This window comes from Coffea eugenioides, chromosome 1 (genome assembly GCF_003713205.1).
Source record: "Coffea eugenioides isolate CCC68of chromosome 1, Ceug_1.0, whole genome shotgun sequence".
Taxonomy (NCBI): domain Eukaryota; kingdom Viridiplantae; phylum Streptophyta; class Magnoliopsida; order Gentianales; family Rubiaceae; genus Coffea; species Coffea eugenioides.
In genome coordinates, this window is record NC_040035.1 from 39752531 (window position 1) to 39824619 (window position 72089).

The 72089-nt window shown below is 34.8% G+C and overlaps 6 protein-coding genes and 1 long non-coding RNA gene across 7 annotated transcripts; 1 reads left to right on the forward strand and 6 right to left on the reverse strand.

Annotated features, from left to right (window-relative positions):
• Positions 1–18315: 18315 nt before the first annotated feature.
• LOC113772458 (receptor-like protein 7) lies at positions 18316–20723 on the reverse strand. Its single transcript, XM_027317054.1, has 2 exons — positions 18640–20723; positions 18316–18416 (listed from the first exon to the last, which is right to left on the reverse strand). Exon 1 carries the CDS (start codon positions 20721–20723, stop codon positions 18669–18671), a length of 2055 nt encoding a protein of 684 aa, XP_027172855.1. The 3' UTR covers positions 18316–18416; positions 18640–18668.
• Positions 20724–32260: 11537 nt separating this feature from the next.
• On the reverse strand, positions 32261–33377 carry LOC113772466 (receptor-like protein 9DC3). Its single transcript, XM_027317068.1, has 3 exons — positions 33374–33377; positions 32561–33213; positions 32261–32465 (listed from the first exon to the last, which is right to left on the reverse strand). Exons 1-2 carry the CDS (start codon positions 33375–33377, stop codon positions 32564–32566), a joined length of 654 nt encoding a protein of 217 aa, XP_027172869.1. The 3' UTR covers positions 32261–32465; positions 32561–32563.
• Positions 33378–33468: 91 nt separating this feature from the next.
• On the reverse strand, positions 33469–35067 carry LOC113772475 (receptor-like protein 32). Its single transcript, XM_027317078.1, has one exon. The coding sequence runs from the start codon at positions 35065–35067 to the stop codon at positions 33469–33471; it is 1599 nt and encodes a 532-aa protein (XP_027172879.1).
• Positions 35068–35560: 493 nt separating this feature from the next.
• On the forward strand, positions 35561–42997 carry LOC113750330. Its single transcript, XR_003464652.1, has 3 exons — positions 35561–35581; positions 41247–41251; positions 42884–42997. It is a non-coding gene; the product is annotated as an uncharacterized LOC113750330 (long non-coding RNA).
• A 2185-nt stretch (positions 42998–45182) lies between these two features.
• LOC113772483 (receptor-like protein Cf-9 homolog) lies at positions 45183–47155 on the reverse strand. The gene is made up of 2 exons (XM_027317089.1): positions 45251–47155; positions 45183–45209 (listed from the first exon to the last, which is right to left on the reverse strand). The coding sequence occupies exons 1-2, from the start codon at positions 47153–47155 to the stop codon at positions 45183–45185; spliced, it is 1932 nt and encodes a 643-aa protein (XP_027172890.1).
• A 20098-nt stretch (positions 47156–67253) lies between these two features.
• Positions 67254–68357, reverse strand: LOC113749932 (receptor-like protein 9DC3). The gene is made up of 2 exons (XM_027293815.1): positions 67697–68357; positions 67254–67465 (listed from the first exon to the last, which is right to left on the reverse strand). Exon 1 carries the CDS (start codon positions 68311–68313, stop codon positions 67726–67728), a length of 588 nt encoding a protein of 195 aa, XP_027149616.1. The 5' UTR covers positions 68314–68357; the 3' UTR covers positions 67254–67465; positions 67697–67725.
• LOC113772493 (receptor-like protein 7) lies at positions 68342–69780 on the reverse strand. The gene is made up of 2 exons (XM_027317101.1): positions 68429–69780; positions 68342–68354 (listed from the first exon to the last, which is right to left on the reverse strand). The coding sequence occupies exons 1-2, from the start codon at positions 69778–69780 to the stop codon at positions 68342–68344; spliced, it is 1365 nt and encodes a 454-aa protein (XP_027172902.1).
• Positions 69781–72089: the final 2309 nt, after the last annotated feature.

The following is a 72089-nucleotide window of genomic DNA, read 5'->3' on the forward strand; positions in this document are numbered from 1 at the left end:
CAGTAATCTCTAATCCAAGCGAATGCAATTCATTAATAGTTAAATTTAGTTAGGGATATAGAATACAATCTGGGTTCAGAAGATCTTGAATATAACATATTCTCTTTGGACCGGCAAGACTTTAAGTTTTAAGTTTTTGATTTTTCTTTCAACTTTTACAATAAGTTAGTCTAGAAAAGGATAGATCCTACTACATTTTTGTCTATATGCAATTTCGTAGAAGACCTGTCGGTCCAACTTCTAATCGACATTAAATTGTTAAATTTTCTACAAGACTTGGCACAGCAGTGTGTCTTAATTGGAATGCTTAGTCTAGAAAACATTGTGACAATATGTAATATTCTTTTGTAGTAAAGTGATGTGTTGAGGAATTATTGGGAAATGTGTTGAATTGATGCCCTCTAGAAATTAGCCCCACAAGATGATCTGCGATAGAATTCTAAGCAAGAAAGTGATGTAATTACAATATTACATTCAAATTGATATTGGCCCGGCCGGCCTGATTGCAGCTTTTAAGCTATTGAGAAGTAATGTAGGGAATTCATTGCTGAAGAGATCTATAAATCTTCTCAACATAAGTTGATTCTTGAAAGTGCTAATGGATCCAAAAACAACCATTAGCTTTCAGGACTTTAGGGTCTTGGAATTTGGAAGACTTTTGAGTTAGCCATGTTGGAAATACGTCACCTTTATATGCGTGTTCAGGACGTCGAGAACTTCCAATTTTCTTCAGAATTGGTTAATTATCGTGTTAATGAGTGAACCTTTCAAGAAATTGCAATTCAACCAAGACTTCTTTTTTTTTTTTTTTCTGCAACGTTAGATATTTGTATTGATTGGCAAAAAACTTATATGAGCAAAGGCTCAAGGAATTCTATACAAGAGTGTTAGACACACTGAGGATTAATCCATTCCTCATCTTGAAATATGCCTAAAGCATAATCACTAATCGCTTCACATCTAGAGTCTAAGCTCCTATCTAAACAAAAGGAGCATTTCTGAAATAAGGACCTGAGATCATTAATATCATCTATCAAAGTAGCCATTTTGATGTCCTTTGCCTTCCTTTCCTTTATCATCTTCAGTAGCTGGGGGCTGGTGATGTGGACAACAATTTCCTTCCATTGCTGGTGTCTAGCCTTTATGATGGCCATTTTCACAGCTTCTGCAGTAGACTGCAACTGATTCACTGTTTTTCTGTCAAAAAGTGCCCATGCAGCCACCCAATGATTGTTGAAGGTAGATGCAAAAATCCCCATGCCAACTCGGTTGGATTGGTCTTGCTCCTTAGTTGATATTCTGATCTGAATTTCATTCCTTCCTGCCTCCTCCTGATCAACTTCCTCATCTGCTCTTACCGCATCTTCAGTGACTATTTCCTGCTTGCTCTGGACATCTTTTTGTTCTTGCCATTCCTGTAGAGCCTTTTGGATTATTTTCCAAGGGTGCCTGTGTTTGGCATTGAATTGCCATTCATTTCTCCTTTTCCAGAGTTGCCAGAGGATGTTCACAGTGAGCTCTATATGCTCCTTTCCTTCTGTCCTGCATGTAGCTTCCAGAAGAGCAGTCCACCAAGCTTGAAAATTCCCTGTCTGTTCCCTTAACCCATCCCATTGTAATGGAGCCATTTTCCACGCCTCTTGTGCTTTGCTGCATTGGAAAAACATGTGTTCAATTGACTCTTCTTGTTCACCACAGCCACCACAGATTGGATCACCTTTGTGTGTTCTTTTAAAAACCAGGCTGTTGACTGGTAATAAACCATGTAGGCACTTCCAAAGGAAATGTTTGATCTTGCTCTTCACGTTCAGCCTCCACATCCACTTCCACTGCTTTTCATAAGAACTTGCTATACTAGTTTCCGCCTCATTCTCTCTTCTTTCTTTGTATTGAACAGTTCCTCTGCACAATGCCTTGTAACCTGAGTTGACAGTGTAGATGCCATTGCCGCTATGTATCCAGTAATTGCTATCATCCTTTCCTGATATACTAATAGGAATCTCCAGAATTTCCTCTGCCTCCTTCCTGTTAAAGGTCCTAAATACAAGTGGTATCCTCCATCGAAAGCCACAGATCAACTCCTCTACTCTTTTGATTTTGCAATTCAGAGGCATCACAGAGGTGACTTTGCCATCCCTATTTCCCGGAATCCAGTTGTCCCTCCAAATGTTGGTTGCCTTGCCATTGCCTATCTTTTTCCTAGTTCCATTCTGCACCAAATCTCTAGCATTCATCAGGCTTTGCCAAATCCACGATGCACATTTAGGAACTTTGCACCTAAAAATTGAGTCCGTATGGTAGTACTTTGCTCTCAAAACCTTGCTAACCAATAGGTTTGGTTTAGAAATCAGTCTCCATACCTGTTTAGCTAGCAAGGCTTTGTTAAAGTTCTGCAGGTCCTTGAATCCCAATCCTCCCACTTTTTTCTCCTTAGACAATCTCCCCCATGAGCACCAATGCATCTTATTTTTCCCTTCAGTTTCACCCCACCAGTAGTTAGCAAACATGGAAGACACCTCTTTGCAGAGTTTGTTTGGCAGCTTAAAGCAGGACATTGTATAGACTGGCATTGCCATAGACACTGCCTTCAGTAATACCTCCTTCCCACCTTGGCTGAGCAGCTTGTTCTTCCAGCTTGCCATTCTCCTGCTAATACTGTCCTTGATGTAGCCAAACACTTGCTGTTTAGATCTTGTTATCACCATAGGTAGTCCCAGATATCTCCCTTGTGTAGCAACCTGAATTGTGCCTAAACTTTGCCTCACTTCCCTTCTCCTCTGATAATCCACATTACTACTGAAGAACACGGAGGATTTTTCCAGATTGATGGATTGACCAGACCCCTTCTCATACCTCCTCAGGATTTGAATAAGTTCACTGGCTTCCTCTCTTTCAGCTTTACAGAAGATTAAAGAATCGTCTGCAAAGAATAAATGAGTCATACTTGGACCATACCTGCTTATCTTCATCCCAGAGATTCTTTTATTTCCTTCAGCCTGCTTCAATAAATTGGAAAAGCCTTCTGAACATAAAAGGAAAAGATAAGGTGATAGCGGATCGCCTTGTCTAATTCCTCTTTCTGGAATTACAAACTCTTTAGGCTCTCCATTAATATTAAAGGAGTAAGTGACTGAGGTAAGGCAGCTCCAGATCCATTGCCTCCAGACCGTACCGAAGCCCATCTTAGCCATCATGGAATCAAGGAATTTCCACTCCACTCTGTCGTAGGCTTTGGACATGTCAAGTTTCACAGCCATAAAACCATTCTGACCTTGTTTTTTGTTTTTCATGTAATGCAAATATTCATGAGACAAAATGACATTGTCAAGGATTTGCCTACCTGGGATAAAAGCTGCTTGATTTTTGCTAATGCAATAGCTTAACACATCCTTGAGTCTATTGGCCAATATTTTTGAAATCACTTTATAAAGTACATTACAGAGGCTAATTGGCCTATAGCTCTTCAGATTAGTAGGATTCTGTGTTTTGGGAATGAGAGAAATGACCGTATGATTCCAGGATTTGGGCATATGGCTTGAATGGAAAAAAGACCTAATGGCAGCAATTAAATCTGATTTAACTACATGCCAAAATTTTTGAAAGAACAAAGGAGTCATACCATCTTGACCTGGAGCCTTATTTGGGTTCATAGAGAAAAGAGCTGTTTTGATTTCCAGTTCATCAACCTCTTTAGTTAGCTTATCATTCATCTCAGTAGTAATAGTAGAAGGTAGACCACTTAGAATCTCATCTAGACCCTCACAGCCAGAACTAGTGAACAGAATTCTATAGTAATTTGCTACTTCTTTCCCCAGCTCCTCCTCACTATTGGTCCACGTTCCATTTTCTCTTTGAATGTTAAGCATTCTGTTTTTCCTTCTTCTTCCCTTCACGCAGGCATGGAAGAACTTTGTGTTCTTATCCCCTTCTCTCAACCAATCAATCCTTGCTTTCTGGGCCCAATACTGCTCTTCTTCAGAGTAAGCCTCTTTCAACTGACGTTTTAGCTCAGCCATCTTATCCTTGTATCCTGAATCCCTCGAGTCTTTGATTTCCTTGATCTGTTGCTTCACTTGGTTGATTCTTAGCAAAGTGTTTCCTGTGAAGCTGTTTTTCCATTTGAGTAAAGCCACTCTGCAATTAGCAATCTGTCTAGTAATCCTATACATCCTATTTCCTTCAACTGTTTGTTGCCAAGCTTGCACCACCACTTGATTTATATCTTCCCTCTTAAGCCAACGCTTATCAAAGAAGAATCTGGACCTTCTTTTCTCTATTCTAGGCCAATTATCTATAAGCAACATGCTATGATCTGATCCGAGGGTCTCCACATGTTCACATTTAGCCTTGTCGAAATTTTGCCACCAATTTATGGTGCTCAATCCTCTGTCCAGCCTTTGCCTTATCTCCCCCTCATCCTCCCAGTTGTTGCTCCAAGTCCAGGGGTTACCATTGAATCCTAGATCTACCAGGCTGTTATTCTCAATAAAACTGTTAAAGTCCTTGAAACTCCTGTCTTCTCTTGCTCGTCCCCCCCATTTCTCTTCATTAGAGAGTATGTCATTGAAGTCTCCTGCTAATAGCCATTTATCACCCCACAACTGCTTTCTCCTGGTCAGCACATTCCACTGTTGTCTCCTAATAATAGGGTCACAGCTCATGTAAACTCCAATGAACCACCATTCAATCTGCTTGTCAGGGTCAAGCACCAGAGCCTCTATAGTAAGGGCTGTTGTAACAACTTGCTTAACCTCTACATCCTTATTCCAAAACAAGGCCATGCCTTCTTTCCTGTCCATAGCTTCCACAATCACACTTTCCTCAAACCTCAAAATTTTTTGTACCTTTTTCATGTAATGGAACCTGTTTTTGGTTTCACTTAGGAATATCATATTCGGGGAGAGGAGGTTATTAGCCTCCCTCAACTGGGGAACTGTCAAGGGGCTCCCTGCTCCTTGACAGTTCCACACCAAAACCTTCATTGTAACTTGAGGGGCCAGTTAAGGTTGGCCCCTTCCCCCTCTAGTTCCTCGCTCAGATGCCTTCCCCCAACTGCCATTTTGTTTCTCTTGGGGACCAACTCATTTACATGTACTTCCACCATATCCTCATCCACCAGGTTAATTTTTCTTTTCCCTTGCTGGCGAGTCCTCATCTTGTTCCCACTAAGTTCTCTCAAAGGCTGCCTAGAAATTTTGGGAGACCTCAGCTGTTTTTTCATTTTGCTGTTGTATTTCTGAACAGCCTTTGTACCCAAATCAGAGCTACCTGGATCAATATGCATTACATCTATTACAGGGCTACCAGGGCCTTCCTCCACCACTGATACTTGCATCAGCTCACTAGCTATTTGCTCAAGTCCTTTACTGTCCAAATCACCTTTAATTATCGAGTTTATATCTTGCTCCTCAGAGATACTTATCCTTCCTCCTTGTAACTCACAGTTATCCTTCTCCCCATTGGGAGTCCCAGAAGCTTCTGTGGTGCTTTTTTCCTTCTGACTTTTACTGCAAGCTGGAGTTGATCTTTGCCTGTTCAATTCATTGCTACTCACCCCACAACTTCGTTTCTGAGCCTCATGACCTCCTCTCTCTCTAGACCCCTCCTTTGCTGTCTGACTTTCTGCATTAACCTGTCTAAGAGTTTCATGTCTCCCAGTCATAGAGTCCTTATGTCTGTGTTCCATGTTCTCCTTAGCCTTTGTGTTTAACAGAACCATATCCCCATCTTTAAAGCCCCAATAGCTCTTCTCAGAATTGTACTTGTTCTGATGTTCCTTCTGCGGAGAGCCTCTCCCTATATTGGCTCTCATCCATGGACCATACTGATGTTCCTGCTTTCCTCTGCTTATCTGTATTATTGCCTTGCAGGACTTCTCTCCATGGCCAACCATTCCACACTTGTAACAGAAGTCTGGACACCTTTCATATCTGAAATTCAACCATTTCAAGGCTCCATTGACTTTCACTGTCGTCCCCCTAAGCAGAGGTAGAGAGGTATCCAGTACCACTAGAAGCTTTAAATGTCTTCCTTCTTTTCCTCCTACTTGAGGCACCAGTACGTCCTTTACCTCCTGAAAGATCGCACCTATTTTCCTCCCCACTTCCTTAGATATCCAGTGCACAGGTAAATTCCATACTTGAACCCAGAAAGGTGCCAGGTCAAAAGCAGAAATATCATCTTCTATTCCTTCCACCCAATGTTTCATCACCAAAATTTGGTTGTCCATGACCCATGGTCCTCCTCCTACTATTCTGTCTCTGTCCTCCCTATTAGGAACATAGAACTGAAACAAATTTGGCCCCAATTCTATGATCCTTAGATTCCTCGGATAGCCCCAAGCTGTGGTCACAAAATTCTTGACCCCAACAAAGTTGGCCACTTTCTCACCCTTGATTCTCCCCACTAAACTCAACTGACATTCTTGGATACCTATATCTATCTCAACAACACCCAGGTCAGTTCCTTCGAGCTCTTTATCTGAAAGATCAAACTTTCTTATCGCATCCGCTAGTTCCTCCGCCATGGGGTCTAAAGAAAAACTAACACTGTCTCCTACTCACACTACTGAGACTCAGAAAAGCAGAACCAAGAACCGAAAAAACAGAGGAGAGAGCTGCCCAGGCAGACTAGATTGAACAAAGATCAGAGAACAGCCCTACCCCTGACGTCAAGACTTAGTCTCTAACCCCCCTTTTTTAAAACCTTAAGATTTTGTTTCTACTAATAAAAGAAAATAAAACTGAAAAGACAAGCCCCAAGCCTTAGAGCAGAAAAGAAAAACACAAGTTAAGACAGAGGGTTTAATGGCTATGAAGGTACCTGCCAATGCACTTACTTCTACTATGAAGTCTGTTTCCTTAGTCCAGATGAGCCAAGATCACTTCTGCATGCAGACGAAATCCGACAAAGTTGCTAAGTATAGCCATGAGATATCCCCACTGACTGAAGAAGCTCGGTTCTCTCAAAGTTCTCATCTTTTGGTAGATTCACTCATCCCAGTACGATTTTCTGTAGTACTAACAAGCATTAAGAATTCAGGGTGGCATCTAAATCTTGGGCATGTGTGTGAGGTTTTGCGGAAAATTTTGAAATAGTTTGAAACTCTCAAGGTTGAGAGACTAGCGCTCTTATCAAGAGAGAGAAACTCTCACTTTGGAGGGAAACGGGCAATTCAACCAAGACTTCTCAATAAACATTTTGTTAGTTTATTGTAAGACCATTATTTTTCTAGTTCAGTGCCCAAAATCGAGAACTTAAGTTTCCCAAGCATGGTGGAATTGCAATTTGCATGGTGGATTTGTTTTTAGACAAGTCAAGGACTGTCAGTCCTGCTCAATTGCGCATAGACAGTGGCAATGGACGCTAGAACTGTGATTAAATTTGAACTTTATAACAACTAGATTTTTTTCTAATTAGTGAACCGAAAGAAGAAAATTAAGAGATTATCAAAAGATTTTTGCATCCGCATCTACAGTTGATAGTACGGATTACTAGTTATGTGTTTTGCAGTTTAACAACAAGACTTGTCATAGTGATGTTTTCACTCTTCAAAAAAAAAAAAAAATCAACCTATCCTTACTTTTTAAATTACGAAAAATCCCAATGTTCTTTGGGCCATCGTTCTTTCTAGACTTCCTTGACATAATTGACAAAGACTTTCTGGGTACATCCTTGTTCCTATTGTCCATTTTAGAGCATTTGAGAAACAAAATTTAAAAACTGACAAGATTTACTACATATTTACACGGTTGCAAATTGTTCTTTCATTTGTCTCCTAATTTCTGGGAAATTTTTAAAAAAATAGGACAAATTAGATTTTACCCCCTGTGGTTTAGCTTTTTTTTACATAACCCCCTTTGGTTTCAAAAACTATACATAACCCCCTCATGGTTTGAGTTAAACTGCCAAAATGACGGAAATGATCATTGGTAACGGAACTTCTAAAAATATCAAAATTACCCTTATAAATACATGACACACTAACCCTGTATGATTTTTATATTTTACCATATAACTTCCTTATTGTTTAATACTTTACCATATAACCCCCTTATGGTTTTCAAAATATACACATAACCCCCTTTGGTTAATAAATAATTTTCAACTTTACATAAGGGTATTTTTGACATTTTAGGTAACTCCGTTATGAATGATCATATCCATCACTTTGACACTTTAATCCAAATCATGAGGGAGTTATGTATAGCTTTTAAAATCATAGGGGAGTTATGTAAAAAAATGCTAAACCACAAGAGGGTAAAGTGGAATTTGCCCAAAAAATTATGTAGATAAATGCTTCTAAATTATGTGAAAATAGTGTAATGCTTGAATTGATTGTCACAAAAACTTTCATGGAACTGTGAAATATTTTCTTGTACACACACACGCAAAAAGGTTAGTCTGGAAAGGGTAGCTCCCAGATCCAATATCATTTTCGTCCCAAAGCAATAACCAAAGGCGTTCCATGGAAGACCCATGAGTTCAACCTCTATTCGGCATTGTTAAAATTCCTACAAAACTTAAACATAAGACCCAACTGACAAAAGTGTGATTTTCTGAATTACATTATATCAGGCAGCACTTATGAAAGGCCCACCTGACATTGAATTTAAATTCCCCCAATGTTGATAAACATTGGTTCTGATTGATGTTTGTCTAGCCTAATCATAGTTTTGAAGCTGTTGGAAAGTATTGTAGGGACAACACCCCTGAATTCATTGTTGTAGAAATCATCAATGTACAACCTTTTAAATCTAATTTGATTCTTGAATGTGCCAAAGGATCCAGATATCCATTAGCTTCAGGCTCAAAGACTTGGAACGTGGAAGATTTTCTGGCCATGTTGGAAAAATGTCACTTATATTATTGTCCCCGACAAGAAGGATTTCCAATTTTTTCACATTGGCCAGTGATCGTGATAGTGAGTACAAACCCTTCCAAAAAATTTTCATTCAAATCGAGGTTTGGAATCACACCATTGAATTTGTGGATAGACAAGCCGAGGATGGCAAGTCCTTATAAATTGCAGACCGAAAGTGGCAATGGACCCTGGACTAGAGATGATTGAACCCAAAATCTACAACAGCTAGAGTTTTCCAGTTCTTGGAAGTTAACTAGCCGGCAACAGGGATTAAGGAATATCATTACGTGAGAGTTATACAGAATCTAAATGGTTCGAGTGTCTAACAAAATCTGGCAATTCCTTCATCCCAGAAGAGGTTGGGGAAGAGTACCATTGTGACCTACGCTTGGGAAGTTTAAGGAATACAAGTTTTGTCAAATTGGAACACATATTATTTAATAAATTTCCTATGGATTCCTCTATTTGAAATCCTAGGATATGATTATGTTCTAGAACTAAGTGCAGTAAGTTCATATGATGCACAGAAATCAGAATCACTGGGACAGAAGTGTGCCATTGTGTAAGTTCTTTGATAAAGGAAAAAGGTTTTCACTGATATCTAATAGGTACAACTGGACCATTTATGTTCTAGCATTGCTGCTCATTGTAAAATTTTATAGAAATCAAGATTTTACCAAGAATAGGAGAACCTTGGAAAAAGCATAAAAGCTACAAACTGAAAATGAACCAAATTGAAGCCAATTTTATTGCTAATCTTTCCTTATTGCCGCTTCATTCGAGGGGCCTGGAGTTAGAGGTCCAATTTCTATTGATTAGCCATACATAAAAATGTAATCCTGTGAACAAGTATCATTCACTAATCAATTTTATTATGGGCAAGAAGCAAAGAACAAGATGGTTATATGAAAATGGTCATCATGCAAGCATAGAGGTAGAAAAAAAGAAGAAAGGAAAAAAAAGGGCAAATTGCATATAATCTTCTCGCGGTTGTATCTATTGCCACATGACCTCCATAACATTTTCAAATATCCACTTCACTCTCCTATGGTATTATGTAAAATGCAAACTTGATGAAAAATAGCATATATAACATTCTTAATTGAAATACTAATAGTGCCCTTACTTAAATGTTAAATCAATCGACGGTTTAACTACCTTGTATAAAAGTATAAGAGATTACGTGGATTACTACAAAAATCATACGGGATAAAGTGGATATTTATACAAATCATAAGGAAGTTACATGAAAATTAAAATTTTATCGCACGTACTTTTAGAGAATGTTTGACATAAACAAGATAACTAATTGTATATTTCGACTATTTTTCACTTTCCATAAAACCATATTTTGAAACCTTAAGGGGGTTATCTGACATTATATAAAACTACAAGGGATTGTAAGTAATTTACCCAGAAAAAAAAGGCATATTATTGCTTGCCAATTTTGTAAGTTGCCACTTCTCAAGTTCCTACGTGGATCCGTTTTCGTCATCTTTTCCAAAGCTTATATGACTCTTCAACAATCTTTATGAACAATCTTGGTTTTCTATTTGAGAATTGAGACTTCCTATTGCTTATCCGAGCACTAATCCGAAGCAATATCTCATAAGAACAGCTTTCCAAGTAATCCATCAAAGAACTCAGAATTATATTGTTGATGAAAAATCCCAATGGTGATGGTGGTGGTTTTGCCCATGGTGGTGATTGCAAGAGTGGTCTAGAGATTCAAGCATATTCAGATTCCCTAACCTGAGGAATCCGACCATTGAGGTTGTTATGAGAGAGATCGAGCCGTCAAAAAAAGGTCCAGCACTCCATGTTAAATGGTACTTCCATAATCCAATTATTCCAAAAAAACAAAATTGGTCTTAATTTGATTTTTTAACAACTGAGCCATATTACAGGTTTAAATTTACAGGTCCCATGTCAATTGGATTCATGTTCAATTTTGACATCGTCATCCTCTTTTCACTCCCTCCTGAGTCTCATATTTGTAAAGCTCTCCTTAATAACATTTACCTGTATTTTTATAAGTAAATAGTAGTATGATTTTTATAGTTAAATCTATGGTATCTCCATCCTTGACAGATGTCTTGAACCAATAATAGCGCTTGCTTATCCAATGGCTATCTTATTATGATAATGTTACGAACAGCTTTTTTTGAAATTATCAATATACTGGAATGATACGTATGATTGGATTTTTTTTCTTCCTTTTCTAGGTTTAAATAATTCTGTCATTTGAGACAATTTCTACTAGTTAATTGAAAAACTTGCGTCCATCTAGAAGAAAGAAAAAACCCAAGATGGACAAAACTTCTAGGGTTAGTTCCGCTTTGTACTCTTCTAGGGTTAACCAAAGTGATTTTTTTTTTTTCCTCGATTTGGTCGGAGGTCTTTAGGCTCATTGCATGGAAACAAGTCGAGGCATGGTAACGCCCATCACATCATAAGCTAACAATCCTTGTAGCTGCTCTGGTGGGCTGATGAGATATTGAGCTCCAAGCTGCATTTCCTTGCTTTGCTTAGCTACGCATTCTGCACTTCTGAGGTGAAATTTTGGATATATTTGAAAAGCGCAAAGTGAATTTAATGCAAACTTCTAAGACCAAGTGACTGTCTATCAAGACATCGCATTGAACAATCTAATTAAACGACCATTTAAAATAAGACAGAGTCCATTATTCGTTCGGCTAAAATAACTAATAAAAACTAGCTTGTTCTAATTTTTTAACAAACTTTAATTTACAGAGCTTAGCAGAAGTTTCTACAATGATAACAAAAATGAAAACATGAAATTAAAAAAAAAAACTGAAGCTGGAAATCCATTGCAGTGATTTTTTTTTTCTTTCTGAGGACAGAATTGAGTTACCTTCCTATTAAGATGTGTTACTTAAGTATCAGCAAAAGAAAATTATGTTAATTATTTTGATCATTTGATGTATAGTCTTGTTAGATTAATATCGATATTGATTTTTGAAGTAATCTATACAGCAAGAAACATGTTACATGCAATACAAATCCTTTTAAACTAGTATGCATATAAAATGCACTAGATGGCAAGTATTCCAATTCGTTGTGTAATTTTTTTAAAAAAAAATAAGAGAAATCTTTTACTGTCTTCTTTAAAATTATCCTACTAAGTACTAATGGTCAAGTTGCTAAGAGCCAATCAATCTATCATCTAATCTATTGATTGATTTATTTCTATCGTAAAATGAAGCTAACTAGATATTAAAATTTAGTATTGCGTATAACTCATGTAGTAGTAAAATATCTAGTACAAAATCAATTAGATAACAAACATATAGTACATTAAGCATAATTTTCATTGATGGCAAAGGATCCTACTTTTTTTCCCAACAATCTCTAATCCAATTGAATGTAATTCATTAATAGTTAAATTCAGCTAGGGATACAGAGTTAAATTTTGGTTCAAAAGACCTTAAAGACGACATATGCTCTTTGGGCCGAAAAGACTTAAGTTGTGACCTCTAGCTTTTCTTTCACCTTTTATAATAAGTTAGTGTAGAAAATGATAGATCCTATTACATTTTTGTCTACATGCAAGACCTGTCAGTCCAACTTCTAATTGACATTGTCAAATTTTCTGCAAGATTTGGCACATTGGCGAGTCTAAATTGGAATGCTTTGCATACAAAAACTTTGTGATATTCTCTGCGATAAAGTAGTGTGTTGAAGATAGTGATGTCAATCGGACCTAATGAGCCGGATTTTCATAAACTCAAGTTCAGCTCATTTAATTTATAATATTTTCGGGATTCAGGCTATGAGTTTCAAGTTAAAAATGCGAAACTCATGCTCAACTCACATAATATTCGGATTGTGAGCCGTATTTGGGTTTAGCCCAAACTCACTTATTACTCTTAATTTTCTATCTTAATATAATTATTATAACTATTGAGTTGTAAAACTAATTTAAAATTTTTAAGAATACAATATTAAAACTAAAAATGAACAAATAATAATTCTTAAAAAGCATATAAACCAAAAAAATTTCAACAATGTTTATATTTAATTCCTTCAAAATACATGAAAATAGTAATAAAACATGTGGCCATAAGCCAATACATATTTAAAAGTTGGAACTTTTTTATAGCCTTGTAATTTGAATCCAAACATGCTTGATGATTTGTGTTTCTAGACCAAAACGAAATCAACTAATATTATGCCAATACAACAATTTACTCAACCAATAAGAAAAGTTGGAGATTCAATTATGAATTACTAATATTGGCTCTTAAGAAAGCTCATAGAAGAGTCTTTAGATGTATTTTTGTGTTTTATAATTTATATATTTTTAGTATTTAGTAATAATATATTTGGGTATATAATTATACATAATATCAAAATATAAATATTATATATATAGGTAATTAAAAGGTCAGGCTTATATCGGATTTGAGCCTAATGATGCCCAATCTCGGCTCATATTTAAGTTGGGTTTAATTTTTAGGATTAAATTCAAACCGACTCACTAAAAGATCGCACTCATTGGGCTTTTTATTGGGCCGAACGAGCCGAGGTCGGGTTGATCCAGCCTCATTGACAGTTCTAATTGAAGAATTATTGGGAAATATGACCTCTAAATATTAGGCCCGCAAGATGATCTATGACAGAATTCTAAGCATCAAAGTGATGTAATTACAATATTACATTCAAATTGATATTGGCTTGGCCTGATTACGGCTTTTAAGCCGTTGAGAAGTAATGTAGGGACGATATCAATGAACTCATTGCTAGGGACATCTATAAATCTTCCAAACATAAGTTGATTCTTGAAAGTGCCAATAGGTCCGAAAAACCCTTACCTTTCAGGACTTTGGAGACTTGGAACCTGAAAGATTTTCGAGTTAGCCATGTTGGAATCATATATCCATGGTAAGCATGTTCAGGACGTCAGGAATTTTCAATTTTCTTCAGAGTTGGCCAATCATTACCTTTCAAGAAATTGCAATTCAAATCAAGACTTCACAATAGATATTTTATTTGTTTGTTGTAAGACCATTATTTTTCAAGTTCAGCGCCCAAAGTTGAGAACTTAAGTTTCCAAAGCATTGTGGAATTGCAATTTCCATGGTCGATTTATTTTTAGACAAGTCAAGCATTGTCGGTCCTTCTCAATTGCACACAGAAATAGGCAATGGATGCTGGAGCTGTGATTAAATCCAAATTTTGTAACAACTAGTAGATTTTTTCTAATTAGTGAACTGAAAGAAGAAAATTAAGAAATTGTCAAAAGATTTTTTTATCTGCATCTTCAGTTGAAAATTTTTATTTAAATTTGCATCAACATGGTATGGATTACTAGTTACGTGTTTGCAGGTAAACAACAGGACTTGTCATGGTGATGTCTTCACTCTTAAAAAAAAAAAAATTGAGTTAAGTCATAGAAAAAAAAAGTGGTCCAAATCAATTTATCCTTACTTTTCTGAATTGTGAAAAAATCACAATGACTTGAATCCTTCCACAAAGTCTTTGGGCCATCGTTCTTCCTAGACTTCCTTGATATAATTGACGAAGTCTTTCGAGGAACATTCTTGCTCCTCTTGTCCATTTCAGAGCAATTGGGAAACACACTATTTAACGGCTGAAAAGATTTACTACATAGTCATATAGTAGCCAAGCCGTTCTTTCATTTGTCTCCTAATTTCTGGGAAACTCTTCAAAGAATTATATAGATAAATGCTTCTAAATTATATATAAATAGTTTCATGCTTGAATTGAGTGTCATAAACACATTCAAGGAACAGTGAAAATATTTTCTTGCAATTAACACAAAGTAGCAATTGTTCGAAATGTTCCTTGAGTGGCCCTTTATTATGACTTGTCAATGTATTAGAAAAAACTATTAAAAGTTTTGTAAATAAAGTGTTATTGGCATAATTGAGCAATGAAAGGGTTCACAAGAGAAAAAGGATAAGTAATATCAACATCCAAATTAATTATTGTAAGTTGACCTTGTGCCTAACTCATGACATAGTAAGATATCTAATACAGGAAACAACCATATGTATATATTAGATTATGAATAAATTTCTTTGATAGCAAATCAAAGGCTCTGTTGTTAAAATTGAAAATGAAGCATCTTACTTCTCCTTCCTAACAATCTCCAATTGAAGGGAATGTATACTACAATTTCCACCCGAATTACTTTAAAGTGATCATTCCCTTTGAAGAACAACTTTGTGTTAAGTTTTTTTTTTTTTTTCATCTTTTCCAATTAGTTAGTCTAGAGGAAAAAGGTTAGTCTAGAAAGGATAGCTCCCAAATCTAGCATCATTTTCCTCTAAATGAAATAAGCAAATTGATTCCATGGAAATCAGATTGCTCTTAACTGGGTCGTTTAGCCGCTGACTCCTTAAGTGTTTCTAATCTAATTGGGTGCGTGTGTTTCTATCTCTTGACAGAAACAAATTGATTCCATGGAAGACCTATGAGTCCAACTTCAGCTCCACATTGTTAAAATTCTTGCAAGGCTTAAGATAAGGCCCAACTAACAATTGTGTGTTTGAACTCGAATCTGGTAGATAGCATTTATGAAAGGCCCAAGTCCTAAGGACCGCCCAACTGGCATCAGAAAAAAAAAACCATTTTCCTTAGAAAATGGTTTCTACATCCGTATAATATTGGTTAGGTAGAGAATGGCAATGTATTTTCTTTAGACTTTAATGGCAATGAAGTTAAAATTTTGCGGTTACTATATGAATAATGACCAATAAAAAATAACAATTAGATTTCTTTAGAACTATATCTAGTCGATTTGAGTCTTTGGAGATAATGTTGCTTGCTTCGGAAAGTTATCATTCAGATCAAATATATTAAGCGTAAAAGATGAAGGACACTAAATTAGATACGGATAATGAGCTTCTCACAATTTTTTGTTTTTAACAAATGTCTTCAAATACTTAGATTCATGTAAACACACTTAAATTGTCTTGAAGACTATATTATGATGTATTATGATGTATTTACCCTTTATCATGTACTCTTTGAAATTTTTTAATAAATAGCTCAGAGTTTAGGTCTAACCCTCTATCACTTTTCAGTTATGTTTAAATTAAAGAAAAAAAAACAGACAAGATACATAATCATTTGCATAGATTATGGAAAGCAAAAGATTAAAAAAAATGTAGAATGAGGGAGAAAACACAAACCATAGAAGATTATGGAATAATGGAAAATAAATAAATCATGAAATGAGCAGAATTTACATGCCTAAAATCATTCAGAAGATAAACCAGTCCATAACCTACAAGCGAATAAAACCCGGGAAAGCTTAACTCTCGAAATGGTGTAAACTTTGAAAGATATTAATATATCAGTCCTTTGATTATCTCACGTTTGGATTGCTATTTTTTTTTTTTTTTGAGTTTTTTGTAGAAAAAATTACTATAGTAATTTGATGTATGTGAAGTAAAAAATATGATTGAAAAATGTTATCACAGAAAACGTACCAATTTTTTGGGGAAAAGCAGCAACCCAAACTTGGTGGATTGATAAAGAAAACATGTGTGTGTGTGACGCTAGGGGAGAAAAACTGATTATTCAACGTATAGAGAGAGATTGAATAGATGTAGACTGAAAATTTAAATATATATATATATATATATATATACATATACACACACACAATCAGATAGACATTTGTGACTTCCTAAGATCAAATGCTTCTTTGTAAAACTGTGAACTCTTATCTAATTAGGCATTTTGTACAACATTCTTCCTTTCTTTACTTTTCTTTTTTGTGATTAAAAAGGCTGTAAGGATTTTTTTTTTCCCCCTTTTTGGGTCAGAGGGAGGCTAAAGGCAGCAAGAGTTTGTGCAAAATGGAATAGTCATCAAAGGTCTGGCCGCATGGGCTACAGATAGTGAACAATTTCTTGAATTTCATCAATTTCTTGAAAATAAATCATTGCAAGAATCTCGTTACAAAATACAAAGTAGTTGAGATCAACATTCTACTTACTTACAAGGTGAACTTAATTTTAATGGTTAAATGGGGAAAGCGAACAATAAATTGTCCCAATAAATTTTACAATTTTTTTTTCTTACTTTTCATACCACATATGCACAACTTTTCCGGGTGGGGCAAAAGAAAGGGAACTTTCATCAGAAACTTTTGCCGCTGCACATTGCTTACGGTATCTGAAAAGCCAAACACTACGCCATTAATGAAGAATTTCTTTTTTTTTTAAGAGATGAACTTTATGTGGTCTAATAATGGTATTCAATTGTCATTAGTACTTCATATTTGTTAAGGAACTTGGTTTTGGCTTACTTTGTCATTCTCATCTGTATGAGAGCTTGAAATATGTATTGCTTTACAAATATTATACTCTAGAAATAGAACAAATCCATTCAAAATCATACAACGTATGGGTTAAGGCGGATAATGAAAAAAAAAAAAAAGGATGACTAATTAAACTTAATAATGTATCTTCGCGAAAAAAAGCATTTGCTTCATGTCTCTCAAATTTACTTGAGATGTTGGTGTGTCAGTCATAAGTAATTGTGATCACACGTTGAAGTCCAGTATTTTCTTTGTCATTTTTCTTGAATTCAAAATTCCCGACTTATAATTCCTTTCACCTTACTACTCAACCCAACCCTCCATTGTCACACAATAAATACCTCCTTCCCAGTCCAAACTAGTGTTTGTTTTCGGATCAGTGTAAATACATATATCAACTTAGATAAGTTTGAATGCATGATCAACTTTAATTTACATGCAGAAAGGAAGTGGCACATTCATGGCAATTAAAAATTTTAAATATCGAATAACTTAACCGACTTTAAGCTTGTAATAAAATTGTTGATGTAAAAATTGAGTAAACCAAGTTTATCAAGTCTCGTGCCATAGATGCACAACTTTCAGGGCAAAAATTCTCACGTCATAGTTAAAATCACGTAAGTATTAGTACTTAACGACAAGTATTAGTATATTTGATGATGTAATTTTTGTCATTGGTGCATATTTTAATGAAATTATGATATTTTATCTAAAAAAAATATATATGTGTATATATATATACACACACGCGCACACACATAAAATATGCTTTATGGTAAGCAAAACACTCGCTACCTAACTTCGGAGAACCGTATTTAAACGCTCCGTTTGGCAAGAAATTGATTGCATGTTCAAAAGAAAGTGATCGAATATGTGTAGGTTACCGCTTTTAGTAATAATTAATTCGCTATGCTTCTTGGACAAACTTTTTGCCAAAGCATTTTTCAGATGTGTATTGAAAGTTGTCCGGTGCAAATTATGAGAATGGTCCATACTGAACCACTTACCCAATTACTAGTGTAATTATCCATTGAAATGTCTTCTTGCTTACAATTATAAACCTACAGATTCAGCCGCAAGGCTCTGAGACTTGAAAACCACGAGAAATGAAATACACAGCCTAACACTTGAAAACAAGGCTCTGAGACTTGTATTTTAGGAACCAGCCTAAAATACACAGCACTTACGACTGGAAATGAACCAAATCTTTTCCTTATTTCCACTCCATTGATAGACCTGGGCATTACAACTCAAGCTTTAATCCAACGAAAAACTTATCATCCAACGAAGTTCAGTAATCAGTTAATTTAATAGAATCACAATAGCTTAAAAGCTTTTTTTTTTCTGTCCAAACGATAAGATTTAAAAGCTATTATGATTGAGGAAAAAATAAATTATGCAAAGGAATAACATTAATTATTTCATAATAATAGGGGTAGAAAAAGAATGCTTTGCTTACCAGTTATGTAAATTATTGCATTGCCCTTCTTAAGTGCGTATGTGGATCCATTTCCTCGGTCGCCTTCGCGGTTTGAACGACTCTTCGACAATCAGTACAAACCATCTTGGTTTTCCTGTCAAGAACACGAGACCTCCCATAACTAATCCGAGCACTAATCCACAGCCGTATCCCAGGAGAACAGCTTTCCAAGTGAACCCATCAAAGAATTCAGAATCATCATATTGTTGTTCAGCTTCCCATGGCGTGGCTGGCGGTGGTGTCTCTGTATCTCCACAATCTTTAGTCAGCGGAAATCCACACAAGTCCAAGTTCCCTTGGTATGAATCATCTCCAAATGTATCAAAATGCCTTCCTCGTGGAATGGGTCCAACTAGACGATTTTCCGAAAGGTTTAAGAATTCAAGAAAATCCAGATTCAGTAGCTCCCTAGGAATGGTTCCTTCAAGTCGGTTCCAAGAGAGGTCCAGAGATTCAAGCATGCTCAAATTCCCTAATGCCTTCGGAATTGGGCCGCTGAAGTTGTTATGAGAGAGAGTGAGTGTTTGAAGAGAATGAAGGGATCCGATAATCTCTGGAATTTGTCCTTCGAATCTGTTGCTTGAGAAGTCAATTGCTGTTCGAGTTATTAGGACTCTTTCAAGACTATACTCCACCCCTTTGATAACCAAACCCACAGAATGGACGTAATAAGGTCCTCCTCTGCCAACAGATATGTACCCTGTCATATACTCAACTCCCTTTTGGTAATGCTTTGAACTTTTCATGGCTGTGAAGTTGCTGAGGATTTCCTCAGATAGAGCACCAGCGAGCTCGTTGTGGGATGCATCAATAATTCTCAACACAGGAAATGGACTTTTCGTCTGGCAATTGCCAATTGCTCCGTGAAATCGATTAGATCTCAATATTAGGACCTCCAGATTAGAAAGAATTTCCAACCAAACTGGAAATTTATCATCTATCTTGTTGTTCCCTAAATCAAGGAGTTCCAGACCTTCACAATTGGCTAAAGATCGTGGCAATGGCCCTTGCAATTGATTGTCATTCAGCATAAGAAACCGCAGAGAGTTGCCTTTTGAAAATGTTGTGGGAATGGTGCCAAAAAGCCTATTATTTCCCAAATCCATAGCTTCTAGATACTGCTGGCTGGAGTTTCCCAAGCATTGAGGAATTGGGCCAGACAAATTGTTATTTGACAGATCAAGAATCCTAAGAAGACTTGGGTCACAGATAGAAGATGGTATTGGGCCCTGAAGTGAGTTGGAACTCACATCTAGAGACGCCAGATCTGGAGTAACAGGTAGTTGGTCTATGGTACCAGCCAAAAAGTTATGCGAAAGGTTCAAGTTGTGCAACTTATCGAAAGTCTTAGACATGAACCAGCTTGGGATTTCACCATGAATCACGTTATTTGAGAGGTCCAGAACACCTAATCTCTCTGAATTTCTAAAAAACTCTGGAAATTCCTTTATCTGGCAAGAAGACAATCGCAAGTACGTGAAATCTGGATAGGAAATGCTCACATTGTTTGTAGTGTTCCATGGTGCTTCACTGTTAAAAGCGTTTTTTTGAAGCTTATTGGAGTCCACATACAAGTCTTGTCCAACCCCAACAAAATGGTTTGAAGAAAGGTCAAGGACAGATAGGGGCGGAATGATAAAAATTGATGGAGGAATTGAACCGCTTAGTTGATTACTGGAGAGATCTAAACGTTCAAGATGCGTAAGGTTAAGAAGTGAGTTTGAAATGTTTCCGGACAATAAATTGTAACAAAGTAACAGCATACTTATCTTTTGTGAATTGAAAAATTTATCTGGAATTTTACCTCTAAGAGAGTTACTATCTAGAGACAATTCAGTAAGCTGTGTAAGGTTGCCAACTGATTCAGGAATGACACCTGAAATTTGACAAAATCCTAGATCCAAAGAATTTAAGGACCCTATGCACCCAATTGAATCTGGCAGTGCAGCGGAGAAACTTGTAAGCGACAGGTCCAACTGCCTTAGAGAATAAGAAATGCTGCAGTTCAATTTCGGTAAACTAACAGTAAGATTCTCATTGCCACCCAACGAGAGAACTCGCATATTCGGCAGATGAAAAACATTACTTGGTAGATTATTCCAGTATCGCTGAGGTCTAGATACGTCAAAGATGAAGAAAAATTCACCCTCAAATCGAATGAAATGCTCACACCGATAAGCGACAGCTCTCTTAAATGGGTTAAGTTTTGAAGCATCGCTTCAAAATTGCTAGGTTCATATCTTAGAAGCTCGCTGTCAGAGAGATCGAGTGAAATTAGGTTGGACAGGTATGATATCTCTGAAGCAACTTCACCTTGAAAATTTGAATAGGAGAAATTGAGGTGGGTCAAACTTTTTAGCGAGCCAAACCGGTGTGAAATCTGTGAAGCAGTGCAACAGCGTCATCATGACGGCACAAATGATCTCCCAAGAAAGTGTAACTGATCGCTTCTTGAGGATGCAATAGAAAGAAGAAAAGTAAAGCACTAAAAAATGTTATTTGTCTCTTCATTCTTGCTTGATAAATTTATGATCAGCATAACGGTTTATATAAAGGCGCAGGGTGTAATGGTGGAAGTATGTGAAAAAAAAATTGACTTTTAGTGTTAATTCTAATAGTTATTACGTACGTATGAGAGCAGAAAGTTGAAAGGCGCATGTGGAATTAATCATTAGCCAACACTGTAATTTTAATGGACTGTTCTTGAGAAAATAATTTTAATGGTCAGAACTCATAAAACTATTGTCATTCAAAATTTAAAAAAAAATATATATATATTTTTAGATTTTTTTAAAATTAAAAATTTTAAAATTTTTTTAGAAACTATCAAGATAACTGTTTCTGAAATTAAACAGAACTAGTGTGATGCTTGAATTGATTTAATTTTCTTAGCAACTTTCGCGAAATTATAAAAAAAATTTCCATTATTTGGAAACAAACATTTTCGAAGGATACTACACTGAAGTTGTTTCAAATATTTCCATCACGCTCCTTTATTAAGTGAAATGTAACTATAATACTTTAAAGTAAAAGATTAAATTGTTATAAACGCTTGTAAATAAAAAAAAAAAAAACTTAGCTGCATGATTGAGTAAAAAATGCGGTTCATAAGAGAAAAGGTTAAGTGACACAGAACAAAAAATTGTTTAAATGATTTATTGTAAAACATTAGATTGTGTAACTGGCGATTTTTAGCAATTCATTTGAAGAAACAGATTGATAAGAGATGTTAACAGTTCATAAAAAGAAGTCTTTCTATAGAAACTTTCATACAGTTTAGAGAGAGAGAGGGAGAGTTGTAAGTGTTAGAGATAATGCTCATAAGTATCTTATTTTTGCAATTTAGGAGAGATTCTAAACCTTACTAGCTGCTTTAAGGGGAAAAAAAAAGCTCTTTGTAAAATTGTTTTAGAAAACTATAAGAAATTTTTTAGAAAGATGCATTTTCTTATACGGTATAAACTTTCATCCTGTTTCATTATGTGGTAGTTTTGATCAAAGGCCATTCTCTCGAAATAATTCTCCCTACCCTTTTTCTCAAAATTGTCGTACCATTTGGGGTGGAATTAATATCTGAAGCCAATTGAGCTGGTCCTCTCATTTTTAGGTCTACGCGGGAGTAAATTCTATCCAAGTTGCTTACATGAGTTTCACTTTCAAGTTTCAACATCCTTAGATTAAGAAGATACCTCTTAGTTAGTTATCTAACACTTATTCCACCGACCTCAGAAAAGTCTTGGCATGCTTAAGAAAAATTCTGCATTCCAACGTGCAAATTGGTATGAAATGTTCAATCCCCAAACCCCACCCCACCCAAAAAAAAAAAAAATAGAAAGGAAAAAAGAGGTTTAAACTTTAATGTATTGTTTATATGTTTGTCGTTCTGCATATTACCACATAATCCTCTAATGTTTGAAAATATCTATATAAGCCCCTTACAGTATTATGTAAAATAAAAAAACTAGATGTGCTTCAAAAAGATATATAAAAAAGACAAAAAATAAAAAAGGGATTGATGTTCTTTTTCTATTTTCATGGTCAGTACCTCACACTTATATTTTCTTTTGCCAAGTTAAATTAAGGATTAATCTTTCCTACACTGACAGTATATACACTATCAGCGTTGAATGAATGATAACTATGCAAAATTTGAATTTGAAATTCAATATTTGCACATATGTCATGAATCCAACACTGATAGTGTATACACCGTCAGTATAGGAAAGATTTACTCTTAAATTAATGTTAACTATTCTAGTGTTCATTTTCATAGGGTAGCATAGTGTGTATTCTTTCCAAATAGCAAATAATTTTGTTATGCTATTTATTAGAAGTTGTAAGTTGAAAGATGAAAACTCATTCTTTTGAATATAGCCTGCCGTATTAGTTAATAGCACAATTCTGCTATCTGTTAGTAGATATAGTCATTTCCTCTTACTAAGAAAAAATTAGTATGAATTATGTTAATTTTTTTAATGCAACTAGTTAGTAAAGAAAGTTTAATTTCAAAAAATTTACTATTTTGGGTTAACAACTATAAGCTTTCCTCATTTGGCTCATAATTTTTAGTTGAATATTATTCCAATTTCAATTTAAATGCAGTTGATTGATAAAAAAAAATTTAGCAGTAGCAAAAGATTGACTAAATTTCATGTATTTGTAACAGAAACTAAAAATTGAGCATCAAGAAGTCAATATTTTACTTTTTGTAACGCACAATGGCACATGTGCAACATGTTGTAAAAGAGCTAAAGTCAATTGTTGAAAATTACTTTATAAATGTGTTTATTATCCAAAGATATATTTAGGAAAATTTGAGAGAATGGATAATGGTGAGGAGGCTACTCCTTTAGAATTAAAATGCTATCCAAATGCTGTGCCAAATGGGTGTAAAAAGGATGTTACTTTCGAGTTTCAATAATGCAGGTTAGGGACTTATAACCCATTAAACACGCCAAAAACCCATTAAACACGCCAACGCCAATGATAATACTGTTGACTTACAACCCATTAAACATGCCGAGGACAATATCATCTTTTCTCCTTCTTTTTTTCCGGGAAATTATGTGTTAGTGAAGAAATTTCTATGTTTTTGGGGCTTAGTCGTTGATTCACGTCTTAACTCACCTTTTTAACTCAAATGTTGGCCACAAAATGTGAAGTCATACTATGATATGGGATTTTATAAGTAGTCGTATTGAAAATTTTAGTTTCTAAAATGCAGGGTCAATTCACAATATTAAGACAACTTATAATTGTTTGATACTGTCCCATTTGCAACGATCTGTACTGATTTTCCAAGATTTCATCTTTGCAAATTAATACAGACCCGGAGATCACAAAATTAGGAAGGACCAATTGCTGCTTTTGTCCTAAAAATGTCTTTAAATTGAAGCAAAAATGATCTTCCAGGAAAGAAAAACTGAGGAGTTCATGAGCCTCCAGTAGAAGGAAGAAAAGTTGGATATTATCAAAAGATTTTGTATCTGCATCTTTAGTTGATAAATTTTGTTCAAAGTTGTATCAACACAGTACCGAATACTAGTTGCACGTTTATACGTGAATTACTGGACTTCTCATAGTACTGTCTTGAGTCTTGACTCAGTCTTTGAGAAGAAATGTGGTCGAATTCAACTTATCCTTACTTTTATGGATAGTGGAAAAATAACAATGACTTGAATAATGTTGCAGAGCCTTCCGGCCATGCTCCTTCAAGACTTCCATGACATAGTTGACGAAGACTTTCTACGAATATTCTTGTTCCTCTTGTCTATATCAGGACCATATTAAAGTAGCAATTGAGAAACACAATTTAAAAGCTTAAAAGATTTATATGTTATGCATAGTGCAAACCATTCTTTCATTTGTCTCCAAATTTCTGGAGAATTTTCAAAGAATTATGGAGATAAAAGCTTCTGAAATTATACAAGAGCAGTGTGATGCTTAATTTGATTTTCATAGAAACTTTCGTGGATCTATGAAATTTCTTAATCCGGAAATATACACGTAATTAATACAAGATAGCAATTGTTTGAAATATTTCTTGAATGGTACTCTAATTTTACATGCAAAGTGTTAGAAATTTAGTTGCTAAAAAAGTTTTACAACTAAGGATTTATTGGCATGGTTGAGCAATAAAAGGGTTCATAAGAGAAAAAAAAAGTGCAGCAAAATAGATATTAAAATTTAGTATTTTGCATAACTCATGAAGTAGTAAGATATCCAGTACAAAATCAGTTAGATAACAAATATATAGTAGATTATGCGTAATTTTCTTCGATGGCAAAGGATCCTACTTTTGTTTCCCAATAATCTCTAATCCAAGCGAATGCAATTCATTAACAGTTAAATTTAGTTAGGGATATAGAGTACAATCTGGGTTCAGAAAACCTTGAAAACGACCTATTCTCTTTGGGCCGGCAAGACTTTTAAGTTTTGACTTTTCTTTCATCTTTTATAATCTTAGTTAATTTATAGAAAATACAGCATTCCTGCAATTCAATGTATTAAAGTTAAAAAGAAATAGAGATTATTCAGGCTAATAGTAAACTATTATATATATTTACATACATAAGAGTCTTTCTACATATGCTTTCACACTAATACTTGCACTAATGGAGCTTTATGATTCCTAGTAGAGACTTTTAAGTAGGCTAGTAGCCTGTTTGTTGTAGGTGGATTTGCACCACGCGCGAGCAGCTAGGATGCTCAAATTTAGATTCATAGCTATGGAATATCCACATTCATATAAAAGGAATATTTACATATATTTATATTCATACATAAGGAATATTAACTTCATAGTGAGTATATGAAATAATAATCAAGTGCAAGTAATAATAGAATCAAGATTATTAACTTTAGATAATGACTAGAATGAACACTAAATGATTGCCATGATATTAAATTTATGAACAAATTAACTAACTGATACCAAATGACGTTAAAGTAAAAGTGAAGGATAATTTTTTATACTGAATTTAAGAGCAAATAAGTAACTAATTGATATTAAGTGTACTTAATGTTTGAATTGAGTGTCATAAAACTTTCACGGAACTGTTAAATATTTTCTTGTATACATACATACATACATACGTGCATGCATAATACAAAGTAGCAATTGTTTGAAATGTTCCCTTATTATGACTTGTAAATGTATCAGAAAAAGCTGCAAATGTTTTGTAAATAAAGATTTATAGGCATAATTGAGAAATAAATTAAGGGGTTCACAAGAGAGAAATGTTAGGTAACATTGACATCCAAATTAATTATTATGAGTTGACCTTGTGCCTAGCTCATGCCGTAGTAAGATATTTAATACAAAAAGCAATCATATATATATATATACTAGGGAGGGACAGCCCGCGCGATGCGCGGGAATTTGGTGCTTGTGATTCAAGATAATTAATACTTATTTTTTAATATTTTGTAGTATAGGAACTAAAGTATGATGATTTTATCATGTGATTTTAATAGAAAAATCATAAGTTACATAGTGAGTCAATAAAAATAATGTGCAACGAGACATCCTTATCGTTATAATATATAAGAATCCGTTGCGATCAAAGGTTATATTTGAATTTCAATTGCAAAGATAAGGGTATTTTGAAAATGTAAGAATGTTTGAAGTACAATTGAAAAGTATCCAAAGGTCTCTTCTAAAACTTATCTAAGATGATAAAACATTTTAAAGTATCAATTGGACCCTTCATCTCTCGAATCTATATATGTTCGTGAAAGATCCCTCAAGCAATGCTTCTGATTTCTCCCTCGACTTAAACTCAACCTGAATTATCAAGTCAAGTTTATCCATCAATCACTTTGCGTCTAATCTAATCTAAAATAATTTTATTTTTGACTAACTATTTATATAATTTGGTGGGCATAATACGACTTAATCACATATTTCTTACAGAGATAATAATGTCCAAAAATGATAGATAGATAAGAAACTTAAGTGGTCTTTTTCAAAGTTTTGCAGAACTATTCAGATTTGGTGTTTTTTGCTAGGAGCATTTCTTTATAATCTCATAAATAAGTTCAAATCTGCATAATTGTTAAAGATCTGAATTAGAACTATCTTGATTATAAAAAATTGGTGCAAATAATATTTTCTAAATTTGAAATTGTAGAAAATGGTAACTAAAATCAGAAGAAATTCCTCATATGAATTCTAATTGCAAACTATAGGTAGAAACTGCTTAATGATATTTTCCAATGTTTACTTGTATAAGTATCCAATATAGCATTTCTACTTAATTGACTCGTTTGAACTATAGATAATAGTTGCTTCAATCAAATCAAGAAAAATTATTTATCATTGTACAACATACAATTATGAGTAAATGAATTAATACAATGCAATCAAAATGGTGTTGTAGCTAAAGCATTTAAACTCATCAAGTTCCACTACAAATTCTTTTAGATAGCATAAAAAGCAAATTTTTTGTATTTGAAACTATATAAACAGTAGAATACAAGAACGAGATCATAACATGGAAAGCAAATAGAGTGCAAATGACATCTTAGTACTATGTAGCATGATTAATTTTCTTTTTTAGTTTCAATGAAGTACAAAATTCTAAGTTAATAAATTTTAAAATCATAAAATTCCCAATTAAAATAAACACAAGCTGAATTCCAAATCATATTACATGAAAAAATAACTACTTGAACCATAACTGCTGGAATGTAGTCAACAGATCCCTGGAGTCAAGAACAATAGGAGAAAGTTCATGAGAAATAAGGTTATTTGGCTTAAATAAAGAGATAATACGTTGGCCGAGGAGGAGAAGATGATAAAATTGCTTCTCTGGTTATTTTAGAAAGTGACAACATTATCTCAAATTGTACTTTGGCCAGAGACAGAATCTCTGGAATCTACTAAGGGAAACAATACAATTAGTCAGTTTTTGGAATTAGAAGTATCAAAAAGCAAACTATATGGAGTTTTTGAATAAACCAATTATCAGAAAAAAAAATTACAATCGAAGAAGACAAACCCAAAGAACTCACCTCAATTTAAAGGAAAAGCTACGCATTCCACCAAATATTTAATAGCCATAATAAAACCAAAGGGGTGAAACTGAAAAAGAAGAAAGGGTATCGGCTAAACATGGGGGCATAAATATGATAATGATTGTTCAGATAATAATTAAGTTAATTAATTGTAATTAAAATCCAATTATGTAAACATCCAATTAATTCCGTAACGGATGAGAAAGGTTTCAGGAAATTGGAAGGCTTGGATGTTAGTATAATAAATGATTAAAAGGGCTTTTATGTAATTTTATTAAAACACAAGCTTAATTCAGATGTACTTTCTAACGCTCCTGACCAATATTGTCCCACAATTAACCACCCCATTGGACCGTAGGTTTTGTTCCTGGAGGTGGGGTTATACCCACAACAAGTGAAGAGCCCAAGCCCGCAGGTCAAGAAGCCCAGCACCCCTCCAAAAGGCCTCGGTCAGGTTGGAGAGACCACTACAGGCTATTAAAGCAGCCCCAGGACTTCCTCCCTAGCCGATGTGGGATCATTACAATCCACCCCCCTTAGGGAACCCAGCGTCCTCGCTGGCACACCGGGGTCGGGAGTCGGCTCTGATACCAACTCTAACGCCCCTGACCAATATTGTCCCACAGTTAACCACTCCATTGGGCCGTGGGTTTTGTTCCTAGAGGTGGGGTTATACCCACAACAAGTGAAGAGCCCAAACCCGCAGGTCAAGAAGCCCAGCACCCCTCCAAAAGGCCTCGGTCAGGTGGGAGAGACCACTACAGGCTATTAAAGCAGCCCCAGGACTTCCTCCCTAGCCGATGTGGGATCATTACATACTTGATACTCAACTTGACACCAAACATTATAACATACCAAATCTGCCCCTAACCTTAAATGTCTGAAAGGTTATATAAGTAATTATAGTGAAATTAAAACTATATTGACTTGTACTCAATGTTCCAATTACACTTCAAACACTCTCACATCCCCAAAATAGCCCCACTCTTGCGGTTGAAATCTAAAAACCTAAATTCGTTCTTATATAATATAAGGATATATATATATATATATATTAGATTATGAATAATTTTCTTTGATAGCAAATAAAAGGCTCTGTTGTTAAAATTGAAAATGAAGCATCCTACTTTTCCTTCTTAACAATCTCCAATTGAAGGGAATGTATATTTACAATTTTTGTCCGGATTACATTAAAGTGATCACTCTTTTGAAGGGCAACTTTGTGCTAACCATTTTTTTTTCCCACCTATTACAATTAGTTAGTTTAAGGGAAACAGGGATTAGTCTAGAATGGGTAGCTCCCGGATCCAGTATCATTTTCCTCCCAGTGTAATAACCGAATGCATTCCATGGAAGACCCATGAATCCAACTTCTACTCAACATTGTTGAAATTCCTACATAAGGCCCAAGTGACAAAAGTATGATTTTGTAAATTAGAATATGTTAGAGAGCATTTATGAAAGGTCAGAGTCTTGAGGCCCGACTGACACTCGTAATATTGCTTTGCATAGAAAAACCATTTTCCTTAGGAAATGGTTCTACGTCTGTATAATATTGGTTAGGCAGAAAATGGAAATGTAATTTTGTATTTATTCAACATATTAGTTTCTACGTATTATTCTAACATATGTTGATTTCGCTCTGTAGGAATTCACCCCATAGGATGATCTGTGATAGATTTCTGAGAATGCAACTGAAAGTGATGTAGTTAGCAAAGCAAATTACCCTAAAATATTTCCCTCAATTTAATTGTGGAAGATACTTGACGATTCAATGAATTTAAACTACACAATGTTAACAATTTGTTCAATTAAGCTCAAGCTCTTCCCTCCTGCTCCTCTCTTTTTTCTCTTTAACTAAAACTCCCTTCAACCTTCTTATGGGAGAGAGATCAGATTTTTCTAATTTTTGTCCATGGGAGATGCCCTCTCTATAGTTTCTTTTTATTTGTGTGAATAAAATCTCTTATAGGATTTTTTAGTGAGAGTTTCGTCTCAACATAAGATTGTCTAGTAAGAGTTTTCTTCTTTCCTAAATGACAGGTTGTTGAGCCTGTGCAATAATAAATACCTACTCGAGAAAAATACAGATTTTGTATATAGCGGTGAGTAGGGTCGAATCCACAGAGACTGGGGATAATTCGTTTCTTCTAGAGTTCAAAGTATGGGGGGGGTTTTTGGATTAAATGCTAACTAAATAATTTAACTGCAGAAAATAATTAATCAAAAGAAATAATTAGGAGAGCTCTAGCCAAGAGTACACTTCAGAAATGGTTCATGCACTGATCATCGATTCACAGATAATTCCACATTTATTAATAGATTGATTATAGTTGTCATACACGCGATAAACAACCAACATTTCCTTACTTTCTCGATAGTTAAGGTACGACCGTTAACTATTTCTCTAACCCAAAAACAACCGTAGGTACGACCGTATGATTTAATTTCTAAATTGCATTAAGAATTAGAAAGGCCCAATCCTAACTAACAAACACGCTACGAGGGTTTGTTTAAGTTAGATCGTATGTTTCCCTGGCATAAACCCAATTACGCCAGTTGCTACTGGGATAGAGATAACGAACAATTACGGATTCAATTACCCCTATTTAGCAAAATAGCCTATATGAATAATTAATTATTGCGCACTAATCAATCATACACAAGAGCTATAACAATTAAAAGCAGGAATCATATAAATACCAATAAATGAGGAAACGATTAAAATTAATTCGATCTCACAGTAATTGCAGAACCAAATCTTCAGTTGTCCCTTGACTAGAATTAAGAAGCTAGTTCTCCATTAATGGTTAATGGAGAACCAGCCGTGCAAATAATTGTTCCTGGCCAAAATCGGCCAACCAGCCAAAGCAAACAATTTTTCTCTTTTTTTCCCTGTCAAAAGAAGATCACTCGAATTTGTTGCTGGCTCCAGTCTTAATCCCGCGGGATCCGGCTTTTTCTCCCTCTAATCCGGGCAAAGCAAATCAAAGACAAGGAAATGCTAACTATTGCCTTTTTTTCGTCTCTAGCTACGAAGATGCTTAATTGATTGCTGCCGAATTTGCCTCCTCCCAATTACCTAATTGATTGGTTTCCTAATACCAATCCAACTCTTAAAAAGATTCCTATTATAAATTAATTTTCTCCACCTTTCCTTTTCCTTGAGAATGATCCCCCGAAATAAGGAGAGTCCTGGCAGCTAACAAATTAGGAAGTTGACTCGGATTGGGAGACTGTCCAATATGAATCCCGACCTTCTAGCCTTGAATGTAGGTCCCAAACGTACCACCATCAAATTAATTGAAAAATTATCACTTTTAATTACGTTTTGCTCATTTTCCTACAATTGGCACCATTAACCAAATATAAGTAGAATCTATCAATTAAAATAATATATGATTAAAATCAAGGGAAAAATAATTATTAATTTAGCAACAAATTATGACCTATCACTAAATCTTTTTAATGTGAGTTTATTCTATCCTAGAGATTTCTAGTGAAAGTTTTTTGATAATTTTTTTATTTTTCTTTTATTAGATATGAGTTTTTTAGATTTTGTTTATCGAATCTGAAATTTCTTGGATTTATTCGGCAAATCTCACTATAATATCTGGATTTGAAACAGTTAATCAGCAGATCTGGCGATTGACATCATGTACGGATGTTCGTAGATTTACAATTATTTTGTCTCATTTTTTAAATTTGGAGTTTTACAACGTAATTTTTATAGTTCTTCAGATTTGGAGTATCCTTTCTTCAAATATGTTCTTTGATATCTGTATATATTTGATGATGTAATTTCTGGTATTAGTGCAAATTTTATCAAAAAAATTCCACAATGTTAAGGGAATAGAGACGAGAGAATCTGTTGAAATCAGTTTTCAACCCCTATACTAAACTCATAAAGTACTGATCATAATTGTTGGCCCGCACAAACATTAATTCATATTTGCCTAACCTAATCACAGTTCTGCAACTGTTGGAAACTATCTGCTGAATTCATTGTTGGAGAAAACAACAATGCACAATATTGTAAATCTAATTTGATTCTTGAACATGCCAATGGCTCCGGAAATCCATTAGCTTTCAGACTCAAAGACTTAGAATGTTAAAGATTTTCTAGCCATGTTGGAACTTATATTATTGCTCCTGACATCAAGGATTTCCAATTTTTCACATTGGCCAGTGATCGTGATAGTGTAATATACCCCAAAAAAAAAACAAAAATTGTCCTTACTTTTTTGAGTAATTATGGTGGCACCCCAAGTCGTTACTTTCACACTCCATAATGTAGGATTGAAGTGGAATATGTTCCAAATTTAATTGATTTCAAGCTTTACAAATTTCATTAATTTGAAATTTTAAGATAGGACAACGCACGAGCCATACTGACATACTTTTGCCTTCAATTATAAAGCTACAGATAAAATGGCAAGGAACCATAAAGAAAAAGGATATACATGAGTAGGTTAATGAAGAATTTTTTTTTTTTTTTAAAGAGATGAACTGTGTAGCTTCATGTGTAGGTTACCGCTTTTAGTGAATGCAGGTATTCAATAAAAAAATGCACAACCAAAAACTTTCGATGGATCATTCTCATAATTTGCACCGGACAACCTTCAATACAATTAATAGTAATTATCCATTGAAATGTCTTCTTGCTTACAATTATAAACCTACAGATTCAGCCGCAAGGAAAACCACGAGAACCAAATATTTTCCTTATTTCCACTCCATGGATAGACCTGGGCATTAGAAGTCAAGCTTTTCAGACCTGGGAAAAACTAAAGAAAAAGGATAATGTTATAATTGGTAATTATGCAAAGGAATAACATCAATTATTTGATAATAGGGGGTAGAAAAAAAATGCTTTGCTTACCAGTTAAGTGCGTATGTGGATCCATTTCCTCGGTCGCCTTCGCGGTTTGAACGACTCTTCGACAATCAGTACAAACCATCTTGGTTTTCCAGTCAAGAAAATGAGACCTCCCATAACTAATCCGAGCACTAATCCACAGCCATATCCCAGGAGAACAGCTTTCCAGGTGAACCCATCAAAGAATTCAGAATCATCATATTGTTGTTCAGCTTCCCATGGCGTGGCTGGTGGTGGTGGTGCCTCTGTATCTCCACAATCTTTGGCCAGCGGAAATCCACACAAGTCCAAATTCCCTCTGTATGAATCATCTCCAAATGTATCAAAGTGCCTTCCTCGTGGAATGGGTCCAACTAGACGATTTTCAGAAAGGTTTAAGAATCCAAGAAAATCCAGATTCACTAGCTCCCTAGGAATGGTTCCTTCAAGTTGGTTCCACGAGAGGTCTAGAGATTCAAGCATACTCAAATTCCCTAATGCCCTAGGAATACCACCACTGAAGTTATTATGAGAGAGTGTGAGTGTTTGAAGAGAATGAAGGAATCCGATAATCTCTGGAATTTGTCCTTCGAATCTGTTGCCTGAGAAGTCAATCACTGTTTGAGCTATTAGGACTATGGTTCGAAGTCTCGGCCGAGTCGTCACCGTCTCGGCCCCTACCGATACGATACCGTGACGAAACGATACCGAGATACTTGACTCGCCGAAAAATCGGCCGAGACGTCACCGCGATGGATTGACTCGGCCGAGTCACTCCGAATTATCCCGAGTCAAGACGAGAAATTGGCCGAGTTACACCGTGACGGATTGACTCGCCCATTTCTTTTGCTATTTTTTATTATTTTTGTTTAGCATACTTTTTTTATATTATTAATAATTTTTAAAATATTAAATACTTTATAATTTGCGTCTCACCGAGACCGCGACCAATATGCCGAAACCGATGTGGAACGTTCCAGGCCGCGACCGTGACCGCGACCACGACTTTGAACCATGATTAGGACTCTTTCAAGACTGTACTCTGCCCCTTTGATAAACAAACCCACAGAATGGATGTAATAATAAACTCCAAAGCTTTCTCCCGTCATATACTGGACTAATTCCTTTTGCGGATGCTTTGAACTTTTCATAGCATTGAAATTGCTGATAATGTCTTCAGGTAGAGAACCAGTGAGCTCATTGTGGGATGCATCAATTATTCTCAGCCGAGGAAATGGACTTTTTGTTTGACAACTGCCAATTGTTCCGTGAAATTGATTAGATTTCAATACTAGGACCTCCAGATTAGAAAGAATTTCCAACCAAATTGGAAATTTATCATCTATCTTGTTGTTCCCTAAATCAAGGAGTTCCAGATCTTTACAATGAGCTAAAGATTGTGGCAGTGGCCCTTGTAATTGATTGTCTTTTAGCATAAGAAACCGTAGAGAGTTGCCTTTTGAAAATGTTGTGGGCATGGTGCCAAAAAGCCTATTATTTCCCAAATCCATAATGTCTAGGTTCTGGCTGAAGTTTCCCAGGCATTGAGGAATTAGGCCAGACAAATTGTTATTTGACAAATCAAGAATACCAAGATTATTTGAATCACAGATAGAAGAAGGTATTTGGCCCTGAAGTGAGTTGGAACTCACATCTAGATACACCATAGATGAAGCAACGGGTAGTTGGCCTATGGTACTAGTCAAAAAGTTATGCGAAAGGTTCAAGTAGAACAACTTATCAAAAGTCTTGGACATGAACCAGCTTGGAATTTCACCAAGAATCGTGTTATTTGAGAGGTCCAGAAATACTAAACTCTCTGAATTTCTAAGAAACTCTGGAAATTTCTTTATCTGGCAAGAAGACAATCCCAAGTACGCGAAATCTGGATAGGAAATGCTCACATTGTTTGTAGTGTGCCATGGGGCTTCGGTCTGAAGAGGGTTCTTTTGAAGTTGATTGAAGTCCACAAACAAGTCTTGCCCAACGCCATTAAAATGGTTTGCTGAAAGGTCAAGGTGAGATAGGGTCGGAATAGTAAAAATTGATGGAGGAATTGAACCAGTTAGTTGATTATTTTGCAACCGAATCTCTGATGGTAACCTATTTTTGAAATCTCCGATTTCTCCTGTCAGTTGATTACTAGAGAGATCTAAAAAGTCAAGATGCATAAGGTTGAGAAGTGACTTCGGAAATTTCCCGGACAATAAATTGTGACCTAGTGACAGCGTACTTATCTTTTGTGAAATGGAAAATTCATTTGGTATTTTCCCTAGAAGATAGTTACCATCCAGAAACAATTCAGTAAGCTGTGTAAGGTTGCCAATTGATTCAGGAATGACACCAGAAATTTGAGAATATCCTAGATTCAAAGAATTTAAGGACCCTATGCACCCAATTGAATTTGGCAGTGCAGAAGAGAAACTTGTACGCGATAAGTCCAACTGCTTCAAAGAATAAGAAATGCTGCAGTTCAATTTTGATAAACTAATAGTAAGATTTTCATTGCCACCCAACAAGAGAACTTGCATATTCGGCAGATGAAAAACATTACTTGGTAGATTACCTGTTATTTTAGTATATGAGAGATCTAGATACGTCAAAGATGAAGAAAAATTCACCCTCAAATCGGATGAGATGTTCACATACGAAAGCGACAGCTCTCTTAAATGGGTTAAGTTTTGAAGCATCACTTCAAAATTGCTAGGTTCATATCTTAGAAGATCATTGGCAGAGAGATCAAGTGAAATTAGGCTGGACAGGTGTGATATTTCTGAAACAACTTCACCTTGAAGATTTGAATACGAGAGATTGAGGTGGGTCAAACTTTTCAGCGAGCCAAATCGGTGTGAAATCCGTGAACCAGTAAAATCATTAAAAGCAAGGTTGAGGCGACGGAGATGGAAAAGATGGAAAAGGGTAGAGTTTGGATGAATGACTCCCTGAAGTTGGCCGCAACTCAGATCCAGCCCAATCACACGACCGGTGAGGTTGTGGCATGTGACGCCGTCCCAATTGCAACAATCCGTATCTGCTTTCCAACGTGTTGGCTTTTGATAGGGTGTTAATTGTTGGTTATTTTATTATTAATTTCCCTTTTTATCCTTGCCAAATATTGCTTAATTGTTAAATATATATTTATATTTGGTATTTGAATCTCATTTCAGGAATGGAGCAGAAAATTACAAAAATGAGGGACTTTTTGGAGATAATTGAGACTTCAAATAAGCCACAGACTTGGCCCACATGGTGATATACGTGGACTGCATTTCTTCTGCTAATTGGGAGTGTCTTGAGTACTTAAGAGTCCTAAGAGCAATGAAAGACGAAAAAGAGGAGGAAACATCAAGAGGCCTTGCCTTTTGTACTTTGATTTAGAATCTGCGGCGGGGACCACGGGAAAGCATTGAGTCATTTTCAGCTTTGGAAGGAAAGAAACGTAGGGAGTTTTGAGAGTTGTTTTTGTTCTTTATTCGTGGGGACCACTGGATAGATAGCTTTAGTCATTTCCTTTGGCTATATAAGGACAATCGTAAGAAAGGCTACGTGGACCTTTTTTTTAGCATAGTTTAGTTTTTATTCTTCCACATGGTTGTTCTCCATTAATGGAGGACTAACCTCTCAATTCTAGTCAAGGGGACAACTGAAGATTTGGTTCAACAATTACTGTGAGATCTAATTTATTTTAATTGTTTCCTTAATTTATTGGTATTTATATGTTTCCTGCTTTTAATTGCTATAGCTCATGTGAGTGATTGAATAGATGCGCAATATTTAATTATTCACATAGGCTATTTTGCTAAATAGAGATAATTGAATCCGTAATTGTTCGTTATCTTTATCTCAGTAGCAACTGGCGTAATTGGGTTTATGTCAGGGGAGCATACGATCTAACTTAAACAAACCCTCGTAGCGTGTTTGTTAGTTAGGATTGGGCCTTTCTAATTATTAATGCAATCTAGAAATTAAATCCTACGGTCGTACCTAGGGTTGTTTTTGGGTTAGAGAAATAGTTAACGGTCGTACCTTAACTATCGGGAAATTAAGGAAAGGTTGGTTGTTTATCGCGTGCATGACAACTATAACTGATCTATTAATAAATGTGGAATTATCTGTGAATCAATGATCAGTGCATGAACCATTTCTGAAGTGTACCCTTGGCTAAAGGTTCTCCAATAATTATTTCTTTTATTTATTTTCTGCATTTAATTTATTTAGTTAGCATTTAATCCAAAAATCCCCCCATACTTTGAACTCTAGAAGAAACGAATTATCCCCAGTCCCTGTGGATTCGACCCTACTCACCGCTATATACAAAATCTGTATTTTTCTCGAGTAGGTATTTATTATTGCACAGGTTCGGCACCTGTCAATTTTTGGCGCCGTTGCCGGGGACTGGTGTCAGATTAATTTGTTTCTTTTTTTAGTTCACCTTGTTTTCATTTTCAATTTATTTATTTTTTTTTATGGCTGCTAACATTCCATATTTTGATAATAGACTGGACTTTGTTCCTGAATGGGGTTATGAGACTCACGTGTTTCCTAATGATCAATGGGATAGTGCAAATTGTGGAACTTATTTTGACTCAGGTTATTCAACTGACACATGCCCCGCATTTCAAGATAATCTAAGTGCTCCAATTGATACTTTTGGAGATTTTCCACCCCAATATCAAATGCAGTATGACCCTTATTCAAACGGGTATGATCAAGGATGGTGGGATAATTCCAATTTTGATTATGCGACCGGGCCAATGGATTTTCAACAGCAAGAGTCTCAACAACCATCGTCCTTGTCAGGTATGTCTTTTCAGGAATTGGGTGAATTATTTATTAATACATACCGATTCCAACAGGAGACACAAATGAGGAATGAGATGATGAAGGATCCAATGAGTTATCTGGCAGATCAACTATGTCTATTGATATCCAAAATGAATCGATTGGCTTCTCAAATGGAAGAATTGTCCTCGGAAATCATTGTTGATTTTGAAGAAAATGAGAGTGCAATTTGCTTGACTAGTGATGAGGAGATGCAAGAGTGTCAAAATGAAAAATCTACAGATGCAATTGAAAAAGAAGCCGAAAAGGAAGAAATGGAATCCCAACCGCAACCCATTCAAGTGAATGAATCCAATGAACAATCTCCAAATGCGGTGACATCTTCTCCACTCCTTAATCAATATTTTCCTGACTCCTATTCTTCAATTCCTGTTACTGAAATTGATTTTATTATACCAGAAAATTTGAAATTTCATGACAGGAATAAATTAAGAGTGGCAATGGAAAAATATCTTGAACCGAAGAATGCATGTGATGGAGGAGTTAATGGAGAATGCAAATTATCGTTGACTTGTTTAGCACCATTTACTAGTCCATGGAAGCCCGCAACTCGTGTGCTCAAGGATTACTCTATTTACGAGGGTTACCAGGATCACATTGAAGATGAAGCATTGAACCGAGCCACAAGATTTTATCCTCCGTGAACAAGCATAGCATGTCTAGCCAAAGACATTAAAGAAAGGCGCTTTTTGGGAGGCAACCCAATTGTTGATTTTGTTATTTTTGTGTTCAATTTCTTAAATATGTCGTTTCTCACTTGGGTACTAATCACTCTTGATGTTTCCTCACTATGACCAGAATAGGTAATCTTGGCGTGCCCACGTGGTGTTTGTATCTCCTGAGGTCAGAGGATGTTTGTCAATCTTGGCGTGCCCACGCGGTGTTTGGGTCTCTTGAGGTCAGTGGACGTTTACTAATCTTGGCGTGCCCACGCGGTGTTTGACGACCCAAAACATGAAAAAAAATAAAATAAAATAAAATAAAGAAAATTTATTTTCCTTTTTCAGTTCTGTGTTTCCTTCAAAAATTCAAAATTTGAAAATTTAAAAAAAAAAACAAAAACAAAAACAAAAAAAAATTTTTTTTTAAAGAAAATAATATATATAAAAAATTATTTCTTCTTCTTCACTTTCAGTTTAGTTTCTTTCAGCAATTCGTTTTTTTTGAAATTTCAATTCGAAAAAAAAAAAAAAAAAAAAAGAGAAACAAAAATAGACCGAAAGCTGTTATTTTTCTTTTCTTTTTCTTTCTTCTTCTTTTCTTTCTTTCTTTTCTTTCTTTCCTTTCCTTTTCTTCTTCTTCTCCGCTATTCCCCTGTTTTCCACTTTTCCTTCTCTTCTTTCGTTTGTCCGCCGCCGCAAGCCCACGCCACCAGCTCTGCCCAGCCACACCTAGCCGCCGCCTCCAAGCTTCACCCACGGCCTGCTCCAGTACCAGCTCTCCACCAGCGCGCGAGCTCGAGCTACACCAGAGGCGTTCGCCGCCTCCCCTGCTCTCCCTTCGCGACGCCACCAGCAGCCGCGGAGCTGCCCGCCGTTCCCCTCACTCTCCCTTTCAAGCTCCACCCGCCACCTCCACTCACCAGCGCCTTTGACCACCGCCAGCGCTCCTTCTTCCTCTCCTGCAGCGGCGCTCGTCCAGCTCCTCTCCGCCCACGCTCCACAGCCGCGGCCACCACCTCGCACCACCATCAGTTCTCCTCCAGCTTCGTCCCCGACCAGAGCCACCATCGCGCGCTGCTCCCGCGCACGAAGTTTCGCCCACCGCCTCTTCCTGCCAACCGCCGCAACCTCCCTCTGCTCTCTCTCCACCTCGTCACCAGCTCACGGCCAACAGCTCCTCCGCTGCTCCACTGCTCCACCACCCATGGCCATCTGCTTGGTGTCTCTGGTATGAGGCGGAGGTACTTGTTTTTCCCAATTTATTGGCCAACTTTCTAAGATAAATTACTTATATTTGGAGTACTATTTCTGGAATATATTTCTAGATTGAATTGGGCACAGACTTTGGGTTCAATGTTGAACTTTGGTTTTCGGTCCCTGCTAAATTAATTTGCTGAATTCTTGATGCCCTATGACTGTTGATTTAAGTTGCTAAATTATTCGGGCCTCTGCTGAATGGTAGTTGGCAAAGTTGTGCATTTATTTAATCCAGCAATTTTAATACTTAGTGCATTGATTGCTGATTTCATGGCCATAGTTACTATCCCAATTCATTAGTTTGGGACTTCTTTTAGCCCTTGAGATTGATATTTTCTAGACCCTCTGATAGCTATTCTTATTTGGAAATTATTGGGAGTTGATTTTGGGGGTTTGCTGCTTTTGTTGGGCGTTTGTTGCGATTTTGGGTTGGGCATTTAGTTGCTGCTTCGGTGCACCATCGGTTGCGATTTTTAAGAGGTTCTTGTGGCTGTTTTAAGAGGTTCTGGGAGGCATTTACTGAGATTTTGTGGGGAAAGGTTTGGTATTTGTCTGCATTTGCGGATATCATTGCTTATTGAATTGCATTTGCTGGTTCTTACAATAGTGGGGCTTCCTGTGATTATTGATTCTTTTGTTGCATTGTTGGGAGCTGTGTTCTGATAGTGTGGGTAGCTACTTTCTGCGGTTGATTGTTGATTTGGGAAGCTACTGTGACACTTCCATTGCCTATTGCTCATTTTGTTGCATCTAATTGACTTGCTTGGGGTAATCTGCCCATCAATTTTAATTACTCAAGTCTTTGGAGCAGTTGTTGCACATTTGGACTACTTTGTTTCTATATCTGACTGAATTGGGACCACAAGTGCTCGTCAATTGCATTTGCTATAAGTATTGGGGTATTCGTATAGATTTTAGGAGCCTGCCTTGTGCATTTTATTGTTTGGGTTGCCTGCTAGTTACCATGGTGAAGCCACGATCCTCCCCCAGGGGCCGACGACTGGCTCCAACTTCCGATGACAGTTGAGAGACTGGAGACTCGAGTGACCCACATTGATATCGACTTGCATAACATGGCGCAGAATTTGGCAGCACTCCGCCCGACCCGCCCCTGTTTTGACGATTTCAGGGAAGTACCGTTGCCCTTCTCCTTCCTTTTGCTGTTAGTTTATCACATTGAGGGCAATGTGTGATTTAGGTGTGGGGGGGGGGGTCAGTTTTGGGTGCTAGTATTTTTAGTTTTTAGGTTCTAGAGGTTTTTCCTTTGTTTTAGTTTGATATTTATCTCCTTTTTCGTTTATTTAATTTTCTTTTCTTTTTCTAGTGGTCAGTCCTTAAATGAATACCAAGTTTTGATACCGGATTGTTGTCTCTAATTCTGCTATTGCCCAGTTTTATTAATAAAAGGGTATCAAGTTGATGTGGCTGAGTTCAGGAATATCTCGTTGGTGAATATCAATGATTGCTTAACTTTTCCTATTTTTGGTTAACTTTTCTAGGCATAGGGAATGATTGTTGGCATTCTTTATGTGAATTGGTCCAATTATTAATTTTAGTTCTCCATGTTTGGAATTTGAGGCTGGCTGCTGTTATTTTTAGTTGTTGTGTTATATGATTGTAAATAAGAGTTGACTGTACTCCGCTAGTAATTACTACTGAGTAACCGGGGATCTTCACCTAAAGTGTTGATTTTCGCGTCAAAAGGTAGTAGTTGCTATGAGTGCATGGTCTCGTAGCGATTGGAGCTGAGTAACCGGGCTCCTCCATCTATCAAATGTTGGAGTTCGCGTCAAAAGGCTCTAATGGCTAGAAACTAAGTCTTTTGTTATTATTGAAAAAGAAAAAAAATAGTAAAAAAAAAAAAAAAAAAAAAAAAAAAAAAAAAAAAAAAAAAAAAAAAAAAAAAAAAAGAGAAAAATAGAAAAACGTGATAAAAAAAAAAGGTGAAGGTTGTGTAAGTGTGTGTCTAAAGTCAGCTTACCGATCTATGGGTTAATGTTGAGATTTGGATTAATAGTTGGACCATTTGCTGATAAATGTGAGCAACCATTCCTTTTTCTTAGATTAGTTTGCTTGAAATTGGAGGAGTTGGTAGTTTAGATGCTAACCGGAGTGATTTTTCTTGGATCTTGACCTGTGTCGCTTGATATATGATTTTCTTGGTGTCTTGGCAATACGGTAGTTGGAGTAACGGCCATGGTCGAATTTTGGTGTTCAATTGTTGTTCTCATGCTTGAGGGCAAGCGTGATTTAGGTGTGGGGGGAATTGATAGGGTGTTAATTGTTGGTTATTTTATTATTAATTTCCCTTTTTATCCTTGCCAAATATTGCTTAATTGTTAAATATATATTTATATTTGGTATTTGAATCTCATTTCAGGAATGGAGCAGAAAAATACAAAAATGAGGGACTTTTTGGAGATAATTGAGACTTCAAATAAGCCACAGACTTGGCCCACATGGTGATATACGTGGACTGCATTTCTTCTGCTAATTGGGAGTGTCTTGAGTACTTAAGAGTCCTAAGAGCAATGAAAGACGAAAAAGAGGAGGAAACATCAAGAGGCCTTGCCTTTTGTACTTTGATTTAGAATCTGCGGCGGGGACCACGGGAAAGCATTGAGTCATTTTCAGCTTTGGAAGGAAAGAAACGTAGGGAGTTTTGAGAGTTGTTTTTGTTCTTTATTCGTGGGGACCACTGGATAGATAGCTTTAGTCATTTCCTTTGGCTATATAAGGACAATCGTAAGAAAGGCTACGTGGACCTTTTTTTTAGCATAGTTTAGTTTTTATTCTTCCACATGGTTGTTCTCCATTAATGGAGGACTAACCTCTCAATTCTAGTCAAGGGGACAACTGAAGATTTGGTTCAACAATTACTGTGAGATCTAATTTATTTTAATTGTTTCCTTAATTTATTGGTATTTATATGTTTCCTGCTTTTAATTGCTATAGCTCATGTGAGTGATTGAATAGATGCGCAATATTTAATTATTCACATAGGCTATTTTGCTAAATAGAGATAATTGAATCCGTAATTGTTCGTTATCTTTATCTCAGTAGCAACTGGCGTAATTGGGTTTATGTCAGGGGAGCATACGATCTAACTTAAACAAACCCTCGTAGCGTGTTTGTTAGTTAGGATTGGGCCTTTCTAATTATTAATGCAATCTAGAAATTAAATCCTACGGTCGTACCTAGGGTTGTTTTTGGGTTAGAGAAATAGTTAACGGTCGTACCTTAACTATCGGGAAATTAAGGAAAGGTTGGTTGTTTATCGCGTGCATGACAACTATAACTGATCTATTAATAAATGTGGAATTATCTGTGAATCAATGATCAGTGCATGAACCATTTCTGAAGTGTACCCTTGGCTAAAGGTTCTCCAATAATTATTTCTTTTATTTATTTTCTGCATTTAATTTATTTAGTTAGCATTTAATCCAAAAATCCCCCCATACTTTGAACTCTAGAAGAAACGAATTATCCCCAGTCCCTGTGGATTCGACCCTACTCACCGCTATATACAAAATCTGTATTTTTCTCGAGTAGGTATTTATTATTGCACAGGTTCGGCACCTGTCAGCTTTGGATATGAATGGTCACAGGAAGCATAAGTTGATATGCTAAACATTTCTTTGAATTGAAGCAGTGCAACAGCGTCATCATGACGGCACAAATGATCTCCCAAGAAAGTGAAACAGATGGCTTCTTGAGGATGCAATAGAAAGAAGAAAAGTAAAGCACTAAAAACTGTTATTTGTCTCTTCATTCTTGCTTGATAAATTTATGATCAGCATAACGGTTTATATAAAGGTGCCGGATGTGAAAAAAAAAAAACTTGACTTTTAATGTTAATTCTAATAGTTATTATGTACGTATGAGAGCAGAAAGTTGAAAGTCGCATGTGGAATTAATCATTAGGCAACAGGACTGTAATTTTAATGGACTGTTCTTGAGAAAATAATTTTAATGGTCAGAACTCATAAAACTAGTTAACTTTTGTCATTAAAAATAAAAAATTTAAAATTTTTTTAGAAACTATCAAGATAACTGTTTCTGAAATTACACAGAACTATAGTGTGATGCTTGAATTGATTTATTTTAGAAAACTATAAGAAATTTTTTAGAAAGATGCATTTTCTTCTCCGGTAAAATTGTTCATCCTAGTTCCTTATGTGGTAGTTTTGATCAAAGGCCATTCTCTTGAAATAATTTTCCCTTCCCTTTTTCTCAAAATTGTCGTACCATTTGGGGTGGAATATCTGAAGCCAATTGCGCTGGTCCTCTCATTTTCAGGTCTACTCAAGAGTAAATTCTATCCAAGTTGCTTACATGAGTTTCATTTTCAAGTTTCAACATCTTAGTTAGTTATCTAACACTTATTCCACGGACCTCAGCAAATTGGCATGAAATGTTCAAACCCGACCCCCACCACACCACAAAGCAATAAGAAAAAAGAAAATAAAAAGAGCTTTAAATTATTGTTTATATCTCTGTGGTTCTGCATGTTACCACAGGTTCATCTAACATTCGAAAATATCTACACAAGCGTCTTACAGTATTATGTAAAATGACCTCAGAAAAGTCTTGGCACATTAGTCTAGACTAACAATAAGTTAGTCTAGAAAAGGATAGATGTGGAATTATTGTACAATGAATTAGTTAATGTTTATTAGTGAATGCTGGTTCAGTATGGCTTGTGAATTGAAAGTTGTCCGTTGCAAATTATGAGAATGGTCCATACTGAACCACTTACCCAATTAATAATTTGCACCGGACAACCTTCAATACAATTAATAGTAATTATCCATTGAAATGTCTTCTTGCTTACAATTATAAACCTACAGATTCAGCCGCAAGCAACCACAAGGCTCTGAGACTTGAAAGCCACGAGAAATGAACCAGCCTAAAATACACAGTATAAAATACACAGCCTAAGACTTGAAAACAAGGCTCTGAGACTTGTATTTTAGGAACCAGCCTAAAATACACAGCACTTACGACTGGAAATGAACCAAATCTTTTCCTTATTTCCACTCCATTGATAGACCTGGGCATTACAACTCAAGCTTTAATCCAATGAAAAACTTACCATCCAACGAAGTTCAGTAATCAGTTAATTTAATAGAATCACAATAGTTTAAAAGCTTTTTTTTTTTTGTCCAAACGATAAGATTTAAAAGCTATTATGATTGAGGAAAAAATAAATTATGCAAAGGAATAACATTAATTATTTCATAATAATAGGGGTAGAACAAGAATGCTTTGCTTACCAGTTATGTAAATTATTGCATTGCCCTTCTTAAGTTCGTATGTGGATCCATTTCATCGGTCGCCTTCGCGGTTTGAACGACTCTTCGACAATCAGTACAATCCATCTTGGTTTTCCAGTTGAGAAAATGAGACCTCCCATAACTAATCCGAGCACTAATCCACAGCCATATCCCAGGAGAACAGCTTTCCAGGTGAACCCATCAAAGAATTCAGAATCATCATATTGTTGTTCAGCTTCCCATGGCGTGGCTGGTGGTGGTGCCTCTGTCTCTCCACAATCTTTATTCAGCGGAGATCCACACAAGTCCAGGTTCCCTCTGTATGAATCATCTCCAAATGTATCAAAGTGCCTTCCTCGTGGAATGGGTCCGACTAGACGATTTTCCGAAAGGTTTAAGAAATCAAGAAAATCCAGATTCACTAGCTCCATAGGAATGGTTCCTTCAAGTCGGTTCCACGAGAGGTCCAGAGATTCAAGCATACTCAAATTCCCTAATGCCTTAGGAATTGGGCCGCTGAAGTTGTTATGAGAGAGTGTGAGTAATTGAAGAGAATGAAGGGATCCGATAATCTCGGGAATTTGTCCTTCGAATCTGTTGCTCGAGAAGTCAATCACTGTTCGAGTTATTATGACCCTTTCAAGATTAATGTCCACCCCTTTGATAACCAAACCCACAGAATGGACGTAATAAGGTCCTCCTTCAACAACATATGAGTCCCCTGTCATATACTCAACTTTCTTTTGGTAACGCTTTGAACTTTTCATAGCTGTGAAGTTGTTGAGGATTTCCTTAGGTAGAGCACCAGTGAGCTCGTTGTGGGATGCATCAATAATTCTCAACAGAGGAAATGGACTTTTCCTCTGACAATTGCCAATTGCTCCGTGAAATCGATTAGATCTCAATATTAGGACTTCCAGATTAGAAAGAGTTTCCAACCAAATTGGAAATTTATCATCTATCTCGTTGTTCCCTAAATCAAGGAGTTCCAGACGTTCACAATTGGCTAAAGATTGTGGCAATGGCCCTTGCAATTGATTGTCATTCAGCATAAGGAACTGCAGAGAGTTGCCTTTTGAAAATGTTGTGGGAATGGTGCCAAAAAGCCTATTATTTCCCAAATCCATAGCTTCTAGAGATTGGCTGGAGTTTCCCAAGCATTGAGGAATTGGGCCGGACAAATTGTTATTTGACAAATCAAGAATAGTAAGAAAAGTTGAGTTACAGATAGAACGAGGTATTGGGCCCTGAAGTGAGTTGGAACTCACATCTAGAGAATCCAGATATGGAGTAACAGGAAGTTGGTCTATGGTACCAGTCAAAAAGTTATGTGAAAGGTTCAAGTAGAACAACTTATCGAAAGTCTTAGACATGGACGAGCTTGGGATTTCGCCATGAATCATGTTATTTGAGAGGTCTAGAAAACCTAAACTCTCTGAATTTCTAAGAAACTCTGGAAACTCCTTTATATGGCAAGAAGACAATCCCAAGACCCGGAAATCTGGAAGGGAAATGCTCACATTGTTTGTAGTATTCCGTGGTGCTTCACTGTTAAAAGCGTTGTTTTGAAGCTTATTGGAGTCCACAAACAAGTCTTGCCCAATCCCCGTAAAAAGGTTAGATGAAAGGTAAAGTTCAGAAAGGGTCGGAATGGTAAAAATTGGAGGAGGAATTAAACCGCTTAGTTGATTACTAGAGAGATCTAAAATGCCAAGATGCATAAGGCTGAGAAGTGAGTTTGGAATTTTACCTCGAAGATAGTTGTTTTCCAGATTCAATTCAGTAAGCTGCGTAAGGTTGCCAATTGATTCAGGAATGACACCAGAAATTTGACAATAACTTAGATCCAAAGAATTTAAGGACCCTATACACCCAATTGAATCTGGCAACTCAGCGGAGAAATTTGTAAACGATAGGTCCAACTGCCTCAGAGAATTTGAAATGCTGCAGTTCAACTTCGGTAAACTAACTGTAAGATTCTCGTTGTCACCTAACAAGAGAACTCGCATATTTGGCAGATGAAAAACATTACCTGGGAGATTACCTGTTATTCCAGTATCGCTGAGGTCTAGATACGTCAAAGATGAAGAAAAATTCACCCTCAAATCGGATGAGATGTTCACATACGAAAGCGACAGCTCTCTTAAATGGGTTAAGTTTCGAAGCATCGCTTCAAAATTGCTAGGTTCATATCTTAGAAGCTCACTGTCAGAGAGATCAAGTGAAATTAGGTTGGACAGGTATGATATCTCTGAAGCAACTTCACCCTGACAATTTGAATACGAGAAATTGAGGTGGGTCAAACTTTTTAGCGAGCCAAATCGGTGTGAAATTTGCGAACCGGTGAAATTGTTAGAAGCAAGGTTGAGGCGGCGGAGATGGGAAAGATGGAAAAGGGTAGTGTTTGGATGGATGACTCCTTGAAGCTGGCCGCAACTCAGATCCAGCCCAATCACGCGACCGGTGACGTTGTGGCATGTGACCCCGTCCCAATTGCAACAATCTGTATCTGCTTTCCAATGTGTTGTCTTTGGATATGAATGATCACAATATGGAGAAGCATAAGTTGAAATGCTAAACATTTCTTTGAATTGAAGCAGTGCAACAGCGTCATCATGACGGCACAAATGATCTCCCAAGAAAGTGAAACAGATCACTTCTTGAGGTTGCAATAGAAAGAAGAAAAGGAAAGCACTAAAAAATGTTATTTGTCTCTTCATTCTTGCTTGATAAATTTATGATCAGCATAACGGTTTATATAAAGGTGCCGGATGTAATAGTGGAAGTATGTGAAAAAAAAAACTTGACTTTTAATGTTAATTCTAATAGTTATTATGTACGTATGAGAGCAGAAAGTTGAAAGTCGCATGTGGAATTAATCATTAGGCAACAGGACTGTAATTTTAATGGACTGTTCTTGAGAAAATAATTTTAATGGTCAGAACTCATAAAACTTTTGTCATTCAAAATTAAAAAAAAAAAATCTATTTTCGTAACCATAAATCTTTTAAATTTTTTTTAGAAACTATCAAGAAAACTGTTTCTGAAATTAAACAGAACTAGTGTGATGCTTGAATTGATTTAATTTTCTTAGCAACTTTCGCGAAATTATGAAAAATTTTCCATTATTTGGAAACAAACATTTTCGAAGGATACTAGACAGAAGTTGTTTCAAATATTTCCATCACGGTCCTTTATTAAGTGAAATGTAACTATAATACTTTAAAGTAAAAGATTAAATTGTTATAAACGCTTGTAAATAATAAAAAAAAACTTGGCGGCATGATTGAGTAATAAATGCGGTTCATAAGAGAAAAGGTTAAGTGATATATATATAGAAAAAAAAAATGTTTAAATGAGTTATTGTGAAACATTATATTGTGCATAAACAATAATAGTTTTCGTAACAAGGACCATAAAATTCTTTTTCATACCAGTTTAAAGATAATTGGAAAAATCAAAGTCCTTCATTGATTTGTTCCAAACGTCTTAACTACAATACTGGGATTTTTAGCTAATTATCCGCTAGCTATGGTCTCTGGGCTGGTAACTCTATAGTTGAAATTCATAAAAAGAAGTCTTTCTATAGAAACTTTTCGGATTAAATTTAGATACCGTCATACAGTTTAGACGTTTGGCCCAGGCTTAGAGAGAGAGAGAGAGAGAGAGAGAGAGTTGTAAGTGTTAGATATAATGCTCATAAATATCTTATTTTTGCAATTTAGGAGAGATTCTAAACCTTACTAGCTGCTTTAAGGAAAAAAAAAAGCTTTATAAAATTATTTTAGGAAACTATAAGAAATTTTTTAGAAAGATGCATTTTCTTATACGGTATAAATTTTTCATCCTGTGGTAGTTTTGATCAAACGCCATTCTCTCGAAATAATTCTCCCTTCCCTTTTTCTCAAAATTGTCGTACCATTGCGCTGGTCCTCTCATTTTTAGGTCTACGCGGGAGTAAATTCTATCCAAGTTGCTTACAAGAGTTTCACTTTCAAGTTTCAACATCATTAGATTAGTTAGTTATCTAACACTTATTGCACGGGCCTCAGAAAGTCTTGGCAAATTGGTATGAAATGTTCAATCCCCAAACCCACCCACCCAAAAAATATATATAGAAAAGAAAAAAGAGGTTTAAACTTTAAAGTATTGTTTATATCTTTGTCGTTCTGCATATTACCACATGATCCTCTAATGTTTCAAAATATCTATATAAGCCCCTTACAGTATTATGTAAAATTAAAAAAAAAACTAGATGTGCTTCAAAAAGATATATAAAAAAGACAGAAAAATATAAAGGGAATGTTGTTCTTTTTCTATTTTCATGGTCAGTGCCTTACACTTATATTTTCTTTTGCCAAGTTAAACTAGTTTTCATTTTCATAGGGTGGCATAGTGTATTTTCTTTCCAAATAGCAAATAGTTTTGTTATGCCATTTACTAAAAGTTGTAAGTTGAAAGATGAAAACTCATTCTTTTGCAATATAACCCATTGTATTAGTTAATAGCACAATTTTGCTATCTGTTAGTACATATATTCATTTCCTCTTACTAAGAAAAAATTAGAATGAATTATGTTAATTTTTTAATACAATTTGTTAGCAAAGAAAGCTTAATTACAAAAAAAATTCCTATTTTATGTTAACAACTATAAGCTTTCCTTATTTGGCTCATAATTTTTAGTTGAAGATTATTCTAATTTCAATTTAAATGCAGTTGATTAATAAAAAAAAATTTTGCAGTAGCTAAAGATTGACTAAATTTCATGTATTTATAATAAAACTAAAAATTGAGCCTCAGGAAGTCAATATTTTACTTTTCAAGGTTGTATCAACACGGTACCGAATACTAGTTGTCATATATGAATAACCAGACTTGTCATAGTGCTTTCTTGACTCAGTCTATGAGAAAAAATATGGTCGAATTCAACTTATCCTTACTTTTGTGGATAGTGAAAAAATAACAATGACTTGAATAATGTTGCAAAGCCTTTGGGCCTTTCTATGACATAGATGACGAAGTCTTTCTACCAATATTCCTGTTCCTCTTGTCTATATCAGGACCGCATTGAAGCAGCAATTGAGAAACACAACTTAAAAGCTGAAAAGATTTATATGTTATGCATAGTGCCAAACCATTCTTTCATTTGTCTCCAAATTTCTGGAGAACTTTTCAAAGAATTATGGAGATAAAAGCTTCTGAAATTATACAAGAGCAGTGTGATGTTTAAATTGATTTTCATAGAAACTTTCCTGGATCTATGAAATTTCTTATTCCGGAAATATACACGTAATTGATACAAGATAGCAATTGTTTGAAATATTTCTTGAATGGTACTCTAATTTTACATGCAAAGTGTTAGAAATTTAGTTGCTAAAAAAGTTTTACAACTAAGGATTTATTAGCGTGGTTGAGCAATAAAAGGGTTCATAAGAGAAAAAAGTGCAGCAAAATAAATATTAAAATTTAGTATTTTGCATAACTCATGAAGTAGTAAGATATCCGGTACAAAATCAGTTAGATTACAAATATATAGTAGATTATGTGTAATTTTCTTTGATGGCAAAGGATCCTACTTTTGTTTCCCAGTAATCTCTAATCCAAGCGAATGCAATTCATTAATAGTTAAATTTAGTTAGGGATATAGAATACAATCTGGGTTCAGAAGACCTTGAATATAACCTATTCTCTTTGGACCGGCAAGACTTTAAGTTCTAACTTTTTGATTTTTCTTTCAACTTTTATAATAAGTTAGTCTAGAAAAGGATAGATCCTACTACATTTTTGTCTATATGCAATTTCGTAGAAGACCTGTCCGTCCAACTTCTAATCGACATTAAATTGTTAAATTTTCTACAGGACTTGGCACAGCAGTGTGTCTTAATTGGAATGCTTAGTATAGAAAACATTGTGACAATATGTAATATCCTTTTGTAGTAAAGTGATGTGTTGAGGAATTATTGGGAAATGTGTTGAATTGATGCCCTCTAGAAATTAGCCCCACAAGATGATCTGCGATGGAATTCTAAGCAAGAAAGTGATGTAATTACAATATTACATTCAAATTGATATTGGCCCGGCAGGCCTGATTGCAGCTTTTAAGCTATTGAGAAGTAATGTAGGGAATTCATTGCTGAAGAGATCTATAAATCTTCTCAACATAAGTTGATTCTTGAAAGTGCTAATGGATCCAAAAAAAACCATTAGCTTTCAGGACTTTAGGGTCTTGGAATTTGGAAGACTGTTGAGATAGCCATGTTGGAAATACGTCACCTTTATATGCGTGTTCAGGACGTCGAGGACTTCCAATTTTCTTTAGAGTTGGTTAATTATCGTGTTAATGAGTGAACCTTTCAAGAAATTGCAATTCAACCAAGACTTCTCAATAAACATTTTGTTCGTTTATTGTAAGACCATTATTTTTCTAGTTGAGTGCCCAAAATCGAGAACTTAAGTTTCCCAAGCATGGTGGAATTGCAATTTGCATGGTGGATTTGTTTTTAGACAAGTCAAGGACTGTCAGTCCTGCTCAATTGCGCATAGAAAGTGGCAATGGACGCTAGAACTGTGATTAAATTTGAACTTTATAACAACTAGATTTTTTTCTAATTAGTGAACCGAAAGAAGAAAATTAAGAGATTATCAAAAGATTTTTGCATCCGCATCTACAGTTGATAGTACGGATTACTAGTTATGTGTTTTGCAGTTAAACAACAAGACTTGTCATAGTGATGTTTTCACTCTTCAAAAAAAAAAAAAATGGAGTCAAGTCTTTTAAAAAAAAAAATGCGGTCCAAATCAACCTATCCTTACTTTTTAAATTGTGAAAAAATCCCAATGACCTTAATCCTTCTAGAGATTCTTTGGGCCATCGTTCTTTCTAGACTTCCTTGACATAATTGACGAAGACTTTCTGGGAACATCCTTGTTCCTATTGTCCATTTTAGAGCAATTGAGAAACAAAATTTAAAAACTGAGAAGATTTACTACATATTCATACGGTTGCAAATTGTTCTTTCATTTGTCTCCTAATTTCTGGGAAATTTTAAAAAAATTAGGGCAAATTAGATTTTACCCCCCGTGGTTTAGCCTTTTTTTTTTTACATAACTTCCCTATGGTTTTAAAAAATATACATAACCCCCTCATAGTCATGGTTTGGGTTAAAGTGCCAAAGTGACGGAAATGATCATTCGTAACGGTACTTCTAAAAATATCGAAATTACCCTTATAAATACATGACACACTAACCCTGTATGATTTTTATATTTTACCATATAACTCCCTTATGATTTAATACTTTACCATATAACCCCCTTATGGTTTTCAAAATATACACATAACCCCCCTTGATTAATAAATCATTTTCAACTTTACATAAGGGTATTTTTGACATTTTAGGTAACTCCGTTACAAATGATCATTTCCGTCATTTTGACACTTTAATCCAAATCATGAGAGGGTTATGTATAGCTTTTAAAATCATAGGAGAGTTATGTAAAAAAAATGCTAAACCACAGGAGGGTAAAGTGGAATTTGCCCAAAAAATTATGTAGATAAATGCTTCTAAATTATGTGAAAATAGTGTAATGCTTGAATTGGTTGTCACAAAAACTTTCATGGAACTGTGAAATATTTTCTTGTACACACACATGCATATATATATATATATATATATATATATATATATATACTAGGGGGAAAAGCGAGTTTAGTGCCTATAATTAAAGATGGTTAATAATTATTATTTGGCATTTTTCTAGTATAAGAATTGAAGTATGATAATTTTATTATGTGATATTAAATTAAAAAAATTATAAGTTACATATTGAGTTAAAAAATATAATATACAATAAAACATAATTATAAGATACGATCAACTACTTTGCATCTCCATCTAACCTAGTATAATAAAAGACCTATTTGTATCTGCTCATGCACTTTCGGGATATTAAAATTTGTTATTTAGTTTGAATTTGATCTTGCTATAAGGGCAATCCACCACATTATCTTGTCATATAAGTGAGATTTGAACAATTAGCATACTTGAAGAAATCATTGCTAGTAGAATTTCGGTTCTTGCAAGCCAAATTCTTGAATTTATATTGACTCTAAGGACATATATATATCATCACGAGTCCTTCACATTGAGCAAGCAATTAATTATAATTTATTGTATGATTTAGGACATATATATAGCAAAGCATCTCCTTCTCGATAGGGGTTACAATAACGAAATATCAGTTTTGTGTTAGTTGCAAAGATATACAACAACAAACATGCTAATTTAGAGGAATAATTACCTCAAAAAAGTACTAAAGCATCTCAATCCACTCAATTTAAGAAAAATAATTAAAAGTAATGAGGTACAAGCTTTAGATTTGTAGCCAAATAACTTTAAGTAGATAGTTAAACATATTAGCAAATCAGATGAAGTGAAAAATTGTCTAAATGGAATAGTCAATAAAGTAGCAAACGATTTGAAAATTATCCTAACTAATAGTTAAAACAACAAAAGAAGTAAAGTAATCTATAAATGGAAAAATTTATGATGATAAACTTATTTTAAACCATAAATAACAATTAACAAATGTGGTCTCTTCCTTATCAAGCTTGTCTAACATGAGCAATTGAATTAAAATATTAAAAAATTATTACACATACAACTTGCAATATTACAGATTTTTTACAACCAAAAAGTAAATTGGTTAAAGAAAACATATCTATTGAAAAAGGTGTTGCAAAATAGGAAAGAAGAGTAGCTAATGTAACAACATCCGAATTAACATCTGTGATAACGGCCAAGAAACCAAACTTCTCTACTAATTGACATTATTTGTGTCTTAACATCTATATATCATAACTTTGCAAATAACTGATGAGAAAGGCTTTAAGAAATTAAAAGACTTAGATGTTAATACAATTAAATGATTAGAAGGGCTTTTATGTAATTTCACTAAAACACAAGTTGAATTCCGTTATATCCAATGTTTAATCGATATCAAACAATGTCACATATCAAACTTACCCCTAGTTTTAAATGTTTAAAATTACATCCAAGTAATTACAACAAAACTAAATTAGTTATAATGACTCATATTCAATACTCTAATTGCACTTTAAACACTCTCACATTTTCAAAAAAGCCCCACCCTTGCGGTTGAAATTCAAGCCCTAAACTCATTCTTATATAGTTTAAGGATATATATAAATATATAAATATATATATGTAATACAAAGTAACAATTGTTTGAAATGTTCCTTAAATAGTCCTTTATTATGACATGAAGCATCCTACTTTTCCTTCGTAACAGTCTCCAGTTGAAGTGAATGTATACTACAATTTTTATCTGAATTACCTTAAAGTGATCACTCCTTTGAAGGACAACTTTGTGTTAACCATTTGTGTCTAGGAAAAAAAGGTTAGTCTGGAAAGGGTAGATCCCAGATCCAATATCATTTTCCTCCCAAAGCAATAAGCAAAGGCATTCCATGGAAGACCATGAGTTCAACCTCTATTCAGCATTGTTAAAATTCCTTCAAAACTTAAACAGAAGACCCAACTGACAAAAGTATGATTTTCTGAATTAGAATATATCAGGCAGCATTTATGAAAGGCCCACCTGACATTGAATTTAAATTCCCCCAAAAGTGGCAATGGACAAGTCGAGTATTGCTTTTTTTCTGGAAACAGAAATAAACACACGCACCCACCTAATGAGAACAAGCACAGGAGTTAACGGAGAACTCGGCCCGAAAGACTAGTCGAGTATTGCAAGTCCTTATAAAATTGCAGACCGAAAGTGGCAATGGACCCTGGACTAGAGATGATTGAACCCAAAATCTACAACAGCTAGAGTTTTCCAGTTCTTGGAATTTAACCAGCTGGCAACAGGGATTAAGGAATATCAGTATGTGAGAGTTATACAGAATCTAAATGGTTCGAGTGTCTAACAAAATCTGGCAATTCCTTCATCCCAGAAGAGGTTGGGGAAGAGTACCATTGTGACCTACGCTTGGGAAGTTTAAGGAATACAAGTTTTGTCAAATTGGAACACATATTATTTAATAAATTTCAAAGGAAGAAGGTTTTCACTGATACCTAATAGGTACAACTGGACCATTTATGCTCTAGCATTGCTGCTCATTGTAAAATTTTATTGAAATCAAGATTTTACCAAGAATAGGAGAACCTTGGAAAAAGCATAAAAGCTACAAACTGAAAATGAACCAAATTGAAGCCAATTTTATTGCTAATCTTTCCTTATTGCCACTTCATTCGGGAGGCCTGGAGTTAGAGGTCCAATTTTCTATTGATTAGCCATACATAAAAAAGGTAATCCTATGAATAAGTATCATTCACTAATCAATTTTATCATGGGGCAGAAGCCAAGAAAAAGATGGTTATATGAAAATGGTGATCATGCAAGCATAGAGGTAGAACAAAAGAAGAAAGGAAAAAAAAAGGGTAAGTTACATATAATTTTCTTGTGGTTTTATCTATTGCCACATGACCTCCTATCATTTCAAAATACCCACTTCATCTTCATCCTCCTATGGTATTATGTAAAGTGCAAACTTGACAGAAAATAACCTATGTAATGTTCTTAACTGAAATACCAATAGTATCCTTATTTAAATGCTAAATCAATCGAAGGCTTAACTACCCTATATAAAAGTATAAGAGATTATGTGAATAACTACAAAAATCATATGGGATAAAGTTGATATTTATACAAACTATAAGAGGGTTACATAGAGATTAAAATTTTATAGCACGTGCTTTTAGAGAGTGTTTGATATAAACATAGATAACTAATTGTATATTTCGACCATTTTTCACTTTACATAAAATCACAGGGGGAGTATGTGACTATTTTGAAACCTTAAGGGGGCTATCTGACATTATATAAAACTACAGGGGATTATAAGTAATTTACCCCAAAAAGAAGGCATATTGCTTGCAAATTTTGTAAGTTGCCACTTCTCAAGTTAACAATCTTGGTTTTCTATTTGAGAATATGAGACTTCCTATTGCTTATCCGAGCACTAATCCGAAGCAAGATCTCATAAGAACAGCTTTTCAAGTAATCCATCAAAGAACTCAGAATCATATTGTTGATGAAAAATCCCAATAGTGATGGTGGTGGTTTTGCCCATGTATCTCCACAATCTTTGGTCATCGGTAATCCACAGCCAAGTTCGCTCAACACAAATCATTTCCAAATGTATCAAAATGCATTCTTCGAGGAAAGGGTCCAAACTAGATGATTTTCTGAAAGGTTAAGAACTCAAGAAATGACAGATGCAGAAACTCCACAGAAAAGATTCCTTCAAGTTGATTGCAAGAAAGGTCTAGAGGTTCAAGCATATTCAGATTCCCTAATACCTGAGGAATACGACCGTTGAGGTTGTTTTGAGAGAGATCGAGTTATCAAAAAAAGGGTCCAGTACTCCATTTAAATGGTACTTTCATAATCCATTTATTCCAAAAAAAAAAACAATCGGTCTTAATTTGATTTTTTTAACAACTGAGACATTTTACAGGCTTCAATTTACAGGTCCCATGTCAATTGAATTCATGTTCAATTTTGACATCATCATCCTCTTTTCACTCTCTCCCGAGTCTCATATTTGTAAAGCTCTCCTTAATAACGTTTATTTGTATTTTTATAAGTAAATAGTAGTATGATTTTTATAGTTAAATCTATAGTATCTCCATCCTTGACAGATGTCTTGAACCACTAAGAGCGCTTACTTATCCAATGGCTATCTTATTATGATAATGTTACGAACAACTTTTTTGAAATTGTCAATACTTTATGATTCGATATTTTTTCAATATGCTCGAATCAACTTTATGATTCAATATTTTTTCCTTTTCTAGGTTTAAATAATTCTGCGATTTGAAACAATTTTTACTAGTTAATTGAAAAATTTACGCCTACCTAGAAGAAAGAAAATAGCCAAGATGGCAAAACTTTTAGGGTATGTTCCGCTTTGTACTCTCCAACTATATTTGCATTCTCACTTTGGCCTCAAAACTATTGTACTTCAGTCCCTCACTACAAGAGAAGTGACTATTTACTACCAAATTTTCAATTACAAGCCTATTTTCGTAACCTATAATGATGAATAGGCTACGAATTGAAGCAGGTTTCGTAGCCAATAGCATAGTTTTTTCGCGACAAAGCCTTCAAACTGTAGCAATTTTCGTCACAAAATACTTCCTTCACACAGTACTTAATTTGTGAATAGTTTGGATTGCAATTTTCTAGAATTTTTGTAAAAAAAATGTACTGTAGCAATTTGAGATATGTGAGGTAAAAACGTAATGTGTTCACGGTAAACGTACCCTTTTTTTTTGTTGGAAAATTGCTTTCCAAACAACCATTTTTTTCTACTTTGCCCAACGAGATAGAAATCTTGGCCATTTTTCTTGGGCAATGGCTATGAAGATTTAATCTTTTATCTATGAAATAATTTTGTAGCCAATGCAAATACTCATTTGGCTACAAATCATTTTTGTGGCCAATGCAATTAATCTTTTACCTACGAAGTTTGTCCTAGCCGTTGCTAATAGTCATTTGGCCATGAAGAAATTATGTAGCCAATGCAGTTAGCCTTGGCGATGAAATACTTCTTTCCGTGGCCTATTACAATTTGCGATGAGGATTCACCTACGAAATTGGCGACAATATTTTATTGTCAAAAATGGTTTTTGGCTATGAATTTATGAGTTTTTGCCACTACTTTTTTCCTAGTTAAATGTCAATTTTCTTGTAGTAAAATTTGTCCTAGTTATATAATATATGTCTAATTTATTCCTAAATTATAAAATTTGTCCTCTTTATGGACTAAAGTAAAGAACATTTCATATTTTAGAGAATAAAATGGGACAGAATTTACTTAAATGGAACATATTTTATACCATACAAAAATGTTCCATTTTGAAATTTAGAGATTAAAGTGAAATTTTTTTTTTTATTTGGTAGAGGAGGGTTTTAGGTTCATTGCATGGAAACAAGTCGAGGCATGGTAACGCCCATCACATCATAAGCTAACAATCCTCGCAGCTGCTCTGGTGGCGCTGATGAGATATTGAGCTTCTCAAGCTTTTCTTAGCTACACATTCTGCACTTTTGAAGTGAAAATTTGGATATATTTGAAAAGCGCAAAGTGAATTTAATGCAAACTTCTAAGACCAAGTGACTCTCTATCAAGAGATCGAATTGAACAATCCAATTAAACTACCTGTTAAAATAAGACAGACAGTTCATTACTTGCTCGACTAAAATAACTAATAAAAACTAGCTTGTTCTAATTTTCTAACAAACTTTAATTTACAGAGCTTAACAGAAGTTTCTACAATGATAATGAAAATGTAAACATGAAATTAAAAAAAAAAAAACTGAAGCTGGAAATCCATTGCAGTGAATTTTTTTTTTTTCTTTCTGAGGACTGAATTGAGTTACCTTCCTAATTAAGATGTATTACTTAAGTATCAGCAAAAGAAAATTATGGTAATTATTTTGATCATTTGATGTATAGTCTTGTTAGATTAATATCGATATTGATTTTTGAAGTCATCTATACAGCAAGAAACATGTTACATGCAATACAAATCCTTTTAAAACTAGTATGCATATAAAATGCTCTAGATGGCAAGTATTCCAATTCGTTGTGAAATTTTTTTAAAAAAAAAGAAAGAAATTTTTTTACTGTGTTCTTTAAAATTATCCTACTAAGTACTAATGGTCAAGTTGCTAAGAGCCAATCAATCTATCATCTAATCTATGATTGATTTCTTTCTAGTCTCAGCTCGTAATCTTGCTGATGTTTTTTAACAGCAGTATTGCACTTTCATTGAAAAAAAAAAGAAGAAAAGAATGCATATGTTGTTGGATATGTGATAGTAGCTTAACCAACTGTTTATTTATTTATTTTGGGGTCAAAAATTACTATTCCTTCAAATATTTAAGGCTGAAAATAACATCTCAGAAATGGAGGAAACCTAATCACAGAATATAATTCAAGTGAACAAAATTAGGTAAATATTTTATAGCACTTCATTCTTGGTCATCAACTAAGGAACCCCTTAGGCACAAGGTTTCAAACTTACAAAAATAAAATACTAGCTCAAGATTTGAAATTGTTGATGGAAAAATGCCAGTAAATGGTGAAAGGCAAGTCTCTTTTAGAATCTGGTTGATTCAAGGACTTTGCATAACCAATCTAATCAGAATGGTCATCTAAGTAATTGTGTAAGAGAGATCCAAGTTCCTAAGGAAACTAGAGTTGCTCCAAGTAAACGTTGATCAAGTATCAAGGAGTTCCACGTTGCTTTCAACTATGGGTTTTCTAAATTTAGGTAAGGAAAGAATATAACTTGGAAACTTACCAATGAAATCAGTAATTTGAAGATCAAGGTTAAGTAAAGAAGTCAAGAAATTGAAATTCTTGGATGACAATTATGTATAGTCTAGTTGGTAAGATGTTTCACTTATAATTGAAAGATCACAATTCAACTTATTAAGGGTTGTAAGTAAAGAACCACGGATGAAGTAATAAAAGAACTCTTGAATTTTATTATGATAAATCAGAAAAAAAAAACCTCTGACATGATTTGACCAACAGGTTGAGAAATGTCAAGCTTGTTAACTCAGAAACATCATGAAAATTGATGTTTCCTGCAAGATGATTGTTACCAAAATTGAGTTTCTCTAGATGAGAATTTACTGAATACAACTAAATTCATTGCATGCAAAAATTATGTAATTTCAAGACATAATTTGGGGTGATGAAAAAATTTCAAAGAAAGCCACATTTATGATTATTGAACATTCACAAAAGCTGACATACAGTTTCTTCTCTACTAATTTTTGTTTTCTTATAAATTCCTAATTTCAAAATATGTTGAAATAATTAAAGCATGACTAAACTTGTCATTTCAAACTTCTTAGTGCCAATTTGCAGTTTGTTCTTGGTTGTTTAATTACAAATAAAGCTCTTTTGGTTTATGAGTTCAGTCAATTTTTCAAGACAAAAACTTGAAAGAAGGAGAGTCTGATGTTGGTCAAAGTTGATGGGGAAAAAGTATCAAAAAGATAAAATTAGGGGAGAAACTGATAGTAGAACTAAATATTAGAGGGTAAAGTGATAATTACCCTAAATACTTGATATTAGGCTATTAGTCAGCCTAAACCGAAACATATAAATTATAAACCGCGGTCTAATTTTCAGCTAATTAATTATTAATAATTTTGCTTCGGAAAATGAAAAAGAAACTCATCACATAAGCTTTTAATACTTGCTCCCAAATATTTATTCCCTCCAATTTCCCCCTTCTTCCTCACTCTCTCCTCTCTCAAATTCTGCCATTTTTTTGACTTATCTCCAGCAAAAAAAATGGCACCTCCTTATTTTAGTCTTCATTTTCTCAAATTCCTTCCAACTTCTTTTTCTTCTTCTTCTTCAAATTCCTCCACTTCCCAAAAAAAAAAAGAAAATAATAACAAAAATTTGCACTCTGTCTCACAGCAGAGTTAGGGTTCTACTTCGAAGTCAGTAAAGGTAATAGTTCTTCCTTTCATTTTTTCCTTCTTTTTTTGTTAATTTTTTTTTAGTCTTTCAAGCTATATATCAAAGTTCTACTGTCTTAATTTCATCTTGGCTGAATATTTCTGCAGAAGAAATTTCTAGTTGTGGACTCTTGTGAGAAAGAGCCATCAGCATGTATATAAAGCAGGTAATTAAGTTCTTTTGAACTTTTTTGGGCGGTTTGTTAGTTTGATATGGGAAATGGATATGGTTAATTAGTGAATTGGTGAATTAATTGGACTAATTTTGTCGTTTTTAGGTTGTAATCGAAGGGTTTAAGAGTTACCGTGAGCAAATTGCTACCGAGCCCTTCAGTCTAAAAGTTAACTGCGTTGGTAGTTTATTTTGTTATAACATTCATCCAAGCAGATATTGGGCCGGTCTTCATTGAAAAAATGGGTGAAAACGTAGTTTTTCAACTCCAATAAAGCATATTCCTACTCTGTTTAGGATATATTTTCAAAAAACTATAAATAGGGGTTCTTTGAGTCACTTTTAAGGGTGGAAAACATTAGTCTAGTCTAATTTTACATCTTTTTATAGTTTATTCTTGAGAGATCAAGACCAAACGGAGGCAAATCAAGGAGCGTGTAAGGAGAAGATTGGAGCAAGCAACTACAAAGTTTTCTTACTCTTTTCTTATCTTTCTAGCAACTCTTTGAATTCATGGTTTTAATTTCCAAATCATGTTGAACTAAATGGTTTCTACGGTTAGGGATTTTATGAAGGAATTTGATTAATTTTTTAGTTTAATTTCTTGTTTTTTGTTATGATTTATCATCTATCTTGATTTTAATTATGTGTTTATGCTTGGCCACCATAGACATGCTCTTAAAAATTGTATTGAACTAACAAGGGATACAACTGTGCACTAGATAGATAAATATTTTAGATTAATCACGAGAGTAGGTTAGGATTTGTATGATACACTTATATCACCGAAGTTTTTAAAGAGTTTAATTAAATACTTGCAATCTTGAAAGAGACGTAGGATTTAATTAGACACATTTTAGATGTATCGAGAGATAATCTAAAATATAATTGTACGATGCATTCATGGTTCGTTAAAAAATTAACTAGATAATTAACTCAAATTTTGAATTAAAACTTAAAACCCTAGACTCGTGTCATTTGTTTTCTCACTATTACTCTATTTGATTGATTATTCTTTTATTGCTTATTTTGAAAGTACAAATTTTTGAATTTAAATTTTGTTATTTTATTGAAATAATTAAAATAGAAAATTAACTCGTCCTTGTGGATTCGACCCTAAAATATACCAGGTAAATTATTACTACGATCGATCCTGTGTGCTTGCAGGAATTCGTCGATGACCAAGTTCCTTCAAGACTTCCATGACACAATTGATGAAGACTTTCTACGAATATTCTTGTTGCTCTTGTCCATATCAGGACCATAATAAAGTAGCAATTGAGAAACGCAACTTAAAAGCTGAAAAGATTTATATGTTATGCATAGTGCCAAACCATTCTTTCATTTGTCTCCTAATTTCTGGAGACCTTTTCAAAGAACTACGGACATAAAAGCTTCTGAAATTGTACAAGAGCAGTGTGATGCTTAAATTGATTTTCACAGAAATTTTCATGGATCTATGAAATTTCTTAATCCAAAAATATACACGTAATTAATACAACATAGCAATTGTTTGAAATATTCTTAAATGGTACTCTAATTTTATATGCAAAATGTTAGATAGTTGCTAAAAAAGTTTGTAGCTAAGGATTTATTGGCATGATTGAGCAATAAAGGGGTTCATAAGAGGAAAAAATGAAGCAAACTAGATATTAAAATTTAGTATTGCGTATAACTCATGAAGTAGTAAAATATCTAGTACAAAATCAATTAGATAACAAACATATAGTAGATTAAGCATAATTTTCATTGATGGCAAAGGATCCTACCTTTTTCACAACAATCTCTAATCCAAGTGAATGTAATTCATTGGTACAAAGTAAAATTTTGGTTCAAAAGACCTTAAAGACGACATATCCTCTTTGGGCCGAAAAGACTTAAGTTCTTTCTTTCACCTTTTATAATAAGTTAGTGTAGAAAATGATAGATCCTATTACATTTTTGTATACATGCAATTCCGTGCAAGACCTGTCAGTCCAACTTCTAATCGACATTGTTAAATTTTTTGCAAGATTTGGCACATTGGCGAGTCTAAATTGGAATGCTTTGCATACAAAAAATTTGTGATATTCTCTATGATAAAGTAGTGTGTTGAAGAATTATTGGGAAATATAACCTCTAAAAATTAGGCCCGCAAGATGATCTGTGACAGAATTCTAAGCATCAAAGTGATGTAATTACAATATTACATTCAAATTGATATTGGCCTGGCCTGATTACTGCTTTTAAGCTATTGAGAAGTAAAAGTGGAGTTAAGTCATAGGAAAAAAAAAAGTGGTTCAAATCAATTTATCCTTACTTTTCTGAATTGTGAAAAAATCACAATGACTTGAATCCTTCCACAGAGTCGTTGGGCCATCGTTCTTCCTAGACTTCCTTGATATAATTCACGAAGTCTTTCTAGGAACATTCTTGCTTCTCTTGTCCATTTTAGAGCAATTGATTTACTACATATTCATATAGTAGCCAAGCCGTTCTTTCTTTTGTCTCCTGATTTCAGGGAAACTCTTCAAAGAATTATGTAGATAAATGCTTCGAAATTATATAAAAATAGTGTAATGCTTGAATTGAGTGTCATAAACACATTCAAGGAACAGTGAAAATATTTTCTTGTATAGAAATATATGTATGCAATTAATACAAAGTAGCAATTGTTCGAAATGTTCCTTGAGTGGCCCTTTATTATGACTTGTCAATGTATTAGAAAAAACTATTAAAAGTTTTGTAAATAAAGTGTTATTGGCATAATTGAGCAATAAAAGGGTTCACAAGAGAAAAAGGATAAGTAATATCAACATCCAAATTAATTATTGTAAGTTGACCTTGTGCCTAACTCATGACATAGTAAGATAGCAAATCAAAGGCTCTGATGTTAATGTAAGCACAAATTTTGTTGCCTAAAATAAAAGACAAGAAAACTTGCACAAATATCAAATTGATTAAATTAAACAATAAGCGGGTTACAATCTCTGAAAATTCTTGAATCAAAGAAATTAATCCCCTAATTCTTTTCTTCGAATAGCTTCAATTGAAGGGCCAACAAAACTTATTCTCCAATCGAAAGGGTGTTTTCTACAATTTCGACATAGAAAACGATTGATTTGATGATGATGTCAAACATTTGGAATTTCAAGTCTTCAACACCGATAGCAGGAGGATTTGTTTGACTTGATTTGGACTTGGATTTGAGGAAGAAAACTCTTGAGAAAATTTGACAGAGTTTCTCTGAAAGTTAGGGATTTTTTTCTCGTGTCTTTGCCTCGAGAGAAGACCTTTATTTATAGCCAAAATATGTAGGCTAAATCTTCAAGAAAACCCTCCGGAACCTTCCTGCATTTTGGGTAACTTGTCATTTAAGAAACCCATTTAGGTTGGGCTTAAACGGTAGGCCAACCCAAATAGTTCACTGTGAATCAATTCAATTAATTCACTTCAATTTAAATGAACATTATAAATTTGATTTGATGGCCCGTATAATATTGGCCCAATTTGCCAGTCCGAAACATAACGAACTTCTATAATTTAATTTTAATTTAATCACGATCGATTTAATTTAAATAAATCTTGACTAAATAAATTTCCTTTGTCTACAGTTAAAATTGAAAATGAAGCATCTTACTTTTCCTTCCTAACAATCTCCAATAGAAGTGAATGTATGCTACAATTTCCACCGGAATTACTTTAAAGTGATGATTTCCTTTGAAAACAACTTTGTGTTAATTTTTTTTTTTCATCTTTTCCAATTAGTTAGTCTAGAGGAAAAAGGTTAGTCTAGAAAGGATAGCTCCCAGATCCAGCATCATTTTCCTCTAAATGCAATAACCAAATTGATTTCATGGAACACCTATGGCTCCAACTTCAGCTCAATATTGTTAAAATTCTTGCAAGGCTTAACAGAAGGACCAACTAACAATTGTGTGATCGTCTGAATTAGAATCTGGTTGACATCATTTATGAAAGGCCCAAGTCCTAAGGCCCGCCCAACTGGCATCTCTAATATTTCTTCACACAAGAAAAAAAAAAAAAAAAAACCATTTTCCCTAGAAAATGGTTTCTACATCCGCATAATATTGATTATGCAGAGAATGGAAATGTATTTTCTTTAGACTTTAATGGCAATGAAGGTAAAATTTTGCGGTTACTATATGAATAATGACCAATAAAAAATAACAATTAGATTTCTTTATAACTATATCTAGTCGATTTGAGTCTTTGGAGATAATGTTGCTTGCTTCGGAGAGTTATCATTCAGATCAAATATATTAAGCGTAAAAGATGAAGGACATATCAAACACACTTCAATTGTCTTGAAGACTATATACATAACAAGCTGACAAGATATTTTTTAAAATATTATGATGTATTTACCCTTTATCATGTACTCTTTGAAATTTTTTTAATAAATAGCTCAGAGTTTAGGTCTAACCCCCTATCACTTCTCAGCTATTTTTAAACTAAAGAAAAAAAAAGCAGACAAGATACATAATCATTTGCACAGATTATGGGTAAGCAAAAGATTAAAAAAAATGTAGAATGAGGGAGAAAACATAAACCATAGAAGATGATCGAATAATGGAAAATAAATAAATCATGAAATGACCAGAATTTACAAACCTAAAATCATTCAGAAGATAAACCAGTCCATAACCTACAACGGAATAAAACCCGAGAAAGCTTAAAGCTCGAAATGGTGTCAACTTTGATAGATATTAATATATTAATATATTACTCCTTTGATTATCTCGCGTTTGGATTGCTATTTTTTTTGAATTTTTTGTAAAAAAATTACTGTAGTGATTTGATGTATGTGAAGTAAAAATGTGATTGAAAAATATAGTCATACAAAACGTACCAATTTTTTAGGGGAAAACAGCAATCCAAACTTGGTGGATCAATAAAGAAAACATGTACGTGTGTGTGTGTGTGACGCTAGGGGGGAACTGATTATTCAACGTATAGAGAGAGATTGAATAGATATAGACTGAAAATATATATATACAATCTGATAGACATTTGTGACTTCCTAAGATCAAATGCTTCTTTGTAAAACTGTGAACTCTTATCTAATTAGGCATTTTGTAAAACATTCTTCCTTTCTTTTCTTTTCTTTTCTGTGATTAAAAAGGCTGTAAGGATTTTTTCCCCCCTTTTTGGGTCAGAGGGAAGCTAAAGGCAGCAAGAGTTTGTGCAAAATGGAATAGTCATCTAAGGTCTGGCCGCAAGGGCTACAGATAGTGAACAATTTCTTGAATTTCATCAATTTCTTGAAAATAAATCATTGCAAGAATCTCATTACAAAATACAAAGTAGTTGAGATCAAGATTCTACTTACAAGGTGAACTTAATTTTAATGGTTAAATGGGGAAAGCGAACAATAAATTGTCCCAAATATGACCATTCTAAAGTTTACAATTTTTTTCCTTACTTTTCATACCACTCATATGCACAACTTTTCCGGGTGGGGCAAGAGAAAGGGAACTTTCATCAGAAACTTTTGCCGCTGCACATTGCTTACGGTATCTGAAAAGCCAAACACTACGTCATTAATGAAGAATTTCTTCTTTTTTTTTCAGAGATGAACTTTATGTGGTCTAATAACGGTATTCAATTGTCATTAGTACTTCATATTTGTTAAGGAACTTGGTTTTGGCTTACTTTGTCATTCTCATCTGTATGAGAGCTTGAAATATGTATTGCTTTACAAATATTATACTCTAGAAATAGAACAAATCCATTCAAAATCATACAACACATGGGTTAAGGCGGATAATGAAAAAAGAAAAAGGATGGGCAACATTTTAAGACGCAAATAATGAAAAAAGAAATGATATACAACTATTGATGACTAATTAAACTTAATAATGTATCTTCATGGCAATTAAAAATTTAAAATATCAAATAACTTAACCGACATTAAGCTTGTAATAAAATTGTTGATGTAAAAATTGAGTAAACCAAGTTTATGAAGCCTCGTGCCATAGATGCACAACTTTCAGGGCAAAAATTCTCACATCACAGTTAAAATCACGTAAGTATTAGTACTCAACAATGTAGGTGTGATTGTGTGAATGATGGATGCCTGACTTCAAGGGGAAAAAAAAAAGGTTGAATGGAAGGATGAGTAACAACCGCGTGCCCCCCATCACCAAGCGCCTTGTAATTTACAAACATTTCTCAGAACTTATTTCCACGTTTGTGTGTGTGTATATATATAGATGTTCGTGGAGTTACAATTTTTTGGTTTCATTTTTTAAACATGAAATTTTATAATGTAATTTTTATTGTTCTTCACATCTGAATTATTCTTTTTTTAGATTTTTTTTATATTTATATATATTTGATGATGTAATTTTTGTCATTGATGTATATTTTAATGAAATTATGATATTTTTCTAATATATATATATATGTAAATATATACACGCACGCGCGCGCATAAAATATGCTTTATAGTAAGCAAAACATTCGCTATCTAACTTCGGAGAACCGTACTTTAAACGCTCCGTTTGGCAAGAAATTGATGTGTGAAAGATAACAGGCAGGGAATAGGACGATTGCATGTTAAAACTCTGAGAACAAAGTATTGCGGGGTGGAACTAAAAAAAGAAAGTGATGCCTCTGTATATGCTGTAGGAATTTGTCTTCACCAATGCAAAGCAAGTCGGTTGGTTCTTCGGAATATTTATGTAGTTGAGCTACAGGTGTAGGTTACCGCTTTTAGCAATAATTAATTCGCTATGCTTCTTGGACAAACTTTTTGCCAAAGCATTTTTCACATGTGGGAATTATTGTACAATGAATTAGTTAAAACACCAGTATTCAATCAAAAATGAATTAGTCTTTCGATGGACCATCTCATAATTTGCACAAGCCATACTGAACTACTTACCCAATTAATAGAGTAATTATCCATTGAAACGTCTTCTTGCTTACAATTATAAACGTACAGATTAAGCCGCAAGGAACCACAAGGCTCTGAGACTTGAAAACCATGAGAAATGAACCAGCCTAAAATACACAGCCTGAGACTTGAAAACAAGGCTCTGAGACTTGTATTTTAGGAACCAGCCTAAAATAGACCTGGGCACGTACGACTGGAAATGAACCAAATCTTTTCCTTATTTCCACTTCATTGATAGACCTGGGCATTACAAGTCGAGCTTTAATCCAACGAAAAACTTATCATCCAACGAAGTTCAGTAATCAGTTAATCTAACAGAATCACAATAGTTTAAAAGCTTTTTTTTTTTTTTTTTTTTGTCCAAACGACAAGATTTAAAAGCTATTATGATTAAGAAAAAAATAAATTATGCAAAGTAATAACATTAATTATTTCATAATAATAGGGGTAGAACAAGAATGCTTTGCTTACCAGTTATGTAAATTATTGCATTGCCCTTCTTAAGTGCGTATGTGGATCCATTTCCTCGGTCGCCTTCGCGGTTTGAACGACTCTTCGACAATCAGTACAAACCATCTTGGTTTTCCTGTCAAGAAAATGAGACCTCCCATAACTAATCCGAGCACTAATCCACAGCCATATCCCAGCAGAACAGCTTTCCAAGTGAACCCATCAAAGAATTCAGAATCATCATATTGTTGTTCAGCTTCCCATGGCGTGGCTGGTGGTGGTGCCTCTGTATCTCCACAATCTTTGGCCAGCCGAAAACCACACAAGTCCAAATTCCCTCTGTATGAATCATCTCCAAATGTATCAAACTGCCTTCCTCGTGGAATGGGTCCAACTAGACGATTTTCCGAAAGGTTTAAGAAATCAAGAAAACCCAGATTCACTAGCTCCATAGGAATGGTTCCTTCAAGTCGGTTCCACGAGAGGTCCAGAGATTCAAGCATACTCAAATTCCCTAATGCCTTAGGAATTAGGCCACTGAAGTTGTTATGAGAGAGATTGAGTGTTTGAAGAGAATGAAGGGATCCGATAATCTCGGGAATTTGTCCTTTGAATCTGTTGCTTGAGAAGTCAATCATTGTTCGAGTTAGTATGACCCTTTCAAGACTAATGTCCACCCCTTTGATAACCAAACTCACAGAATGGGCGTAATAAGGTCTTGCTTCAGCCAAAAATGTGTCCCCTGTCATATACTGGTCAAATTCATTTCGTTGATGCTCTGAACTTTTCATAGCTGTGAAGTTGTTGAGGATTTCCGTAGGTAGAGCACCAGTGAGCTCGTTGTGGGATGCGTCAATAATTCTCAACAGAGGAAATGGACTTTTCGTCTGACAATTGCCAATTGCTCCGTGAAATCGATTAGATGTCAATATTAGGACCTTCAGATAAGAAAGAGTTTCCAACCAAACTGGAAATTTATCATCTATCTCGTTGTTCCCTAAATCAAGGAGTTCCAGACGCTCACAATGAGCTAAAGATCGTGGCAATGGCCCTTGCAATTGATTGTCATTCAGCATAAGGAACTGCAGAGAGTTGCCTTTTGAAAATGTTGTGGGAATGGTGCCAAAAAGCCTGTTATTTCCCAAATCCATAATTTCTAGAGACCGGCTGGAGTTACCCAAGCATTGAGGAATTGGGCCAGACAAATTGTTATTTGACAAATCAAGAATCCAAAGATAACTTGGGTCACAGATAGAAGGAGGCATTGGGCCCTGAAGTGAGTTGGAACTCACATCTAGATTCTGCAGATTTGGAGTAACAGGTAGTTGGTCTATGGTACTAATCAAAAAGTTATGTGAAAGGTTCAAGTAGAACAACTTACCAAAAGTCTTAGACATGAACCAGCTTGGGATTTCGCCATGAATCATGTTATTTGAGAGGTCTAGAAAACCTAAACTCTCTGAATTTCTAAGAAACTCTGGAAACTCCTTTATCTGGCAAGAAGACAATCCCAAGTGCACGAAATTTGAATAGGAAATGCTCACATTGTTTGTAGTGTTCCATGGTACTTCACTGTTAAAAGCGTTGTTTTGAAGCTTATTGGAGTCCACATACAAGTCTTGCCTTACCCCCGTAAAAAGGTTAAATGAAAAGTCAAGGTGAGATAGGGTTGGAATGGTAAAAATTGATGGAGGAATTGAATCGCTTAGTTGATTACTGGAGAGATCTAAATGTTCAAGATGCTTAAGGTTGAGAAGTGAGATCGGAATGTTTTCGGACAATAAATTGCGACCAAGTGACAAACTACTTATCTTTTGTGAAATGGAAAATTTATCTGGAATTTTACCTCGAAGATGGTTACCATCCAGAAACAATTCAGTAAGCTGTGTAAGGTTACCAATTGATTCAGGAATGACACCAGAAATTTGACAAAATAATAGATCCAAAGAATTTAATGACCCTATGCACCCAATTAAATCTGGCAGTGCAGCGGAGAAACTTGTAAGCGACAGGTCCAACTGACTCAGAGAATTTGAAATGCTGCAGTTCAACTTCGGTAAACTAACAGTAAGATTCTCGTTGCCACCTAATAGGAGAACTCGCATATTCGGTAAATGAAAAACATTACTCGGTAGGTTACCTCTTATTCCAGTAAACGAGAGATCTAGATAAGTCAATGATGAAGAAAAATTTACCCTCAAATTGGATGAGATGTTCACATACGAAAGCGACAGCTCTCTTAAACGGGTTAAGTTTTGAAGCATCCCTTCAAAATTGCCAGGTTCATATCTTGGATAATCATTGTAAGAGAGATCAAGTGAAATTAGATTGGACATGTGTGATATTTCTGAAGCAACTTCACCTTGAAAATTTGAACGTGAGAGATTGAGGTGGGTCAAACTTTTTAGCGAGCCAAATCGGTGTGAAATTTGCGAACCGGTGAAATTGTTAGAAGCAAGGTTGAGGCGGCGGAGATGGGAGAGATGGAAAAGGGTGGAGTTTGGATGGATGACTCGTGAAGCTGGCCGCAACTCAGATCCAGCCAAATCACACGACCGGTGAGGTTGTGGCATGTGACGCCGTCCCAATTGCAACAATCCGTATCTGCTTTCCAATGTGTTGTCTTTGGATATGGATGCAGACCCTCAAAATCACAATATTGAGAAGCATAAGTTGATACGCTAAACATTTCTTTGAATTGAAGCAGTGCAACAGCATCATCATGACGGCACAAATGATCTCCCAAGAAAGTGAAACTGATCACTTCTTCAGGTTGCAATAGAAAGGAGAAAAGGAAAGCACTGAAAAATGTTATTTGTCTCTTCATTCTTGCTTGATAAATTTATGATCAGCATAACGGTTTATATAAAGGCGCTGGAAGTATGTGAAAAAAAAAACTTGACTTTTAATGTTAATTCTAATAGTTATTACGTACGTATGAGAGCAGAAAGTTGAAAGTCGCATGTGGAATTAATCATTAGCCAACACTGTAATTTTAATGGACTGTTCTTGAGAAAATAATTTTAATGGTCAGAACTCATAAAACTAGTTAACTTTTGTCATTCAAAATAAAAAATTTAAATTTTTTTTAGAAATTATCAAGATAACTGTTTCTGAAGCTTGAATTGATTTAATTTTCTTAGCAACTTTCACGAAATTATGAAAAATTTTTCCATTATTTGGAAACAAACTTTTTCGAAGGATACTAGGCAGAAGTTGTTTCAGATATTTCCATCACGGTCCTTTATTAAGTGAAATGTAACTATAATACTTTAAAGTAAAAGATTAAATTGTTATAAACGCTTGTAAATAAAAAAAAACTTAGCGGCATGATTGAGTAATAAATGGGGTTCGTAAAAGAAAAGGTTAAGTGATATATATAGAAAAAAAAATGTTTAAATGAGTTATTGTAAAACATTAGATTGTGCATAAACAATAATAGTAGTAACAAGGACCATAAAATTCTTTTTCATACCAGTTTAAAGATAATTGGAAAAATCCTACTTCTCTTTCCCACCAATCTCTAATTGAAATCAATGTCTTCATTGAAACTAAACTAAATTTGTTCCAAACGTCTTAACTACAATACTGGGATTTTGTAACTGGCGATTTTTAGCAATTCATTTGAAGACACAGATTGTCACTAATTATCCGCTAGCTATGGTCTCTGGGCTGGTAACTCTATAGTTGAAATTCATAAAAAGAAGTCTTTCTATAGAAACTTTCCGGGTTAAATTTAGATACCATCATACAGTTTAGAGAGAGAAAGAGAGACAGAGAGAGAGAGTTGTAAGTGTTAGATATAATGCTCATAAGTATCTTATTTTTGCAATTTAGGAGAGTTCTAAACCTTACTAGCTGCTTTAAGGCAAAAAAAAAAAGCTTTATAAAATTATTTTAGAAAACTATAAGAAATTTTTTAGAAAGATGCATTTTCTTATCCGGTAAAATTGTTCATCCTAGTTCCTTATGTGGTAGTTTTGATTAAGCCTGTCAACGGGTCGGGTCCGGGCCGGTATTCATTATTCTGGACCTGGACCCGGCATACTATATTGGACCCAAATTCGACCCGTTTACCCGACGGGTCTTATCCGGGTCTACCCGAAAAAAAATCCATCAAACTTTAAAATTTCTAATAAAAATGAGAAAAAAATATATTTGTAAACTAATTTCTAACTAATACCAAAAAAATCAAATAAGAAAAGAAAACAAATTGACTTTACTCAAATACATTACCCTAATCAAATTATATTGATAAATATATATTTTTTAAATTATTAATCTATTTATATCCGAATCCGGGTCTAATATGGGTCGGAATACTATATTCCGTATCCGACCCGTTTTTTTTTTTTTTTGACAAAATGGATTCGGGTCTGGGTCCGGTAACGAAATTAAATCCCTACCCATACCC

Excerpts from the sequence above, each read along its gene's own strand:
- LOC113772458 (XM_027317054.1), bottom strand. The coding sequence starts at position 20,723 with ATGCGAGTTCTCTCGTTGGGTGGCAATGAGAATCTTACTGTTAGTTTA.
- LOC113772475 (XM_027317078.1), bottom strand. The coding sequence starts at position 35,067 with ATGCAAGTTCTCTTGTTGGGTGGCAATGAAAATCTTACTATTAGTTTA.
- LOC113772483 (XM_027317089.1), bottom strand. The coding sequence starts at position 47,155 with ATGTTTAGCATTTCAACTTATGCTTCTCCATATTGTGATCATTCATAT. Across the intron at positions 45,210-45,250 it reads GACCTTATTACGTCCATTCT|GGTCATAATAACTCGAACAG; the intron begins GTGGGTTTGGTT and ends TAATCTTGAAAG.
- LOC113749932 (XM_027293815.1), bottom strand. The coding sequence starts at position 68,313 with ATGATTGACTTCTCAAGCAACAGATTCAAAGGACAAATTCCCGAGATT.
- LOC113772493 (XM_027317101.1), bottom strand. The coding sequence starts at position 69,780 with ATGCGAGTTCTCCTATTAGGTGGCAACGAGAATCTTACTGTTAGTTTA.